This window comes from Urtica dioica, chromosome 10, assembly GCF_054948205.1.
Source record: "Urtica dioica subsp. dioica isolate 48M chromosome 10, U.dioica_male_clone48M_v1_H2, whole genome shotgun sequence".
In the NCBI taxonomy this organism is placed as follows: domain Eukaryota; kingdom Viridiplantae; phylum Streptophyta; class Magnoliopsida; order Rosales; family Urticaceae; genus Urtica; species Urtica dioica.
Genome location: NC_142765.1, coordinates 7,495,208 through 7,565,490, shown reverse-complemented (window position 1 = coordinate 7,565,490; position 70,283 = coordinate 7,495,208). Strand labels below are relative to the sequence as shown.

At 36.3% G+C, this 70,283-nt stretch overlaps 6 protein-coding genes and 1 long non-coding RNA gene across 11 annotated transcripts; 2 read left to right on the top strand and 5 right to left on the bottom strand.

Annotated features, from left to right (window-relative positions):
- Positions 1-6,131: 6,131 nt before the first annotated feature.
- On the bottom strand, positions 6,132-9,667 carry LOC149383357 (uncharacterized). Of its 3 annotated transcripts, XR_016301921.1 has the most exons (5): positions 9,218-9,652; positions 8,899-9,028; positions 8,199-8,332; positions 7,445-7,534; positions 6,132-6,471 (listed from the first exon to the last, which is right to left on the bottom strand). It is a non-coding gene; the product is annotated as an uncharacterized LOC149383357 (long non-coding RNA). The 3 variants fall into 3 exon arrangements; XR_016301920.1 differs by lacking the exon at positions 6,132-6,471 and having other exon boundaries at positions 7,296-7,534; positions 9,218-9,650; XR_016301919.1 differs by lacking the exons at positions 6,132-6,471; positions 7,445-7,534; positions 8,199-8,332 and having other exon boundaries at positions 8,480-9,028; positions 9,218-9,667.
- An 11,342-nt stretch (positions 9,668-21,009) lies between these two features.
- On the top strand, positions 21,010-26,466 carry LOC149383356 (Galactose oxidase/kelch repeat superfamily protein). Its single transcript, XM_089628947.1, has 21 exons — positions 21,010-21,254; positions 21,338-21,656; positions 21,955-22,041; positions 22,119-22,187; positions 22,292-22,424; positions 22,508-22,554; positions 22,676-22,762; positions 22,880-22,941; positions 23,196-23,238; positions 23,339-23,419; positions 23,505-23,621; positions 23,748-23,853; positions 24,039-24,099; positions 24,323-24,365; positions 24,489-24,740; positions 24,827-24,988; positions 25,118-25,246; positions 25,629-25,775; positions 25,873-25,959; positions 26,060-26,128; positions 26,206-26,466. The coding sequence occupies exons 2-21, from the start codon at positions 21,525-21,527 to the stop codon at positions 26,299-26,301; spliced, it is 2,010 nt and encodes a 669-aa protein (XP_089485073.1). The 5' UTR covers positions 21,010-21,254; positions 21,338-21,524; the 3' UTR covers positions 26,302-26,466.
- An 11,549-nt stretch (positions 26,467-38,015) lies between these two features.
- On the bottom strand, positions 38,016-39,037 carry LOC149383355 (uncharacterized). Its single transcript, XM_089629446.1, has 2 exons — positions 38,743-39,037; positions 38,016-38,673 (listed from the first exon to the last, which is right to left on the bottom strand). The coding sequence occupies exons 1-2, from the start codon at positions 39,025-39,027 to the stop codon at positions 38,110-38,112; spliced, it is 849 nt and encodes a 282-aa protein (XP_089485572.1). The 5' UTR covers positions 39,028-39,037; the 3' UTR covers positions 38,016-38,109.
- Positions 39,038-40,042: 1,005 nt separating this feature from the next.
- LOC149383354 (C2H2-like zinc finger protein) lies at positions 40,043-42,693 on the top strand. 2 transcript variants are annotated; one of them, XM_089629204.1, is made up of 10 exons: positions 40,043-40,189; positions 40,500-40,525; positions 40,673-40,757; positions 40,875-41,084; positions 41,234-41,356; positions 41,454-41,511; positions 41,620-41,693; positions 41,834-41,922; positions 42,023-42,095; positions 42,397-42,693. In XM_089629204.1, the coding sequence occupies exons 1-9, from the start codon at positions 40,121-40,123 to the stop codon at positions 42,090-42,092; spliced, it is 804 nt and encodes a 267-aa protein (XP_089485330.1). In that variant the 5' UTR covers positions 40,043-40,120; the 3' UTR covers positions 42,093-42,095; positions 42,397-42,693. The 2 variants fall into 2 exon arrangements, with proteins under 2 accessions (XP_089485330.1, XP_089485329.1); XM_089629203.1 differs by having other exon boundaries at positions 42,390-42,693.
- A 101-nt stretch (positions 42,694-42,794) lies between these two features.
- LOC149383353 (Radical SAM superfamily protein) lies at positions 42,795-45,490 on the bottom strand. Of its 2 annotated transcripts, none has more exons than XM_089629201.1 (3): positions 44,907-45,490; positions 44,116-44,456; positions 42,795-43,699 (listed from the first exon to the last, which is right to left on the bottom strand). In XM_089629201.1, the coding sequence occupies exons 1-3, from the start codon at positions 45,402-45,404 to the stop codon at positions 43,066-43,068; spliced, it is 1,473 nt and encodes a 490-aa protein (XP_089485327.1). In that variant the 5' UTR covers positions 45,405-45,490; the 3' UTR covers positions 42,795-43,065. The 2 variants fall into 2 exon arrangements, with proteins under 2 accessions (XP_089485327.1, XP_089485328.1); XM_089629202.1 differs by having other exon boundaries at positions 44,116-44,450.
- Positions 45,491-47,146: 1,656 nt separating this feature from the next.
- On the bottom strand, positions 47,147-59,821 carry LOC149383352 (uncharacterized). Its single transcript, XM_089627756.1, has 5 exons — positions 59,500-59,821; positions 59,289-59,386; positions 59,122-59,247; positions 47,393-47,683; positions 47,147-47,320 (listed from the first exon to the last, which is right to left on the bottom strand). The coding sequence occupies exons 1-5, from the start codon at positions 59,819-59,821 to the stop codon at positions 47,147-47,149; spliced, it is 1,011 nt and encodes a 336-aa protein (XP_089483882.1).
- Positions 59,822-60,831: 1,010 nt separating this feature from the next.
- On the bottom strand, positions 60,832-64,720 carry ELO3 (radical SAM domain-containing protein / GCN5-related N-acetyltransferase (GNAT) family protein). Its single transcript, XM_089629387.1, has 9 exons — positions 64,203-64,720; positions 63,572-63,641; positions 63,302-63,474; positions 63,037-63,211; positions 62,740-62,906; positions 61,996-62,215; positions 61,778-61,882; positions 61,313-61,465; positions 60,832-61,222 (listed from the first exon to the last, which is right to left on the bottom strand). Exons 1-9 carry the CDS (start codon positions 64,679-64,681, stop codon positions 61,064-61,066), a joined length of 1,701 nt encoding a protein of 566 aa, XP_089485513.1. The 5' UTR covers positions 64,682-64,720; the 3' UTR covers positions 60,832-61,063.
- Between the last annotated feature and the right edge of the window lie 5,563 nt (positions 64,721-70,283).

Sequence of the window (70,283 nt, the reverse complement as noted above, 5' to 3'; positions counted from 1 at the left end):
AGGTGGCTAGAATTGGTTAAGGACTACAACTGTGGTATCCATTACCACCCCGGAAAGGCAAACGTGGTAGCAGATGCCTTAAGTAGGAAGGGTGAGGCTAGTCTATCGATGATGCAAACTTTATCTCCTCAACTCACTAATGAAATCAACAATTTGGGATTTGAAGTTGTCACACAAGGATTAGCCAATATGACCTTACAATCAGATCTTTTTAAGAGGATCAAGGAAGCGCAAATGCGTGATCGGGAGATGTCAAAGTTGAAAGACGATGCGTTGGAAAGCCAAGAGTCAAAACTTTCCATTTCGGAGAATGATGTACTATTTTTTGATGGAAGGATTTGTGTACCCAACGAAGATGAGTTACGAAGGCAAATTCTTACCGAAGCACATGAGACACCGTATTCATTCCACCCAGGTTCCACGAAGATGTATCAAGACATCCGAGAACACTTTTGGTGGAACAGAATGAAGGGTGACGTTGCAAAGTTTGTCAGTAAATGTCTTACCTGCCAGAAAGTGAAAGCTGAACATCAACGACCAGCTACAGAATTACAGCCAATCGAAGTCTTTGAATGGAAGTGGGAACAAATCACAATGGATTTTGTGGTTGGATTACCTAAGACGGTTGAGGGTTATGATGCTATCTGGGTAGTGGTGGACCGTTTGACCAAGTCTGCTAGATTCATCCCGATGAAGGTCACGTACTCTGTGGAGAAGTTGGCTGATTTATACGTGAATAACATGGTGAGACTGCATGGCGTTCCTCTATCCATCATCTCAGATCACGATGGTCGTTTCACTTCTAACTTCTGGAGGTGCGTGCAAAAGTCGCTGGGATCGCAACTGAAGTTTAGCACCGCTTTTCACCCCCAAACGGATGGCCAGTCTGAGAGGACTATTCAAACCCTAGAGGATATGCTAAGGGCAAGTGTCATGGATTTTGGTGGGAGTTGGAATAAGAGGCTGCTACTTATTGAATTCTCATACAACAACAGCTACCAAGCCTCAATCGGCGTTGCACCATATGAAGCTCTCTATGGGAAAAAGTGCCGATCTCCAATTCACTGGTTTGAAGATGGAGAAAATAATCTCGAGAAAACAGATTTTATCCCAGACACAACTGAGGCTATCAAAAAAATTCGTGATCGAATGGGAACTGCCCAAAGTCGATAGAAAAGCTACGCCAATAAGAGAAGGTGGCCACTGGAATTTCAAGTCAGAGATTTTGTGTTCTTGAAGGTAACACCACTCAAGGGTGTGACGAGGTTCGGCAAGAAGGGAAAATTGAGCCCGATGTACATTGGTCCTTTCGAGATCATAGAAAAAATTCGAAAACGTAGCCTACCTTCTAGCCCTGAATCCCGAGTTAGCATTGAATAAGTTGACTTCCGAAAAACCGGAGAATAATAAATTAAATTCTCGAATTCTGAACCGACTCGAATCTAATCCCGACAACAAACCTTATATTTTCAAATAGTTTCGAATCCAATAACTAACGAAGTTTCAACTTCGTTCTCTCCACGCTTCAGGACGTGCTAAAGGTCTCGGAAAGCGTGTAAAGCAAAGAGACTCTGAAATTCATCGAGTTCTCTGAGAACTATTCCGGGTAAGTGGGATGTAGGTTTGAGGCGCCAAAAGGGGAATGGTCCCTAGTAGAATAATTGTTTATGTTTACTCGTTTAATCCTAAAGCCAAGAGGAACCCTCAGTTAGACAAGACGACCGAATAAGGCTTCAGCTACTAACTAATAAGATAATAAAATGATAGGGTTAAACGATTAGCGGGTTAATATCCTTGAAGCCTTTAAAACTATGTTAAGCTTCTATAATAGGTTTTACTCCTTTGTCCCGATGAAGAAGACAACAGGAAGAGGAAAGACGCTGTCCTTCGGATTCAATCCCGAGAGGAACTGTTCTAGGAAGAGGTCCCAGCTTCACAGCTGTTGACAATTCCTTCAAAATACTTAAAGAGCCATACATTTAAATTAATAATGTTAATGACGGGTTTTATCTCGATAAGATCTCCTCCTGTAATAAGATAGCAGGTAAGCTATAGACGGCCCCTGTAAAACTTAATGAACCCTTGTCAGCAATGTAGCGGGTGGCATCCTCAGAGACCCTTTAATGGGAAGTCAATGGGTGGCTTCAGGTAAGTCGATGGGTGGCTTACCTATCCTGAGGGAAATATGAACCCTGGAGCAACCAGGGATTGTTGAGGGTTTGCTCCCCTCTACCAAGCGTGCATTAAGGCCCTCCTACATGTGTTAGTGGATCCAAGATGTTAGAACTTCGGCCTTCCAAGGACTAGGCTCGAGTTCTCGGAATGGTTTACTCATCTCTTATGAACGGTTGCGGACTAAAGTGTTGATTGGCCAGTCCACTGATGTAAGGCGCCGGGATGAGTGAGATGGATGAGTTCCTAGGAAATCGGTTGTTAGTCGGATTCCTATATGATTGTGTGATTGATCGTTCTAGAACTGAGTTCTAAAACTATATATGCTTCTATTATTGAATAATTTTTCGTTATGCTACTTGAATGATTGAATTTTTTTTATTCTTCTGAAACTGTCATTTGCGTTCATCATCTGCATCTATGCATCTCATGAGTAGTAGGTTACATATCCTACTTACTGAGTCGGTGTGACTCACCCCATAAATCCCTCTTCTCGTAGATAAAGGAAAAGCTCGGGCGAAGTATGAGTGCTAGTCAAGGTAGATCTCATGACGACCTGTGGCATAGGAAGTGTCTTTTTGGGAAATGGGTATCAGGTTTTTGAAAACCGAGCTTGTATGCTCGTGAAAATGTTATATGGATTTTGAAAGAACTTTTATTATATAATAACGTTTAGATGATCGGCCCGAAACTCTTTTTACGTTTTGAAACTCAGTTAGCACGATTATGGGCCAGTGCTTATGAATAGCAAGCTAGGGTAGTCCGCATCTTTGTAACTCTTTTAGAAGAGAAAAATTTTACCGGTTTTAGCGGACTAGCTCTAGGAACCCTTGCTATTACTTATATTCAAATTAATTTTATTTCCGCTGTTTGTTTGATAAAACGTGTATGTAAAGTATGTCTGAAATGTTTTCTTTCTTGGAAATATAATGGATTATTAAAAAGGTCGCGATCCGAGGGCGACGGGTGTCATGCGGGTCGTGACAACTAGACTTAGAGCCAAAGAGCTAATACAAAACGTTAGGTCTAATGAGGACCTAGCTAGGTTCCAAAACAAAAGACCAAGAAGAAGATAGAGAGGGAGAAGGGGCGGCCAAGTTCTAGAGAGAGAAGCTCTCAATCTCAAAAACTTGTTTCAACATTGTAAATGAGGTGTGTTATTCATAGGAGAAGTGATTGCATTGAAGAGGTAGTTTCCTCTTTTCTATTGAATATCACATATTCATGAGCACAATCTTTATTTCCCATTCCTATCATAATAATACCAAGGGTTAGAAATTTGTTTCCCTTTTTCCTCTAGTTGGCCGTCCATCATCATAGCACATGTGCTATAAATTTGTTTCTTCTTTTCCTTTTGGCAAGTATCTTCATACATCAATGCACAAAATAATTTTTCTTTCTTGTATTGATGGCCACGGTTTTGACATCTAGAACAAGCTTCTAGATGTTTCTTTATTTGTTCATGACAATACAAGATGTAGAATTTTCACATAAATTGAAATTCAATCATCAAAGCACAAATGTCCAATATTGTCTGTGTGGATCAATTACATTGTCATCATATGACAATGTCCAAAATCTTATTTTGACATTTATACCATCTTATGTCCTTATGGACAAAATTACCCTTCATATAATTTTCGTAAAATTTGAATAGTTCAACATTTGAACTTGTTTGGACTTAGCTACTAGTTTAACAAATCCTACTCTAATAACTTGTGGTACCTCATGGATCCAAATGAACAAAGCTTGAGCTACCATACTTGGACACAAAAGTTCACAAACCTTTTCCAAGTTCTAGCTTAATGTCAACTGGCTCCACTAAAGAGTTGACACTGAAAATCTCTCGGTTCAAATGAATATATTTTCTACTCAAAATTCTACTTAATTGTGATGAGTGGATCCATTGAATATTATCTATGTTTACCCTTCACAAATATCATCAACTAGATGGGATTTATAAAATTACCATTTTACCATTCTAGTTGTTATTTCCTCAACTCCTTTGTCACTTGTGAATAAGTTAGAAACAATGTATTGACGAGGAGCTAACAAGTCACATTGATTCATCGAAAAGAGTTATTACTCATTTTGGGCACTGGCCAGTTCATTTATTCACATTCCAAGAAAAAAAGCATGAGGTGATATACATTGCATTTTAGCAATCTTGTACATGAATTCCATATCTATGAGATCTTCACGAAGTTGTTCATGACATCTTCATAACTTAGTACTTCATAAATAGGTCTTGTCTATATCACATAGTGAATCTAGAACTCTGACTTTCTCAAATGAGAGTACGTAAGCTATGAAATGACATGTCTCATTTCAGCATTGAGGTAAGCATGATGCAATTCATACATAGTGAATTTGAGACAGAAGAGGTTAAATAATTTGTTCTTATACTGTCTATAGAAGTGCACTGGTCAATTAGTATCTTCAGAAGATATCTGGGAAGAACTATATAGTCTCCAACTCTCTATGTCTCATAACTAGACATCATAGGTTCTCCTAACAGTCATACTGAGATCAATAGCCATTTGACACTTAGATTGTGAATATGCTTAAGAAAACCATGAAGAGTTTGTTCATGCAAATCTATATTTGACTCTTCATTTGTTGTTAGGTTTGTTTAAGGACTAAAGACTAAGGTTTATCATAAAGCTTCAAACAAACAAGGAAGAATAAATGAAAATTTCAACTCTTTATTAATTATTCAGCAGATACAAGCAAGAGTCTTCGTGGGAGTTTATTACATCAAATGTATATAAGTTATAACTACTACTCTTCTTGTGGGGGCCAAAGGCAACAGACGGAAAATGAGTCATTTCCGAAGTGCAACATATGTGGAAGGATGCACCCAAGAGAATGTAAGATGGGCAGTATATTGTGTTACAAGTGCGGTCAGCCAGGACACTTCCTTAAAGATTATCCGAAGCAAATCTTTGAGCAGAGCAATAAGAATGGGCGACTCAACTTCATTCAAGTTGTAATTGAAGGGCCACACTTTTTCCAGGGCCGACTAGAAGCACCACCAGCAACTCAGACACCACAACCTCCTCAAGGTCACATCTACGCCTACACCAATGTCGATGCCCTAGTCAGCACCTCGGATGTAGTAGCAGGTCTGTTATGACGCCTTTGTATTGTTTGACTCTGGTGCTACTCACTCCTTTTTTTGTTGGAGTTGGAAAAAAAAATTAGGCTATAGTCTAGAGAAAACTATAAAAGTTTTATGCACGACCTTACCGTCCGGTAATGCTTTATTATTATCATAGTACTACTTAAAAAATTATCGATAATAATTAGTGGTTAGAGCTGAGTATCGATTTCACCATTTTGGAGATTAAAGATTTCGATGATTTTTTTAAAGATTATTATTATTTCCAAGTAGAGTTTTTACGTTTCTTCTTGACTTTCTAGTTAATTTTCGGGACGAAAATTCTAATAAGTATGAGAGATTGTGAAACCCCGAAATTTAACATTGTAGAGAACGTTATGAATTTTATAGATTAATATTTAACTCTCTTTTTTTTATTGATGTGTTTATTTTACATATGTCATATATATAATCAAAGAGGAGTATATATATAAATTATATATGATAAACGTAGAATTATATTCCGCTTCCATGAATATACATATATATATAATGAGATATATTAAGTATTTTTCATATATTTTTGTAAATGAAGATATAAAAGATATATATATATATATATATGAGTTTGTTTGTTTTTACGTAATAAAATATTATATATACATATCTATATATAACTTTTTATGTATATATATATGTGAGAATATATATACATACATATATATATATATATATATATATATATATGTTATATAGGTATATAGTCACACGGTTAATAAGGTTTTGGTTTTAGACAACCTTTAGTTAATTTTCCGTAAATAGCTACACCCATCAATTAACAAGAAGTTAAAAGACCAAACAGACCTAAAACATATCCCGCCCATTTTGAAGTAGAATAATTAAAAAATTAATACATAAATTCGGTCATAATAATTGTTCGCGCTATTCGAGGAAGGAAATTAAACGTCATTAATTAATTACCATAAATTTCAAACTATATAGTCTTCCTAGGAGCAATCAGAACCAGAACTATGAACGGCATCGATATCACCACGTTCGCGATCCTCTCCGCCGCGTTTTCGTCTCTCCCGCACCCACCGCACTCTTCCCTGCTCCACTGCGGCGCTGTCTGGAGCTTGAACGACGACGAGGAGGTGTACGGAGCGGCACGGACTTCGCGAAGCCTTTCCTCCAAGACCCTGTTGCGCATCATTGCCATCGACGGTGATCGATGGACACGAACGTCAACAACACACTTTTGCTGTCTCTCTGTGCGTATGCATATTATTATAGCGAAGCAATGCAAAGAGATGCGAATCGCGCACATACCTACTTTCCTCAGCATCATCACATGATTCTCTCCCCAATATTCTATTATTCATTTCCCACTTCAAAAAAAAAAGACGTGGATCGAAGACAACCAGTCATATTTTCCTTCCGATTTCCAATCTTATCCGCAACTTCGTTGGTATGTTGGGATTATTGGGCTCACATGCTGATCGATCAATCGATCGATCCACACCTTTTTTTTTCCTTTTAAGGACGGTAGATTTTTTTTTACCGTGTTTATTGTAAATGAGTATCAATGTACAACGAAGAAATTTACAATACATAAATATGTTAATATGTTAATGAGTCATGTAAATGTATGTTTAATTTACAGATTTATTCAATAAATAAAAAATATATTTACAGATTTTATCCATAATTAATTGTCACGAAAATAGAAACTAATTAACCAAAGTCAACGCTGAAAATTTCCAAATACACGTTAACAATCTTTCCAAATCGGTTAGATTCAAAATTTAAAAAAAACTGTCTAATTCAATTAGCGGGCGTAATAAATAAGGGCAAATATGTAAAACTAATTCAATTAATAAGAAGCCACGTGAGCAAGATGACTATTTACGAGAAATTAACGAAAGGTTGGTTAAAACCAAATCGCTAGTGTTTAAGATGGCTGCGTAGCCAATTATATAACTATAAAGGTTATTAACCTGTACGTAATGCTATATATAGGATATATATTGTCACGCCCCGGGAAAAGATGAGGCGTGATTAAAGAATATAATTAAGCAGTAATAAACTTTACAAAACTAACCCACGGTGCATACTCAGTTATTTACTTTACAAGTCCAAAGATAAAAGAAAGAAAACGAAAATAAAACCAACCTTTGATACTTGATAATCTATCCAGCGAAAACCTTCAAACTCTCGACCACACTTAATCCCGAAGTCGTCCTAACATTTCTTTTCACTTTCCTGGTTATACAGATAATTTAAGAAAAACAAAGAAACGTAGGGTGAGCTTGAGGCACAGTAGGTGTTATAATATTTGGCTCGATTTTTTAAAAAATATATTTTCAAGAATAATAATTCTCATATATCATTTTCGAAAAACAATAATACTTTCATATAATAGTACTATCCTTGTCCCGTGTAGATCTCCATACACGTACAAGTATAACCCCCGTCACGTGTTGATCTCCAACCACGTACGAGTCTAGCTTGCAAAAAAAGTAAACGTGCATTGAATGATGAAATATGCAAATGCAAAATGCGATTTTTATGCTGGTGGCCTGCCACCGCTTGCTCACATAACACGTGGCATTCCTCTGATCAGAATGGTGCACTCTCCACACCCTTTTATATATACGCATGCTTTCTCCGCTTCGTATATATAAGGATCCGGCTATCCCAGGCCAATAAAGAAAAATATTATATTTATATTTTTCAAATAAGGGATATAAGTATAATATCGAAAATATTCTCAACTTCATGATCAGATATCCTGAGATGAAGTTCCGCCACATTTTCTAAGAACAGTTTAGGTTTCGTGGCACGTTCACAACCATTTTCATTTCGAAAATAATATATACTTGAGGCCAAACCATATAATCAGGAGAGAAGAGTTATAATAACCTACCTCGAGATTAAGCGTCTACGTCGCTTGTCCACGAGACGTTCGCTCGCTCCGTGAATCCAAACGTTCACTAATACCGAGAATCCGGACGTTCACTTACACCGTGAACCCTCTAAACGACTTTCAGTCTCGATATCCTATTCCGATAAATAATCATATTAGATTCTCAATGGAATCAACAAACTCGTGTTAACTAAAGACAAAACACACAAGCAACAATCCGGTGGAAATTTCCAATTTCCCAAACACTAAGCTCATGTCAAAACCCGGAGTCAAATATCAAATCCATTCAAGCTTATTTCAATAATTAATTCAAACACGAGTCTCAAATTCACATTCCCATTTACACTTGTGAAATCCTCAGAGACTCGCTCAAATTTTAACATAATTAAAGCCAAGTTTTGAAACTATAACATACCCCGAACAAAACATGAAGAACCCAAACCCGTGACAAATCAATGGAAAAATCCAAATCATTACAACATTACAATATTCACTCTTTTTTTTCCATTGACTTGGATCAAATCAAACGAGCACAATCAACTTTTCAAGAAAGTCACAATCCAAGAAATAACTGGATCCAACGAGATTCCCGTTAAGTCATCATCCAATTAAGCTCAAGCTCATAACTAAAATCAAAATCCCAGTTATCTAATTCTGAATTTCGAGCAAAGAAAATAAAATGGAATCGATGATTCCTTGCCTTGATGTAAAATTCGGCGAGCTTCTTTTTAATCTTCGGCCGACCTTTCTTCTTCTTCGTCGTTGTCGTATCACGCTGAAGAAACCCAGAGCAAATACCCTAATACGCACAATCATCCAACCATCACCATCTGAGGTATAAAATCAATTCAGCAAGAAAAGCAACATCATCAACCTCAGCCACGACAATCAACAATAAAACCAACCCGAATCCATGAAAATCATCACAGCTCGAAAGCCCCAAATTCAAGATTCAAATCCCTAATATTTTTTTTTTTCTAAAATTCAAAGAGAGGAATTAGGTTCAAGGATTTCTTTACCTTGAACGATGTCCATCGACCTTGAATTATTTCCGGCAGAACCGGCTCCTAACCCGGCGGCGACAAACTGCGGTCCTCGTCGGCCACTCTGTCGCTCTCTCTTATTCCCGGTCGCGCGGCCCACTCTCTTGATTTCCTTCTCGTCGTGCTTTAATCCCACACTCTCGCTCACTCTCACTCTCGCTATCTCTCTCTCGTTCGCTCTCTATTTTTCTTTCCCGATTTTCCTCTTGTTCTTCCTCACGTGATACAGTTTTTTTTTTCCCCGTGTGTTCTGTGGTCTTGGTCGAATGGGTTTTGCTGTGGATATTTAATTGAATGAAGATACATTAAGAGGAAGGGATAAGTATGACCAAAATAAAGAGATAGCCACTACAAATACGTGTCACATGTATCATATGTGATAATCTGCCATTTTGGAACTTGGCTTATACACTCACACATGTCCATTTATAGATGATCAGCACTTTTATTATTCTCATCCTTACCACTTGAAGAAGAAAGTGGCCGAGACTTAACCAAGAAGGAATAAGAAAGTTCTCAGGATTTGCTCTTTAAACCTTCAACATTAAAACCTAGTATTTCAACCCGAACTAATGGAAATAAACTTTAGAAAATTAATTACATAATTTTCTATCCATAAACTTTTAACGAGATTTTATTTCCATTAATCACATTCGCGTCCACTCAAAATTCTAACTTGTAACAATTTTTTTTTCTTTAAATTTTGAGACGTTACATATATATATATATATATATATATATATATATATATATATATATATATATTGTGACGACCCGACTTTTCAAACCATCTTACTTATCTTACTTTTTAAACTTAGATGAATTTTTTTTTAAACACATCGAATAAAGGCGAACCAAAATTTTAAAGATCTTAAAAAGAAACAAAAGAATTTAAGAAAAATATGAAGATTGCATATCAAACATTTCATGAGAAGTACTTAACCAAAATTGAAAATACAAATTTGAAACAAAACATAACAGCAAGCATACTAAAACATAATCCATAATCTAAATCTCAACCAAAATATAAAACTCTTTGAAATTTCGAAGTAAATGAAAATAAAAACCCTTAAAAATTATTTCTTAACAACTCGTAGCGGAAGACTTATTTTTTAATAACGAAAACAAAACTTTAAACTTTATTTCTTAATAACTCGTAGCGGAAGACTTAATTCGTGAATGGAAACCATGACCCAACCATCTCGCTATCGACGTCGCTAGTCCGCCCTGCTCAGTTCTTTGCAAGTTGTTTACCTACAACACAGACGCATATTTTTCGAAGAGATGAGCTTACGCTCAGCGAGAATAATATAAAGCTCAAAAAAATTCGAGTAATGCAATGCATGAACCGGTTATTAGTATTTTAAAACTAATTGGTGTCATGATCTTTTTTTTTCTTGATTTTATCAACTTTTAGTTCGGGGTGCCACTAGGGTAGTCATACCAATTTCAGTGTACACTTTAGATACGAAGAGATGGGGGTTATAAAGTCCCACACTTCGCTCTATCTTTTAAACTTATTAGGGCCTCGGCCCGAGAAATTTCCCTATTTGAGCATCGGCCTGGGAAACTTTTCCTTAATACCTCTCGAGACGATACGACTCCCTTGCTTATCTTTACCTTTCACTTTTAAAATTACGTTACATACTGATATGACATGTACATAAAAACTTTCAAACATATGCTCATACAATACATGACAAAAAAAATATAAAACATGTACATTCTCAAATCTACATTTACTTAACAGTGCATAGTTGACCAAACATAAATCCAACTACTACAATCAATCACACAATCAAATAAAGAAAAACCTACTCAAACATATAAAGCTTTAAGCAAACTATAACATGAATTACAAAATATCATATTTAATTTTGAACTAATCTGTGTTGTAGTGAGATTATTCTCACCTGGATATTAGATGTAACGATAGTAGATCATCGAAGGAATTGGATGCTCAAAACGACTCGCAACCTAAATGGGATAAAATGCTACCAGAGATCAGCTAAGGAAAGGATTCAAGACATTCTTTAGGTTCTGGAAATTTTTCGAACGAGATTCGACGTGAAATTACGAAAATACCTTTGGCTATTAGGGTTTCGGGGAAAAACTAAAACTCTGGTAAAACTTTTGTAAAAATTCCAATAACTATAAAACATGATTTTGAGGACTTTTTTGTGAAGGCACCATGGCCAAAAGAAAATCGGAACTATTTATTAATAATAAAACAAGTATAACATCTTACTTTAAAAACTTGTGAAAAACTGGTCTGCAGACCGATCGTAAAATAATCAGAAAATATTATGTATAGAATGAAAATATTTTTTTATTGCTTTTTTAAGAAGAAGACATGTAAAACTAGGATTTCCAAAAAGAATCAACGCAAATTAATATTTTTTTTAATCCATAGTAAACGTTTTAAAGTCTGAAAATTAGAAATAGGTCAGACCAGCGAATCAGGTATGCGCACTGATTTGAAAATAATTGGAAAAGATTCTGTATTTCATAAAAATATTATTCAATTTAAGATTTAAACAGAAAACCTCTAAATCTAACTTTTCCAAAATGAATCGACGAAAAAGAATTATTTTTGATGCCACGGTAAGCATATTAAAATTAGGGTTTTATTAAATCCGAACCAAAAACCTTCTTTTGATCTATAAACTCTTTTAAAATAACATCACAAAAAAAGTAGAACTAATTTGAGAATTACCACGAATTACATACCTGATTTCTCAGATGGTTGTAAAAGAATTAGTCTTTAACAATCATTGAACTAAAAAACAAAGAGAGAAGGATCTATTTATTTGGTGGCTAAGATTTAGGAAGAGATGAAGTGAGGGATAGAGATAGAGATATAGAGATCGGTAGTGAGCAGAAGAGAGAGACTGATGGTGCACTTAGAAAAAAAAAATCAACACTACGCAAAACCCTAATGAGCTTTATATATGATTTTTTTTTTCAAAATCTAACCTTCTTTTAATTAGGCCGATATATGAAAACTCTAAAAGACATTAACAGACTAACACAACTGTGATATTTTTTTCTTTATGCGCATAATATATTTATATATATACCTATTTAAACGCATATACCCACTTACATAATTAACACGTTATATAAGCTAAAATAGAAAATATTATATTAGATTACAAAAATATCACATATATTACTTCCTGGTGAAGGAAAGTAACCAAATCTAATAAATTTATAACTATCTGTTGAGCGATTAACTAAAAATCTTTATATACATTATACATAAATAACATATATCATATATATATATATATATATATATATATATATATTCTCAATATACCAACTTTTCACTAAAAAAATATATTCATATGTAGCTATGTAACAATTATATATACATAAAAATAAATATGTATAAACTCCAAGGTATGTTTCTTTGGATTTAACTTTCAAGAGAGAAAAAAGAAATTAGATAGTAAAAAAAATCTCTATAACCATATTTCACACATAACGCTAATTTAGAAATTAAATATGTTATATTTAGGGATTTATATATATATATATATAAGTATCAAGGTTATTAACCTGTACGTAATTCTATATATAGGATATATATATATATATATATATATATATATAATAAAAATAGTAATTAATATATTAATAGTATGAGTAGAATTAGGTTTGAGCTATTAGGGTTTGGGTTTATAGGGTTTAATCAAGCTCTCTATAAAACATTCAATCCTTTTTTTTAACACTTTCTCTCAGTCCTCTCTCTTTCGTTTCTCTTTTTCTTTGAAAATTCGTAGCCCTAGATAGACAACTCAATCATTGAAAAAAAATGTATGTATTTCTTCTATCTGGTTCGGATTCAATAAAAAATTGTTTCTTAAAACGCTTACCGTGTTTTCAAAAATCATTATTTTGCATCGATTCTTTTTGGAAAAGTTAGGTTTAAATGTCTTCTATCTAAATCCTTAACTGAAAAATATTTTTATGACATACAAAATACTTTCCGATTATTTTCAAATCAGTGCGCAGACTTGATTCGCTGGTCTGGCCTGTTTCCGATTTTCAGACTTTAAAATATTTACTGTGGATTCAAAAATTATTATTTTGCATTGATTATAGTTTAAAACGCTAGTTTTATATGTCTTCTTTTTTAAACAAGTAATCAAAAAATATTTTCATGCTATTCATAATATTTTATTATTATTTTACAATCGGTCCGCAGACCATTTTTCACAAGTATTTAAAGTAAAATGTTATACTTGTTTTATTTTTAAGAAATAGTTCAAGGATGTTTTTGGCCGTGATGACTTTACAAAAAGTGGTCAAATTTATGTTTTATAGTTACCCTTTTTTATATAAGTTTTTACAGTGTTTTATTTTTCCCCCGGAACCCTAGTAGCCAAGAGTATTTTAGTAATTTCACGTTGAAGGTCGGTTTTGAAAAGTTCCAGAATCTAAAGTATGTCTTGAAATCCGTTTCTAAGCTGATCCCCGGAAATCTTTTCCATCAATTACGTTCCGAGCTGCTTAGCTTTCGCGAGTCGTCTAGTTTTCCCGAGCCGTCCACGACCAACGGTCGTACTTTCCGAAACAAAGGTGAGAGTAATCTCATTGCAACACGGATTCATTCGAAAATAAATAATTTGACTATCTGATCTGAATTAGATAGAGTGTGTGTTTTATTTGTTTGATTTGTTTGAATATGTTTGTTTAGATATGTCTGTTTGTTTGGACATGTCTGTTAGTCATGTTATGTGAAATGTTATGATATGATACGATATGAGAGTTTAATATGTGAAATGTTATAATATGATACGATATGAGAGCTTAGTATGTGAAATTTTATGATATGTCAAGTTGATGATATGTTATATTGTGTTATGTGATGATACGATATTTATATTGTGTCATTCATGTATGTAACAAAAATAATCAAGTGAAAAGATAAGTAAGAGAGTCGTACCGCATCGAGCTATTGAGGTCTTACAGAGAATTTTTTAGCCGACTTACGGGTCCAAATGGGAAAATTTCTCATATGTTATAAGTTTATATGATGGAGCGAAGTATGAGACCTTGCAACCCCATGTCTTCGTATCCAAAGTGCGCACTGAAAATTGGTACGACTACTCTAGGGGACCCCCGAATTAAAATATGATAGACTTATAATAGGGTATCTTATGTCACGGTTTAGCTTAAAACACTAAAAATCGGTTCAGGTGAGTTGTAGTTATGCTCGTTGAAGTTAGCTCATTATATATATATATATATATATATATATATATATATATATGTTTATGTTTTGTGAGTTATAATTATTCTCGCTGAGCGTTAGCTCATTCTATGTATATACGCCCATTGTAGGTAGACAATATTTGAACAAATGAGAAGGCTGGACCAGCAGCGACGATAGTGAGAGAGTTGGATTATGGTTGCCATTCACGAAAATAAAAGACTTTCGCTTAGCTTTCAGTTTTAAATAATCAAACCCAAGGTTTTATTTATATCGTTTTAAGTTACGTATTTTAAGATCCTTTCAATTTCGAAAAAGGTTACGATTTTATTTATGGGGTCAACTACAATCGTATTTTGAGCTTAAATTCTTGTTTATGCAATTGATACATTTGAGTTATTTATTTTATCGAGTTATGAATTAAGTGTTTTATTTATTTAAGTTGTGAGTTTTCAAATTTGCATCTCAAGTTATGTTTTAAAAACAATTATCTCAATTTTTCTAAAGAAAGTTTAAAAGTAAGATAAGTAAGACGGTCCAGAAAGCCGAGTCGTCTCAATATTTCTGAAAACTGAGGGAAGAAATCTCGCATTTTAATTAAACACAAGGGATACCATTGATATTTTCCCTATTAAATAAGCAAAGCACGGTACTAAAAAATCCTTTGCATATACGAAAAAAAAAGATATTTGCTTATATCGTAGATCCACATTATTTTTCATTTCTATAATGTTCAAATATTTAAATACATAATATTTTTTATCTGATAATTAAACATTAATATCTTTATATTGTTAATGCATGTTGCACCTAAAAATTAGATGCGAGTTGTTGCATTTAAAATAATAGATGCGGAGTATTATGTGCAACAACTATCGAATTTAATGTTACATTTAAACGATATTTAGATGTGAAATTTTTGCATTTAAAAGCGGTTTAGATGTGATATTTAAAGTTATCGTAAAAATAAAGAGCTTAATTGTTTTTATATAAAAATATAACTCAAATATCTAGGAATATGTCAATTTTACCCTAATTTAATTGTTGTATAGTCTATCATTATAATAAGTTTGATTTTTGTCTCTCATAACATTATATAATATTATTATCGTTCAACAAATATATAATAATATTTTATAGATGTATATTGATTATTTAATTGTATACTAATTACATATATATTTAAGTTGTATAGTATATATTAAAAATTTTATAATGTGTGTTAATTTTTTTTACTGAATAATATTATATTTTTGATATGCTTTGGATGTCTCAATTATTTTGAAAATAAAGAAAGTATTATGATATGTTTGTAACTCTCTCTCTCTCTCTCTCTCTCTCTCTCTCTCTCTCTCTCTCTTTGTATTTTTATGTCGAACGTATTTCAATTGAAATTTGTCAACATGATAAGATATGTTATCTAAAACGACAAAATTATTAACAAACACAATGTTACAATTTGTTAAACGACAGTATTAGTAGTTTGAGAGAGACATAAGAAAATAAACGACACCGTTGGTTAATACAAACGAAAACACTCTTTTTTCTTTCCAAAAGTTCTTTGATATGCGCTTTCATGGTATCTCTGAACTCTGAATTCTGAACATTGAACCAAAAAAAGCTTCAAGCTCCAAGCTCATTGACGTTGCTCGAGAATGGGAAAGAAGACGAAGAAGCCAGGGAAAGGCAAAGAGAAAACCAAGAGAAAAACCGCCAAAGCTGAGGAAAAGAAAGCTCACAGAGACTCCAAGAAGCGCTTACCGAGGACGACAATGATGCTATACTCGTAATTACAATATCTTCTTAGAACCGATTGCCACGTATACTTTCAGTCGTTGGATAGTATGCTTGTCTGTACTATATCCTTTTTATGGCAAACAAGACAAGATATTGTCTAACACATTCATGGGCAGATTCTTGAGCAGGTCATGCTGCACCATCGTTTCGCTACTCGAGTTGACTGAAAATTATACCTCCATCATTGAATCATATTGAATAAGCAAAATACGGTACTAAAAAAAGCCCTTGCATAAAAAACAAAAAAAAATAATATTTGCGTACATCGTACATACACATTATTTTTCATTTCTATAATGTTCAAATATTAAATACATAATATTTTAACTGATAATTAAACATTAATATCTTTATATTGTTAATGCATGTTGCACCTAAAAATTAGATGCGAGATGTTGCATTTAAAATAATAGATGCGAAGTATTATATGCAACAACTATCGAATTTAATGTTACATTTAAACGATATTTAGATGTGAAATTTTTTTCATTTAAAAACGGTTTAGATGTAATATTTAAAGTTATCGTAAAAATAAAGAGCTTCATTGTTTTTATACAAAAAATATAACTCAAATATCTAGGAATATGTCAATTTTATCCTAATTTAATTGTTGTATAGTCTATCATTATAATAAGTTTGATTTTTGTCTCTCATAAAAGTGTATAATATAATTATCGTTCAACAAAGATATAATGATATTTTATAGATGTATATTGATTATTTAATTGTATACTAATTACATATATATTTAAATTGTATAGTATATATTAAAAATTTGTATAATGTGTGTTAATTTTTTTACTGAATAATATTACATTTTTTATATGCTTTGGAAGTCTCAATTATTTTGAAAATAAGATGACATGTTTGTAACTCTCTCTCTCTCTCTCTCTTTTGTATTTTTCTGTCGAACGTATTTCAATTGAAATTTGTCAAAATGATAAGATATGTTATCTAAAATGAAAAAATTATTAACAAACACAATGGTACAATTTGTTAAACGACAATAATGGTAGTTCGAGAGAGACACAAGAAAATAGTTAGTTTACACAATTTTTCATAAAACGACACTGTTGATTAATAGAAACGAAAACATTCTTTTTTTTTTCTTTCAAAAGTCCTTTGGTAGCCGCTTTCATGGTGTCTCTGAACTCTGAATTCTGAACAGTGAACCAAAAAAAGCTTCAAGCTCCAAGCTCATTGACGTTGCTCAAGAATGGGAAAGAAGACGAAATCCATGGAAAGGCAAAGAGAAAACCAAGAGAAAAACCGCCAGAGCTGAGGAAAAGAAAGCTCGCAGAGACTCCAAGAAGCGCTTACCGAGGACGAAAATGATGCTATACTCGTAATTACAGTATCTTCTTAGAACCGAGTGCCACGTAAACTTTCAGTCATTGGACAGTATGCTTTTCTGTACTATATCCTTTTTTGGCAAATGAGACAAGATATTATCTAACACATTCTCATGCATATTCTTGAGCATGTTATGCTGCACCATCGTTTCGCAACTCGAGTTGACTGAAAATTATACCTCCATCATTAAATCATATTGAATAAGCAAAATACGTTACTAAAAAAAGCCATTGCACAAAAAACAAAACCAAAAAGAATATTTGCGTACATCTTTCATACACATTATTTTTCATTACTATAATGTTCAAATATTAAATACATAATATTTTAACTGATAATTAAACATTACTATCTTTATATTATTAATGCAAGTTGCACCTAAAAATTAGATGTGAGATGTTGCATCTAAAAAAATAGAGACGAAGTATTATATGCAACAACTATCGAATTTAATGTTACATTTAAACGATATTTAAATGTAAAAATATTCCGGGAGAAAAAGGGTAACCCGTACCGAAGGGTAAACCGATCATGCATGAGTAAACCGTAAAATACCGTATTTATCAAAGAGTTTTCAATGAAAAACAAATACATAAAAAACTTGTTTTTATACATTATAAATATATTTATATATATAACCTAGGGGTTTGATCTATAGAGGCAAAATCACTGTTCAATGATCAGTGAATTTTTTTATTAGAGAAAAAAAAATTGGATCCCAGACACAAGTACTACTCATTCGTACTTTTTTTAAAAAAAATGGTACAAAATAGCCATTTGAAACTAATTGATTAACAAAATAGCCAAAATTTCAAATTTTCAGCCAAGTAACCAAAGTTACGTTGTCAAATATTTTTTGACACAAAGATTAACTTTTTTTTTACAATTATTAGAGAAATTTTTTGTCACTAACCCATTTTACACTTCTTATTAGGGGAATAACTCAACTTTCATTTAATTAAGGAAATAGCCCATTTTTTTTATTAGCAGACAATTATACCCTTCGTGAATTAGTTAATTAATTAACAGACTTAATTGAGTTACGTTAATTAATTAATTGAATGTTTAGATTTGAAATTCACAAAAAATTTACAAAAATCAGAACTTAAGTAAATTCCTATTCAAAACATTCAATTAATTAACCTAATTCCTGATTCAATCAGTTAGTAAATTAACTTTACTCACAAAAAATAAGAACCTAAGCTAATTCTTAATTCAACCAATTAGTTAATTAATTAACCTAACTCAATTTAGTCAGTTAATTAATTAACTGATTCGTGAATTAGCATTGAATCAACTAAATAGCTCAACAATTTGAGACCAAACCAAGTTCTATATCACTTCAATTCAGACATCAAGCATAGAATTTGTAAATCCCCAATTATTCTCAATCTGAAACCCTAATTCCCAAATCTCTTAGCTTGACCGAGATGTATCTTCACTTCGTCCTCGTTGTTCTTCTTCCTCGGTCGAAGCTTGGTGAAGGAGGGAGCTCGGAATCGCCGGCGTCGGAGGCCGGTCAGGTCAGAGGAGCTCGCCGGAACTCACGCTGGGCTTGCGTCGGAGGCGCGCGTCGGGTGAGCGCCGGAGCTGAGCGAACAAACGAGAGAGAGAGAGAGAGATGACCCTCGTCCATCACCGTATATTGCTCGGCACCGCTGCCAAAGGACGACGAAGTCCCGGCGGAGATCGAGGAATGCGACGCCGCGGAAATGACGATCGTCGGAGCAGCGCCGACGATTGTGGCCGAAGAGAACTCGATGTTGTTGAAATCCTGAAAATTGAGGTTCAATCCCAGGGCTTGGTGAGTTTAGGTTAGGCGTGAATATAAGGGTAATTTAGGTAGTTTAGGTAAGTTGTGCTATTCCCTTAATTTAGAAGAACTTGGGCTATTATCTTAATATTAGTGAGCTGATTGGGCTAGTATACAAAAAAGCCCCAATTATTATAAGCAATTTATCAGTTTCAGAAATATTAATCCTAAGATTAATTTTGTTTTTGAAATCTGATTACTGTACATTTTGGCTATTCTTTTAATCTTAGGGAAATCTTGGCTATTTTGCAAATCTTTAACTTTAAACAGCTATTTACCAAAATCACCATTTTTTAATAAACAGATAAAAATGTCTCCAAAAAGCTTTAAATTCATTTTTTTCAAACCTAAATATTTTTGGACATGTCTTCGTATTTTTCTTCCTCGATACTAAAATATATTAATTATTTCGTTGCAAACGCGTGGAGCATATTGTTTATATACACATAATAAAAAAAAACATAACATAATATAAACTAAAATCTTAAAATAATATATTTTTACAAAATTATATATACATAATATTCTCTATTTAGTTATATTATTTCAAGTATAAAAAGGATGAAAGAGTTACATAATATAGTAATTAGCAATTAATTATGGGAAATATTACAGAATTGGACAGATAAAATAAAGTGAAATTTGTTGTAACTAGCCAAGTTTGTCATTTTTATTGGGGGAATAGCTCAAGTTTCATTTATTAAGCAAATAGCTCATATTTTCGGCTCAGACCATAACACCCTTGATAAATTCGCGAATAGGTTAATTTAATTAACTTACTGGAGTAAGTTAGGTTAATTGATTAACTTATTGGTTGAATATTAGTTTAGGTTTTGATTTTTTTGTGAGTAAAATTAATTTACTAAATGATTGAATTCGGAATTAGGTTAATTAATTGAATGTTTTGAATATTAATTGACTTAAGTTATGAATTTTGTAAATTTTTTGTGAATTTCAAATCATTCACGAATCAGTTAATTAATTAAGCTAACTCACTCCAGTAGGTTAATTAAATTAACCGATTCGCGAATTTACAAAGTGTCTCTCCTCAATCCCCTCCATCGCCGCCGATTTCCTCTCCGCCGCCGATTCCTCTCCCCCCACCGATTTTCGAGTCAATCTGAGCTGTCGATTCTCCGAGCATCGCCGCCGCCGGAGCTCGACGGAATCGACACCGTCTATGGCAGATCTTGACGGCGTCTATGGCGGATCTCGCCGGCAACGTTAGGGATCAGCAACGAGGATGGACGACGATTGGCGACGACGAGGCGGCGTGAAATGGATCGACGGTGATCGGCGGCGTGAAGTGGATCGGTGGCGTGAAATGGACGAAGATGAAAACGAGTTTAGGTTTAGGTTTTGAGAAAATTGAGTTTTGCTCTTATATATGAGGGTAATTTAGGTAGTGAAATATTAATTGGGCTATTCAATTAATTTATTCAAACTTGTGTTATTCTCCTAATATTGATGGATTGATTGGGCTAGTATGTTCACTCCCATTTTAGCCTCATTATATAGAAAAGAAAAAAAGAAGAATAATGAATTAAGAAAAAAAACGTTAAGGTTATACTTATTAGTGTTAAGTGTAACTCTTATTTTGGCCCATTCTCCCTCTCTCCACTTCGTCTTCTTCTTCTTCTTCCAAACTGATTAAAACCTCTTTGACGTTACTTTAAACAACCATTGAAGGTCTGGAAGTTTTGAAACTTATTTGCAATCCGCGGGAATCGCCGGCGTTTATGACATTTCAACGCTCCGACGACGGAAAGCTGTAGCCGGATCTCGGCGGTATTCAGTGAGATTTGCACTGTTTCACTTCGGGATTTTAGGTCTGTGTTTTCGAACTCTTTTGATTTTTTTTTTTTGAAAAATTAGGCCGAGATTAAATATCCCGGTTTTGGGTGCGTCTCAGACTGTTTTGCTCCGGATTTTGGTTCACGGGAACCGAACCACTTCTCGAACCGATAACCCCGTTTTTCACGGAACCGGGTTCGCGACTTCCCGCGCGGGAACCGACTGGTAACCCGGTAACTCAAACCTTCGCTCTGGACTCTGAACAGTGAACCAAAAAGCTTCAAGCTCCGAGCTCACGCTCAAGAATGGGAAAAAAGACGAAGAAGCCAGGGAAAGGTAAAGAGAAAACCGAGAGAAAAACCGCCAAAGCTGAGGAAAAGAAAGCTCGCAGAGACTCCAAGAAGCTCTCTCCTGAGGACGACATTGATGCTATACTCGTAATTTCAATATCTTCTTAGTATATACACACATTCTCGTGATCGATTTGCTTTCAACTAAATGACTAATGCTACCCTAAATCAACTCTCGGTTGCTTCAATTATATTCCTGTTCTGGCCTTCGTTAACGAAGAGTGTAGTTTACTAATGATGAACAGTAAAATTACGTTCCTTTGGCATAATCTTCTTATGTTTATGAATTGGTTGTTTGTGTTGTTAATTGGTTAGAAAGAGAACACATATATATTTCTGTTATGACTGAATTTCGCTAATTATATGTTTTTGTGTATATCAATAGTTAAGTATACAAAAGGAAGAGGCTAAGAAGAAGGAAGTCCATATAGAGGAAAACGTTCCAGCCCCGTCTCCCCGGTCGAACTGCACGGTAATAATGCGCTTTCTCTAAACCTAAAATTTTCCTTAGGGTTTGAGAAATTAATTGGTATTCGCATCAATCTGTAGTTGAGCATTAATCCGCTGAAAGAGACCGAGTTGATTCTATACGGAGGTGAATTTTACAACGGTAACAAGGTTTGTCATTTTTTTCCCCTACTATTTGTAGATTGATTGATCCAATATTAGTGAATTGGGTTTCTAATTCGTAATTGCCTTATATTTTTCTCTTATGAGCGCAGACTTTTGTGTACGGTGACCTTTATCGGTACGACATTGAAAAGCAGGAATGGAAGCTGATTTCTAGCCCTAATAGTCCGCCTCCACGGAGTGCCCACCAAGCTATTGCATGGAAGAATTTCCTTTATGTCTTTGGTAGACTCAAAACTCTTTGGAAGACAAGTAATGTATTTGCGAACTGTATTCTAACAAGATTGATTGCTTTTGGTTGCTTATAGGCGGTGAGTTCACATCTCCAAACCAGGAGAGGTTTCATCACTACAAGGTGAGTCATGTTGTACTTCACTCTGATTACTTTAGATTATTGGAAATGGGAATCACCAAGGTTTTAAGGTTGTGAGTTGTTGTTTTTTTTAATATTATGTTATTTATTTATGATTCTTCAGGATTTTTGGGTGTTGGACCTGAAGACGAATCAGTGGGAACAACTCAATCTTAAAGGGTGTCCGAGTCCAAGGTCTGGGCATCGGATGGTAAATACTCGTTCTTTCTATAGGTGTTCAAGATTTATTTTGGTTTGACATGTGTAATATTTTTCTATCTTTTTTCTCTTAGAATTTTGTGTCTTTTTTGTTTTGTTTCTGTTATAGGTGCTATACAAGCACAAGCTTATAGTTTTTGGCGGCTTTTATGACACTCTTCGAGAAGTGAGGTTGGTTATCAATTTTGACTTACGTTTGTTAACGTTATAGTGGAGTGATGATTCAATGTTTCTGACAGATATTATCTAAAACACTTAATAATCTCATGCAAAACTTGGGATTTAATTTTATTTATTTTTAATAAACTCGACAGCATTTTATGAATGTGCTTATATTGTAGCAAATAATGTAATTTTGTTTTAGTCATGGCAGTAAAATATGCTCTGTTATTTGAGCTGATCAGCATTTTTCTCTCTTTTTATAGGTACTTCAATGATATGTATGTTTTTGACCTGGATCAATACAAGGTAATGTATTAACACCGTTACTTTGTGATTATTGTATTTTCGGTCTACAGGCATGTTATTCTAAGTTCTAACATAGAATTTCGCTTTGTTGAAATTTTAGTGGCAAGAAATAAAGCCCGGGCCTGGAGCTATGTGGCCAAGTGGCCGAAGTGGCTTTCAGTTTTTCGTCAACCAGGATGAGGTTGAGCTCGTGATAAAGTTACTGGTTTTGCTGCTAAATCTTTTTTCGTTCACTGCATTGAATTTGCCTCTTTCGAGCATTGCAGACTTTTCTATATGGTGGATATTCCAAAGAAATTTCTTCAGATAAGAGTGGTTCTGAGAAAGGAAATGTTCACTCAGACTTGTGGTCCCTGGATCCTCGAACTTGGGAATGGAACAAGGTTCTCACCTTTTATAATTGCCTTTGAATCATGATTGTCAGATTGGTTATTGCTTGTTTGGTTTATACTATATCGAAGTGATCGAACTCGAATATATAGTCACAACTGTAAACTCTTTTGGAACAGGTAAAGAAAAGTGGAATGCCTCCTGGGCCTCGTGCTGGGTTCGCCATGTGTGTACACAAGAGGCGTGCTTTGCTATTTGGAGGGGTTGTGGATATGGAAGTTGACGGTCAGCTTTTAGTTTTTTATTTTTTATTTATTTTATTTTATTTTTATTTTAAATTAATATTTTTTTTTGGGTAAGCTTTGTTTCTGTTGACTTGCTAATGCCATCCGAGAATTATGTTATATCTTCTCACACGCTTCAAATATCACCCGTCGATCATTTACGGTTTATTTTGTTTCATTTTACAGGTGATTTAATGAGTTTGTTCTTGAATGAATTATACGGCTTCCAATTTGATACACGTCGCTGGTAATGTCCAAATTGGTTTATCTTGTCTTCTCTGCCCTTGATATTGATATATAGCTATTATTGCTAGTTGTTCTTCTGAGAGTATATAAAGTGTACTCTTTAGCAGTTTTTTTTAGCAAATCATGTTTTCATGAAAAAGGGAAAGAAGTTAGCCTAGCAGTTATTAATATCTAATTGATTCAGCTTGTAGTTAATGTTTATGATCTTACTTTTTTTGGTTCAGGTACCCATTAGAGCTACGGAAAGAGAAGTCGATAGCAAAGAAGGTTTAAACATAAGTCAACAAACTATTTGCATTTTTTGAATAGCTATCATGAAATTCGCTTGCCCTAAATTTCTTATTTTGATTTTTTTTTTTTTTTGCGTTACTATTTTTTACGTCTGCCCAGATGAAAAAGACCTCTGAACAAAAAGGTAACGGTTATAACAAAACAAGTTCTATCGAAACGGAAGAGCTTCCAACAAATGGCAGAGACGAGAAATCCGGGTACGACGAAGAAGCGGAAGAAATGGAAATCGATGACAATGTCGATCAAATGTCACAGCATTTGGAAACAACGATGACCGTGGGCGAGGACAAATTACCTACCAAGTCCAATGGAAAGAGTCACGAATCCAGCGCTCAGTTAGATCTACCCGAGGTTTGTTCCATCGGACGAGAATTTAATTTCCCTATTTGCTTAGCTTTATCCTCAAAACTGATTTTGTTGAGATCTTGAATCTCTAGACTCCGAAGCCCTGTGGACGAATCAACGCCTGCACGGTTGTTGGGCGAGATACCCTGTATGTATACGGAGGCATGATGGAGAATAAAGACAGAGAAATCACACTCGATGATTTGTATTGTCTAAATCTCAGCAAACTCGATGAATGGAAGTGCATTATACCGGTTTGTCACTCGCTCGCTCCGTACATAAAAAAACATTCATTCCGAATAGTCTGTCATGGTTATTGCAACACTAACGATGCTGTGTTTTTTTTTTCTCGAACTTGGCACCTATGTCGTTTCTCTATGCAGCCATCAAAATCTGAATGGGTCGAGCCCTCTGACGACGAAGATGAGGACGGAGATGAAGAAGACAGCGATGATGAGTCTGATAGCGGTGGTAGCAACAGCGAAGAGAGCAATGAAGACGACGAACCTGAGGTGCCAAAATGAACTTACATTTTTTTTGTTTCTAAATCACTTTTTAATTCTTTTTTTTTTCTTCTTCTCATTTTACATCAAAACAAAAAAATCGCACTAGCTCCCCCAACAAAAAACCCTAAATCCATCCCTGCTTGTTTAGGCTTTTTTTTTTTTTTTTTTTTTTTGTCTTACTAATGTGAGATGTTTATAATACCACCTCAAGATGGTGGGTCTTTGGGCTCACTCATCTCAAAACGATTGGTCATGAGAGGGGTTATATCCCATAACTTTCCAAGCCTTTTGAGTCTAATGAGAGAGATTCATGGACAACAGAATCATAAAACTAGTCCTTAAAATCTTTTTTTTTTCCATTCTCTCTTTCTATATGTGTTTTTTACAGAGTAGCAAAGATGGTTCGGTTCAAATGGGCGACGCAGTTGCTTTGATAAAGGGTCACGGGAAAAGTCTTCGAAGGAAGGAGAAAAGGGCGAGGATAGAACAGATCAGAGCAAGTCTCGGTCTTTCAGATGCTCAGAGAACCCCGACAGTACTTCTCTAATGATATACTCTCTTATTTTTATTTCGTATTGTATAAAAAGTTATAATCTATGAACTCATTTTCTTTTTTCGCATTTATGTGAAAGCCCGGAGAGACGTTGAGGGATTTCTACAAACGTACGAATATGTACTGGCAAATGGCAGCGCATGAACATACTCAACACACCGGAAAAGTAAGCTTTTTTATTTTTTTTTTCTTTTCCAAGTTTTTTTTTCTTGGGAATAACAATATTTTAATGTCTTCATAATATATGCCTTTGGAATAATTCGCAGGAGCTCAGAAAAGATGGTTTTGATCTCGCCGATGCCCGATACAGAGAGCTTAAACCCATTCTGGATGAGGTACAAAAAGTTTGTGAAAACAAAGATATAATTTTTTTTTTTTTAAATAATGTAAATTTTGATATGTGTTTTTTTAGCTTGCGATATTGGAAGCCGAGCAGAAGGCTGAAGAAGCAGAAGCACCCGAGAGTAGTAGCTCGAGAACTCGGGGCAAAAAGAAAAACAAGCATTAATTGCTCTTAGTAAGTTTTGTTTTTTTCGGGGTATTATTTAATCAAAGAGTGTAAAAATAATTATTTTTTTTATTATGTTCCATAATTATAAGTTAATGTTATACCAAACGCAGAGTTTTTTTTTTCCGGTTGTTTGTGATGTGCCAATCTGCTACCGTTCTTCTCTGCGTATTTGCGTTATTGTTAGGGAAATGGCCGGATCTACTACTCAATTCAATGATTTGGACCAAAATATAGAGTTTCTTGTTTTGGACACTTTTAGTAGTTGCTTAAGTGAGCAAGTACATATTTACCCTTCTTCTTCATTCTTCACGTTATCTTCTTCTTCTTCTCTCCTCACCCGCGCGACATTGGAGAGCAAGGAAAAAAAATTCCATACCACATCATCCATGCTCTCTTCCCGGCCAGCCACCCAAAATCATCACTGCCACCTTTCCTCGCCTTCCTTCTTCCTTTCCTATTCCCGCGCGCCACCACCGAGTCTCCTCCATCGCGCGACTCACAGCCACCGATCTTCCACTGCACGCGCACCGGCCGAGAGAAGGGAGAATGCCGCTGCCGCCGAGGCCCAGCTTGGACGCGCACCTCGACCACTCCGATCATCTTCTCCTTGCTTAGCTCTCTCGCGTGGATCGCTGCCAAGGAAGCGCGACCACCGAGTCTCCTCGAGCGCTCGACCGCTGTGAAGTGTGTGCCGCCGCGAGCTAGGAGAAACGCCGGGAGGGAGAGAGAGCTTGTCGAGGAGGCCGGATTTCAGGAACATAGAGAGGTGATGAGATTTCTTCAGATTGGAATCCATGTTGATTAGGGTTAGGTTTTGATTTGGGGGTTTTGGTTGTGAACGTGTTTTGATGATTTTAGTTGAAGATTTGAATTGTTTTCGGTGATGATTCTTCTGGTTATGGGTTTGTTCTTGGTTTTGGACGAGTGTTGTTTTGAATTGGGTCTTGGCTGTGAGCTTGGTTTGCTTGTGTGTTTTTGGCCGTGAGCTTGGTTTGCTTGTTTTTGGCCGTGTTTTACGTTTTGGCCGTGTGGTTCTTTTGGCTGGGAATTCTGAAATGTGTTGTTGTTGTTGTTGTTGTTGTTGTTGTTGTTGTTTAGTGTCTTGTGATAGAAAATCGAGCCTCGGGAGTTCTTTGTGTTTTAGTTGATGAATCGCTCACTTTGATTTGGTGATTGATTTGGAAAATGGATTTGGGAGTTGAGATTTTAATCGAGATTTGATTTGAGATTTGTTATTTCGTTCGGGCTCGGGTTTCTGTTAGTTAATTCTGAGATTGAAATGTGGTTTTATGACGAGTTAAGTAATTTAGAAATTGACTCGATGTTCATTTCTGAATTTCACAGCTCAGTCGCAGATCAAGTCAAAGCGAGCGAAAATCGGCGGAAACTGAGCGCGTCGAAGCCGAAGAGTAGTGAATTCAGAAAAAGATTTTAAAGCTCGATCTCACTCGTGAGTCGTTTATCGCTTCATAGCGTTAGACTCGAGTTTTAATTTTTGGATTTGAGATTGTATTCAGGGATTATTAATTATTTATTTAAGAATGTTCGAGAATTTAAATTCTGGTTAATTAATTCAGAATTCTCGGTTTGTATGATTTTTCGGATTATTCATTTAATTTATTTAAGACTCGTTAAACTCTCGAACCCATGAACCGACACGCAGTGAATCCCGATAACGAACCTTAAGCTCGTCAGCTTCTCCCGAATCATTGACTAATGAGATTTCAACTTCAGGTTTTAGTTTCTCGACGCTTCAGGACGTGTAGAGTCTCGGGAAGTGTTAACGCTTTAGGACGTGTTAACGAACCTAAAACTGCTATATATTTTGGTTTATATTTTTGTATGGTTTTGTTTTGATATGGCTGTGTCTATAGTTGTGGACCGATTGTAAACAGTAGATATCTACAATCACCACAATTGTAGTCATCAATATCTACAATCACTAAAATTGTAGACATCAATGTCTACAATTTGAACAACTATTGTCATTTATGTTTAGGAATTAAAGACTTAAAAAAGACATAAAGTACTGAAATTGTAACATATAATTAGTCATTCATCCATTACTGAAATACACTCCAAGTTCCAAAAAGACATATAATTAGTCATTAAACTATAATAATTGAAATTAGTTCCAAAAACACATACAACTATAATAATTCATCCATTCCTCTCGGACAAAGGAACTGGACTGTTGCATGTAGTCCGGTTGTGACCAACTTCTCCACATCGCGAACACTTCCTAAGAATAGGCTCTTCCCCTTGAGAAGGTATCCGTCTCTTCTTCGGTCTACCGGCGGCACGTGATCTGTGTGTCTGAGGCTTGTCTCTCGTTTATACGACAAATATGTTCACTTTCAAACCTGAATAAGAAAATTCAAAAATCAGAATAACTTTAGATTGATATGTATAATTGTAATAAAAACTGTCATAAACTGTAGACTTATAAGTCTACAGTTAACAACAATTGTAGATATCGACGTCTACAGTTGTAGTAACTGTAGACTTATAATATCTACAATTGTAATAACTGACATTCCTGCATAGTAAAAACGCATATCTGATTGTTATTATCGTGTATGAAAAAAAATTAAATGTCTACAATGAGACTATTTGTATATATGTATATCTACAATTACACCAATTGTAGATATACATGTCTACAATTCTTGTAATTGTAGACATATAGGTCTACACCTTCAGTTGTAGTAGACGTAGCTGAAGTTGTAGACCTATATGTCTACAATTACAAGAATTGTAGACATGTATATCTACAATTACAATAACGACGTATAACAGGGACAGTCTACAACTTCAGAGACTATAGAGATGTATGTCTACAATTCAAGAACGCGAAAAAAACTCAAACGTCCAAAAACACGAAGAACAACACACAAACAAACCCAGAAACAAACAACACAGAGACGGAGGGTAATGGCACAAACAAACCCAAAACGACACAGACCTAAAACTCAAACAACAAGTGCACGAAAACAAAGAGTGAACGACGAAAAAGAAGCTTTCTTTTAAGATGCATGATGATGACGTTGAACAAACATGCTCTCCGAAACCCAGAAACTCAGAAACCCGACGAGGATGAACGATAACCCAGAAACAAAAAGAGAGGAGAGAAGACGACGACGACGATGAAGGAAAGAAGCTTATTTTTAGACGACGACGAGGTGGCCGAGAGCTGAGCTTCACTTCAGAGACACACGCAGCTCATAGAGGAAGTTCAAACGTCTTTCACACGCAGAGAAAAAAGAGATGAGAGAGAGAGTTGTGAATGACATAATAAACAAGACGTACTAGAATTCTTATTGAGCAAGTTTTGGTTTAGGGCTTGAATGAACAAAATTAAATTTTAAAGGGCAAACCGGGTATCAAAATTTTATCTATCCTCAAAACACTACTAAAAGTGTCCAAAATTAGGCTACTATATATTTTGGTCCAAACTACTGAAATGAGTAGTAGAATCGGCCATTTCCCTTATTGTTAGAGCCAAGTTGTTTTTTGTTTTTGGGGCCCAATTCTACATGTATTATTATTTATTCGATGCCTTGATGGGTTGGATTTTTTTGGGCTATTTTGAAGAATAGTCGAATTGGCTCAACAATATTAAGGAACTAGCTCATGTTTCATTTTATTAAGTAATTAGTCTAACTTTAATAGATTACTTAAATTACCCATATCATCCACTACCTCTCTTAACCCTAATTCATTCCCTCTCACCATTGCCCCAAACCTCTCCAACGACGATTCCTCCACCACATCTGTCGCCGCCACACCATCTTGCTCCGGCGAGTCCAAAGATTGGATTTCTCGCATAACCGTTTCACCGGTGAGATTCCTGTGACCGAGTTCGTTCGTCTCCCGAGACTGTTGAATCTTCGCCTCGAGTCGAACCGGTTAGACGGAGGTCTCGACGAATCCTCGCCGCAGAAAAAGAAAGAAAAAAAATCCTCTGATTTTGTTGATTCACTATAAATTCGCGAATAGGTTAATTTAATTAACGTACTGGAATGAGTTAGGTTAATTAATTAACTTATTCGTGAATGATTTGAAATTCACAAAAAATTTACAAAAATAAGAACTTGAGTCAATTGATATTCAAAGCATTCAATTAATTAACCTAATTCCTAATTCAATCATTTAGTAAATTAACTTTACTCACAAAAAAAATCAGAACCTAAGCTAATATTCAACCAATAAGTTAATTAATTAACCTAACTCACTGCAGTATGTTAATTAAATTAACCTATTCGCGAAGGAAGTGAGGGCATTATGGTCTGAGCCGAACATATGGGCTATTTGTTTAATAAAATGAAACTTGAGCTATTCCCTCAATATAAACGGAGTTTTCCAAAACTAGGAGTAAAAAAAAATACAAATGACTTTTTTGGATTTTTTTTAAAAGGTCACAAATAGGACATCTGACACTTTTTTCATTTATGTAATTACCATTATATCTTTATTTATTTACTTTTTGTAAATGTCAATGTCTCATGGACCCCACTCTCACCTACCCCTCTCTCTCTCTCTCTCTATTCTTTGTCCTTATATGTTATAATAAAGTACACATAAATAATTAATAAAATAGACACATTTTTTTTTATGAAATTAGTTTGATTTAACTTCCATGAAAATAATAAAGTACACACATAAATAAATTAGACACATTTTTTATTTTTATGAAATTAGTTTGATTTAATTCCATGAAAATATTGAAGTACACACATAAATAATTAATAAATTAGACACATTTTTTTATTTTTATGAAATTAGTTTGATTTTACTTCCATGAAAATAACAATGTACACACATAAATAATTAATAAATTAGAGACATTTTTATTTTTATGAAATTAGTTTGATTTAATTCCATGAAAATAATAAAGTACACACATAAATATAATGTGAAAAATAAAAATATAAAAATATAAAGTGTAAATAATGTGTCTTGTATTGTGAAGTGTTGTTGACACACGTTAATTTTTACAATTTTATCATTTCAAATGGGAAAAGAATGTTAATAGTCTAAACATATGAACATAGGTGAATGAGGTTTACTTACCTAGAAGATTATGAGGAAATAATGTGTCCTGTATTGTGAAGTGTTGTTGACACACATTAATTTGTACAATTTCATCATTTCAAATGGAAAAATAATGTCAAGTAGTCTAAACTTATGAGGACCAAACGAGATCAAATGAACGAAAGAGAGCATGTTTCATGTAATTGACATGTATATCTGAGAATTCGTGATGCATGTCACGAAAAATAGGAATTTGTGACTTTTCTGTCACGAAAAATTGGGATTTCGTGACTTTCTTGTCACGAAAAATGGGGATTTCGTGACTATCCTATCACAAAAAATTGGGATTTCGTGACGTATCTATCACGAAACAAACTCTTCAAGTCACGAAACAGTACGTTTTCATGACATTTCAGTCACGAAATTGGATACTTTGATGAAATTTAATGAGAAATCTCTTATTTATTTCATTAAATACGTCTTAAGGGACCAATGGTTGTTATAAATATAAAAATAAAAAAAATTGAAAAAAGTACATGGTAAGTCAAACTCTACTTACTTAGAAGATCACGATGAAAGAATGTGTCATGTATTGTGAAGTGTTGTTGACATACATTAATTTGTACCATTTCATCATTTCAAATGGGAAAAGAATGTTAATAGTCTAAACATATGAACATAGGTGATGATGTTTAACGTCATGTTGTCCATTATGTCGATTTCTCGTCTAACTTCTCTTTAATGTGTGGATTTTATTGATAACGCATGTATTAGGATTGTTAGTCCTCCCAAATCCACTCATTTAACAGTTTAGAAGCAAGTTTATGAGGACCAAACGAGATCAAAGGATCGAAAGAGAGCATGAAAAATGGGACTTCGTGACTTCTATGTCACGAAAAATGAGGATTTCATGACTTCTATATCACGAGAATTTGGAATTTTGTGACGTATGTGTCACGAAACAAACTCTTCAAGTTACGAAACAGTACGTTTTTGTGACATTTCAGTCACGAAATTGAATACTTTGATGAAATTTAATGAGAAATCTCTCTTTTATTTCATTAAGTACATCTTAAGGGACCAATAGTTGTTATAAATATAAAAATAAAAAATTGAAAAAATACACGGTAAGACAAGCTCTAGTTACCTAGAAGATCTTGAGGAAAGAATGTGTCTTGTATTATAAAGTGTTGTTAACATACATTAATTTGTACCATTTCATCATTTCAAATGGGAAAATAATGTCAAGTAGTATAAACATATGAACATATGTGAATGAGGTTTAACGTCATTTCGTTTGGAATGTCATTTTCCCGTATAACTTCTCCTTAATGTGGAAATTTATTGATAAAGCATGTATTAGGATTGTTAGTCCCTCCAAATACACTCATTTAACAGTTTAGAAGTAAGTTTATGAGGCATATTTCACGTAGTTGGTTCGGATTTTGTGACTTCTCTGTCACGAAATTCATAGATTTCGTGACGTCTTTGTCAAGAAAAAATAGGATTTTGTTACTTTTATGTCACAAAACATTGGAATTTCGTGATTTTCCTGTCACGAAAAATGGGGATTTCGTGACTTTTCTGTCACGAAAAATGGGGATAATGTGACTTATCTGTCACGAAACAAAACTCTTCAAGTCATAAAACTCTTCAAGACATATCTAATTATGTAAATTTTAAAATGATAACATTAGACGAATAAATGTTTGAACAAAACTTTGTAAGACATAACATCATGATCTTCTATGTAGAGGCTGACTTACAATGTTTTTGTTTTTGTTTTAGTTTTTTTTTATAACAACCACTGGTCTCCTATAAAGTACTTAACGAATAAACAAGTGATTTTTTTTTTCCTAAATTCCTTAAAAGAGTCCCATTTCGTGACTCCGAAGTCACGAAACAATTCTATTTCGTGATTGTAATAGACTTTTTCGTGACAGAGTTCTCGCGTTTCGTGACCAAAGTTGTCACGAAAGTCTCAAATTTCGTGACACAGAGGTCACGAAAGTCCCAAATTTCGTGACATAGAGGTCACAAATGTCTAGAATTTCGTGACACAACAGTCACGAAAGTCCGAAATTTCGTGACACATAAGTCACAAAAACGATCCCAATTTTGAGAAACAAGCTTACTTTCGCTGCTTTTATTTCATTTGTGACGCAAATACATGTGTTTAGAATATATGATATTCTTTAAATTTTAAAATGAAAACATTATCTCATTATCCATGTGTATTCATGGATTATTAGTTCTTAAGTTTCTTTGTTATTTTATTATTTTAATTCCCAACGCCACTCTTCTACCACTTTGAAAACAACTATTTTCGGGTAAATTTGTACTTAAACACATTTGACAAAAAGGTCACGAAATACATTTGTTTCGTGAGAAACAAGTCATAAAAATTTGACAAAAAGGTCACGAAATACATTTGTTTCGTGAGAAACAGGTCACAAAAATTGGACTTCGGTGACTTTTTGGTCACCACTTGATCACGAAAATAATGTATTTCGTGACCACTTGGTCACAAATATAATGGATTTCATGATCGTTTTGTCACGAAATTGGAAGATTTAGTGACAACATGGTCACGAAATAGGGTCCTTCTTATATACTTTCGTTTGAAATAATTTGTTCCTTTAACATATATTTGCTTACGGACTAGTAGTCCACTGAAGGTTGGATTAACTTTCAATAGAATAATACATCAAAGTATCCATTAGTTTTGGATGAATTTAAAAAAAAAATCAAAATTTAGTGACAATTTTGTCACGAACGTGCTAAATTTCGTGAGTATATAGTCACGAAAGTGCTTACTTTAGTGACTATATTGTCACGAAGCTGAAAATTTCATAAAAAAAACTTTGTCACCAAATGGTAGTAGTTTATGATCCTCTAATCTACACAATTAAGAGTTAAAATTCCAAGGCTTTAATCAATGTCCATATGCCATCACATAACATCACTTTATTATTTTATTTGCACGCAAATAATTTAAAACAGAAAGGGGTCAGAATCAAATACAATACATCTAACATTATATTTGTTAGAATGCTATAATATTTTTAATGAAACAGCGACGGGGAACACCCGATGAACTCTGACACAACCATCATGCTCTTCTTCGCACAATTCAGCTCGGAACCGGTGTCCGAGTCGGAGATCCCTTGCCTGCACACGATGTACTCGTACGGCGTGAGGTTCATCCTGTCCATCACCGTAGTCACGAAAACGCACGTGGCGATCGCGTAATACGCGGCTCTCTCTCGCCCAGAGACACACTCTGTCGATGAAGACGACGGGTTCGTAACCGGGCCGACCGAACTCATCGTTGATCCTTTTGTAGCTGGTCTGTATTTCATCTTGTATTTCCTCGAGGTCTTTGCCTCTTTCCCGAGCCGGGGTTCGCTATGAAAATGGTGTGACAGCTATATTTTGCCAGGCCAAATCTCCACAATAGGATTGTCAACTTAATGTTTGAGTTATGAAGGAACAAAAATAAAATACTCCAAACATTGACTGGTATTTCTCACATCGATCAAGTCTCGTTCATCTTCTTAGCTCCTAAAACACACATTTCAAGGATACTAATATTAATCATCAAGGATAACAATACCAACAACTTTTTTATTTGATAAGAGGGCGTATTTAACCTCCAAAGTAGTTTTCGTTGCATTCATGGTACGGATTTCCAGCTCTGTGGCAGACTCCATTACTCCCTTTCTTTTCTTCGGACCTTTTGTTTGGCACAACACCGTTAACTATAACAACACACAAACAAAAAACAATAAAATAAAATAAAATAATTATACTATTATCAATGAAAGTTCTGTGTTCATATTCTTCATGAACAAATTTTGATCACGGCCAATCGAACCAACACACAAATTTTAAAGTGTTTCATTATTGTTCAAGTTAGAAAATGACCTGGCTTCTTCTTGTCCTTGTGTCCTTTTCCTTCGGCGTTCCTTTTCAAGCAAGGCTCGGTGCATTCATGGTAAGGATTGGAAGCGTAATTGCAATATGGGTTTACTTTTCCATTCAGATCCATCTTATCTCTGTTTCTTCAACTCGCCCATGCTACATTTTCAACCAATATACAAACCTGCAAAATTTCAATCCAGAAGCTCATTGAGATTGTACTAAACACAGGGAATTAAAAAAAAATGTAGCGGGGGAGAGGGAAAAACCTGTTGAGGTTATAAGGCAAAGAGTAGAACTCGTCGCTCCTCGAATCGGAGCTGAAGTGCCGAAACTTTCCTCGAATCGGAGCTGATACTCGAGACCCAACATCCGACTGGATATCTCAATTTTTTTTAACGGTGAAGAAGAGGGGAAAAATGGTGGAGAGAGAGAGGAAGTGAGATAGTCAGATAGAAAAATTAAGATAAATAAAAGAAAGAAAAATAAATATATTAAATGAAATATAGGGAATTGTAATTAAAAAGTAAAAGTAAGGGTAAAATTGTAATTACATAATTCATTTTAAATTCATAAGTCCTATGACATTTTAAAAAAAAAGTCCAAAAAAGTCAAAACACTTTTTTTTACTCCTATTTCGATCAATTTCCCTAAAAATGATAAACTTGGTTAATTACAACAAATTACATGATTTTTTTTTTATTTTATTATTATTATTATTTTTATTTTTTTTGCAATTATACACTATATTGGTTCATATATTAGACCAACTTAATTTTGTGTATAAAGAAACAGAATTCGATAATTAGAGAATCTAGGCTACTGACAACCAAAAATATATATTTAGAATTATAATCCCATTGCAATTGATTAGGATTACAATAATTAGTAAGGATATATTTGGAGTCACATTATGTGTCTATGTTCTTATTGATCTTTCTTGTTTTAATACTTGACTGAGTACAATACATACACTATTCAGTAATACTGATAGTCAATTAACGAGGGCTCCATGATATATTTAGAGTCACATTTATGTGTCGTTTATGTTCTTATTGATCTTTCTTGTTTTAATACTTGACTGAGTACAATACAAACACTATTCAGTTATACTGATAGTCAATTAACGAGTGCTCCACTATTGACTTAGGTGTGCCTCGGCCAATATGATCAATTTTAGTAAATTCATAGTGTGTGTGGCTATTTATACAGAAAAACAATTGTGCACCCAGACTACAAAAACACATCGTGCAAAGACAATGTTGTGTTACTCTAGTACAAAATAACTTGGGAAATGGTCTCAACTAGCAATTTTGATATTTTGACTAAAATAAGTCAAACTATATTTTTGGACACCTTTATTAATAACTGTGGTTCACCGGAATTAGTGGTGGTTCGTCGGAAGTCTCCGAAAAATCTGAAAAAAAATTATATAACATAGATTGTCGCAATACAAACAATTTTAATCAACGAGATTATACTAAAAAAAATTGAATTACGGACCAAAATGAGGAAAAACAAAAACTGGTTTTCAAAACACAAAACTCGGCCCAAAAGTTGCCAAGCGCCGCCGAAAAAATGTGGACTTTCACCTTTGCGCGTCCGAATGTCGCCGATTAAGACCGAAAGTAGCCTAAAGTCGCCGGGTAGCTTGTGTCCGAGAATCGCCAACAACTCCTTGTTTCGCCTAAAAATTTTCAAATGTTGACGAATGGTTATGGATTTTACTATTTATTATGCTCGAAAACGACCGGTCACATTTTGTGGAAACGACATGTCGTTTTTTACGATTTTCCAGCGACATGAAAAAGAGAAACGACAACTAAACTGTCGCCGGCTGTTTTTTGACCGGCACCGGTATCGCTGCCGAAAGTTGGCGAAAGTCGCCGGCATTTAAAACATTGGTGAATATTGAATACATTCACCTAAACCAATTTGTAAAAAAAAAAAAAAAAATGCTCACTAGGAATAAGATGCCTTTCCTCAACTAGTAAAAGGTTGCCTAAAAACAGGCGGATTTATGCTCTATTAGGATACATTGAACCCATTTTAACGATGGAAAATAAAAATTTGAAGAAAATCAAAATTGCTTATGGTTAGAAGTGAATGTTATTTATTTTTTTTTTAGAGAAATAAAATGGAAAGAAAGCCACACGTGTGACACATGACAAAACCAAATTTCTAACGTGTGTGATTTTATTGGATTTTCATTTTCCAGCACATTTTTTTTCCAAATAAAATGAAATGCATAATCAGGTTAACTAAAAAGTTTATATGTCGTTTTAAGTTGCATCATCGGATCGTCGTTTATGATATTCAGAAACAGATCAATACGATTCTCTATCCGGAATAGGACCAGAGCTATCTAGGCTCCCAAACACAGTCTTAGAGCGTCTCCAGTGGAGCGCAATAACCTCCCTGTTATTGCGCTAGTGCCCCCACTGGAGCGCAATAAGCCACGCTATATTAGCGTGGGAAGTTATTTCCCCACAGTGCAGCGCTATTTGTAGCGTTGCACTGTTTACGCGTTAAAATTTTTTTTTTTTTTTTTTTTTTTCTCTTTTAGGTTTTAAAATTTACCCAAATGCCCAAATTGTATATAATTACTTAATATTTACCCCTAAAATTATTTAATTTATATAAAATTTATTATTGTGCATAATTTAAAAGACAACAATATTTTAAAATACAACAATGATATTTGCACATTGCAAGAAAATTATAATATTAAAACGGTCATAATCAACTAATACCAAACACAATTACATTAGCAATTTAGAAGAAAGTCAACAAAAAAACTCAAAAGACATTAAAAACACAATGCAACAAAATAAAATAACAATAGATAAACTAATATTCTGGAAGATTGGTGCCGGATCCCCCGAGACCGGTAAAATATTGAGAATATGAATCAGAAGTCGGAGGTGGTGCATGGGATTGTTGTTGTTCAAGCCTCTTTTGCATAATTTTCGCTTGTTCGGCTTGAACATATGCCCGAACCTGTGGATCTGGTATTGAACTTAAATCCCGGAACAATATTTTATTTTCTTCCTTGATTTCTTTCAATTCCAAGTGGCGTTGCCTGATAACACTTGTCTTCTTCAATTGCTCAAGAAGTTCTTTATTTCCTTCCTCAATACCACTAATTCTAGACATTATTCCATCATCCACTTTTTTTTTTAATTTGGCTTTCTTCACCCCAATCGGCCGCTCAGGAGGAGATGGATGTCTAGCAGATTCAGGAGTTGGATTTTCTGACTCTTGTGGGCAAGATGAACCTCGAGATGTTTGTCTTGCACTTGAGGCTCCATCTTGGAATTTTTCAAAATTCTTAATAATGTTCCACACATGATCAAACTTCCAACCTTTCTTGAATTTTTCATCTTGTGAAAGCAATACTTTAGCTTGATCCATCTAAAAGTTGATAAAACAATGGTTAAGTAAAAATCTAATCGTGAGAAAATAATAAACTATATTACTCACAATATCTTCAGTTGAAGCACCGCTTGGGTGTCTATTCTCAATTTGTCGAATGCATGCATGCATCTTCCTTGTAGCTTTCTCAATCACTTGAATACGGCACTGGATTGATCGCGTCGAACGCATCTCTGAATCCGGACTTTTGCCGTTGTTGTAAGCTTCCGCAACACGAGTCCAAAACTGATCGGATGATTGGTATATACCGATGATTGGGTCTTGCGAAATCTCCATGTAAACCCTACAAAGGAGTTTGTCTTCATCTCGAGAGTAATTAGAAGCTCTAGACATTTTTTTTAGTAAGGTGAGTGATGTGGTGAAATTACAACTTATGAAGACAATATTTATAGCAAGATTCTCACGTTTCTCAACTCATTCTGACGCGATTTGACTACTCACTTACAAGATTCTCACGTTTCTCAACTCATTCTGACGCGATTTGACTACTCACTTACAAGATTCTCACGTTTCTCAACTCATTCTGACGCGATTTGACTACTCACTTACAAGATTCTCACGTTTCTCAACTCATTCTGACGCGATTTGACTACTCACTTACAAGATTCTCACGTTTCTCAACTCATTCTGACGCGATTTGACTACTCACTTACAAGATTCTCACGTTTCTCAACTCATTCTGACGCGATTTGACTACTCACTTACAAGATTCTCACGTTTCTCAACTCGTTTCTCAGCTTTATCATTAACTTTTTTCTCTATAAAATACCAATTCTATCATGAGTTTTAATACACACACTCATTCTATTCTGAATATAATACACATTCTCTCATTTTATCTCCCAAAATGAATACTAATTGGTCCTCGTCGTCTTCAAGCTCGGATGACGATTTCATTACTAGTTTGGATGAAGAGGAGGAGGCCATAACTCGTTGTGTTGTATCCCAAAGTTACTTTTATTTGTTGTGTTGTAGTTTGTTTTACTTTATTTTAATTGAGTTGTGTTGTAATTTTTTTATTTTAATTGTATTGTGTTGTATTTTATTTTTTGTGTTGTGATTTTTATTAAATAATTTTTTTTTTTATTTAATGTGTATTTATATTTATAATTTTAATTAATTTATAGACTAATATTTTACTCATTATCATAATTCTTCTAAGTTATCTAATTAGTAATAATAATAAAAAATATAGGGGTATAAGTATAAATAGGAAATAAAGGGGGAAAAAATAGAGTGAAAAATAGAGTGGAAAATAGAGTTCGGTTGGAGAGAAATCACTGTTTACAGAAAAATAGAGTGAGAAATAGAGTGAGAAATAGAGTGATCGGTTGGAGATGGCCTTATGAGTTAATTCGTCAGTGCTGTTCTCTTCCCTCTCCTTGACTCGAAGAAACTCGCTCGAAATTTTTTTTTTCTTCAGAAAATGACGATGAAAAACAAAATCATATCGATTTTGCTCCTTATTCTAACAGTGTTCTCTTCTTCTCTTCAGGTACGACTTCGATTTGTTTCGGATGTGAATAATTCAGTTTGTATGCCTTCACTTTTGTAGAATCGTTACAGTAATTCGGACAAAAGATTGCTTGCCTGTGCGCAATTTAATGAAATTTTCGCGCTTGATTTATTTTATTGAGCTGTTTTGTGGTTGCTTTATATTTGCGTTTTTGGTTGATCAATAATAGTAAATGAGTGAACTGTTTTGAGCATTTTTGGCTGTTCTCTGTGCACTTTCTTTACATATACTCGTTCATTATTTTGCTTGTATTGTGGAATTCTGTTGATTTTTCTTATTCGTGTTCCAGGTTGATGAAGAATTTTCGAGTCCAAGGTGCTTTTTTATTTTTACTTTATTTTTGTATTCTTCTTCTTTTCAGTCTAGCAAAAGCTTTTGGCGGATTTTTGGTTTTGTTTTCCAATTCAGACAATTGATGATTCCTTAACTCGGAAACAATGTTTTCGATATATTTAATGACAGAACAATAAAGAAAGATGAGGAACGGGCCACTGAAGTGCACTGCTCGAGAGAAAGAAGCCGAGTAGCTTGGAATATTATCGAAAAGGTAGTAAGAAAGAAAGAAAGAACCAGACTCCGTGAGTCGTATTTGTAAATTAATGCATGTCGTTTCTGTAATTTGTGATGGGATTTTTTTTGTTTATTGTTTCTTTTTTCCGTGTAGTACTTGATGCCGTTTGTGGAGCAAGAACGCTACGAGATTCCGAGAAAGTGTCGGCTTCGTCCCGAGAACGACATATTTAGGGATCAAGAGCAGCACAAGGTTAACGTGGACATGACCGAATGGCAGTGCGGATATTGTAAGAAAAGCTTCCGTGCCGAAAAGTTTCTTGATCAGCATTTTGACACCAGACACTACGATGTTCTTAATGTTGTATGTGCGCTTATGTTTTCATGTCTTGTATCGTAGGAATGTTTGGATATGTGAATTTATCTGCAAGAACCGTGAGGGCTAAATTTTACTGTATAATAAGGGTTACAAGTTTTCTCCATGGATAAATTTAGATATTTTGATACCTGCAGAGCGGAAGTAAGTGCTTAGCCGATCTGTGTGGAGCGTTGCATTGCGACTACGTGATGAATACAAAGTCGCCCAAAACCAAATGCAATCCGGCGGCTGTTGCTAGGAATCGCCAATTATGTGAGGTTGCTTTTGAGTTCTTTTCTTGCGATTTGTCATTTTAATCCTGAGGGATTTATTTATTTAATTTTTTTGTTGCTAAATCTGGCAATTTCCATGCAGGGTCTTGCTGATGCCTGTTTTCCTATTCAGAGAGGACCATCTTCGAGTCGCCTTCACGGTATTTATCTGTCGGTTCATAGATCTCCCAATGTCTTTTGTTTCCATTAAAGAGTGAAATCTTTTGTTTTAGCTATGTTGACATGTTAGCCTTCTTATTGACATGTAGAGCTATTTCTGCATCAATTTTGTGATGCTCAAACTTGCTCTGGGAAACCAAAGCCTTTCTCTAGAGGAGGCAGGGTAAGCAACAAGAAGTTAAATGCTTTTTGTTTTTTCAACTCTTCAAGTCAAGTTGTTGGTCACGAAAAACTATGATTCAAATTTTTTCCCTGTTTTGAATGTGTACATTTTAGTGTGTTTATTCTTTTCTGTCGTTGCAGAAACAAACGAGTGTATTGTACTTGGCTTCCTCTATACTGACTCTGATGCTGCTTCCAATTTTTTATGTCATTGTATATTTGCATCAAAGGTGATTGTAAACTCCTCAGTGTTTTTTTTTCTTCTTATTTTTCTTAAACTTGTGTTGGCAAGTCCTTTAAATGACTTCGTAAACACGTTGTCTCTGTCAGGGAAATGAGAATGAGAAGCCAAGGGTTCAAGCGAATCACACCGATTGGCAAGAAATCAAAGCCCTCTTAAATGGTAATCCAAATCTCTCTATTTGCTCCGAGTCTTTGAAACTATCTATACATTGCTGATGGCATTCATAATGGTTTTAATCGATAGACTGCGTTATGAATGAAACCGACAACATTTGGTTTGAAAATAGAAGAAATAATATGGTAGTTTCTCAGATATTTAGATTTGGTTCGAAGAGCTGCTAGCTAATTCTATGTTAATATTCCTCTTTGACGATAAGATTTTTTTGTGAACAGTTTAGCTTATTTACAAAACTAGGACACTTATGAACCTGTGCCTTGATATCCTCTTTTGAAGCTTTTAGGGATTGGATGGACACGAATTGCAAGCTTATAGGGAAAAGACACACTTACACAGAGTATCAAGGCGTAGAACGAGCACATGAATGCCCGTAAATAGCCAACAACACTACACTCAAGAAGCTAAGAGAAAGAGAGAGCATACTTTTCTGGTGAAAAAAAAAGCTCAGGTTGATGAATGATGATATACACTGGAATACAGTCTGTATGAAATAAGAAAAGAAAAATATTATTCGTTTCTGGTGTTAATTTTTTTTAACTTATGTACGTTAGAAACATCAATCAGTTTTGGAAATTTTTTTTTTTCTATCTCTTCCTTGGCACATTTTTATTCTTCCTTGCTCAGAGAAAATTTTGCATACTGAAAATATTCCTTATAATTTATACAATCGTTGAAATTTTGGTTGTGATTCACAAGTGTATATCTGAAATCTAGTGTGAATCAAAATCACTTTCTGGAACTTGGAGAGTAATTCAAAAACCCCTCAAAATTGTCAACACATTTGTATTTAACTTTCTTGCAATGCAAGCTTCCTCTTAGCCTTTGGCTTTCGTCAATTAAAATCAATTAAAATCACGGTCATCAATGCAGAATCTTCTCCTAAACGTATTTTCAGCTCAATCATTTCATGACCTTTTTCATTTCTCCTAAAAAAAAATGGATGATCGTAAGATTATGGAGATATAACCCGAAAAGCATGTGATATGATCTCATTCGACAAAAGAAAACCATCCGGATCACTAAGCCGAAGATAAGCGATCTTATTCTTAATCTCGTCCTCGTCCTCTGAACCCAAAACACTTTTGAATTCATCCACAGAGAGAGCCTTCCTTCTCTCATCCAACGAAACCACGTGGCCGCTCTCAACATAATCCCTAAAGGCATAGCATAGAGAACGAACCAGAGAGCTGCCAAACTCTTTGCCGAAATCCCTCAAATCGATCCCTCTCGAAGTCCTCAGAGAGAGCATGATCACGTCCGATGCGATATCCTTCGAGTCGACGTGCTCATTCTTGTCCCAGTCCACTGTTCCTTTCTCGAGATTTTCCACGAAATCGGCGTAACCTTTCATCGATTTGGGCCTAGAGAATCTCAGCCCACCGATGAAACTGGCGGACCCGAGCCCGAAAGCGTAGAAAGGCACGTTCTTCCAATATACTTGATTGTGCTTGCACTCAAACCCGGTCTTGCAGTAACTGCTGATCTCGTAATGCTCGTAACCCGCTTCGCCAAGCATCCTTGAGGCCGTTTTGTAGAAATCGGCCGATTGGGAATCGGACGGTAATGGAAACTCCCCCGGGGTATACCTAAAACACAAGAAAAATATTAGTCAAACCAAATGCTTCACAAATGTTCTGAGCTTTTTCTCATTTTTGTTTTTAGTGCTAATCCCTGAACTTTTACGCGAGTAGCAATCTGGTCAATAAATTAAATTTAAAGTGAAAATTGTCATCAAAATATTGATTTCGAAGAACTTTAGTATTTTTCATACTTTTATCTATGAAATTCTACAAATAAACAACTTCAATAATATTTCTAAATATTCTTAACTAGTTAATTTTATAAAATTACTAATTTAGTTATATTCTAATCTAACTCTAAAATACTAAGTTATTAATTTTAGAAAAAAAGAACAAAGCTATTTTGCTCCAAAATTAGTTTATGGACTAAAAAATCACTCGCATTCGAGACTAATTTACGCTATTTTTGTTAGTTCACTCACAATGAACCGAATTTTGTCCCTTGCTCGATCTGCAAATCGTAAACCGAGACATGGGTCGGTCCCGCCTCCACAGCTAGCCTTAAACTCTCTTCCCACATCTCGGGAGTCTGCCTTGGAAGAGAAGATATCAAGTCAACGCTCCAATTCCCGACCCCGCATGACCGTACGATCTCGACCGCTTCGCGTACCTCGTCGATCCCATGAGATCTCCCACAGCTTTTCAACAGCTCATCCTGAAAAGCTTGGATCCCGAGAGACACTCTGTTCACTCCCAAGTCCATGAATCGCTTCACTCTCTCGGCGTCGAAAGTCCCCGGATCCATCTCCATTGAAACCTCTGGCTAAAGATGCAACAACGGTTAAAGTGTTCAATTTTTTATTATTATTATTTGTTTTTTTTTACCGAATTCGAATAATTTCAACAAAGATTTTAGCTTTAATTTAACTAATATATATAATTCTACAATTATATTAGCAAAGTTTAATTTATATCAAATTAGAGAGTATTTATCAAACTAGTTTAAATTTGATTAAATTTAAAACTAAGTTTATAGAAGTAAATTTTATAATTTTTAAACTAAATTTACTCAAATTAATCCTATGTATTGACATTATAAGTTAAAACTAATTAGTTCATTAATTTATTTTTTAACATTAAAAAGTTATTTACTTGTTATTTTTTCAAAGTTATTAGATTATTAAAATTAAGCTACATAATTTTAAAAAAAATAGATAAATTAATACTCGATTTTCGGTGAGTTTCAGATAGTCTAACCGAATTTTTGTTTTACCTCCGGAGAAGAACTCAGACTGAACTTGGAGCTCAGAGCCTCCATAACCGACTCCACGAGCCTCGGCGGGACCAGTGAAGGAGTTCCTCCGCCGAAGAACACCGTCTCCAGAGGCGCCGTATCGGCGCAAGAGTTTCTCGTCTTGGCGGTTGCGGCGATCTCTCGGCAGAGGAGATTGATGTAGTTCACCATTCTGGGATCTTCGAAATCCTCGTGGTTTGTTTGGTTCGATGACGAGGAAGAAGAGCCGAGAGCGACGATCGGGAAATCGCAGTAGTGGCATCGCTTGCGGCAGAATGGGAGGTGGACGTAGGCTGAGTTGGGTGGTGGGACTTTGAGATGATAAGCGTCGCTGTTCGTTGAGGCGTTTCGTCGAACAGTTGGTGGGTGGGTTTGAGGTGAAGTGGTTTGTATCCGTTTTGATGGTGGGCTTGTTACGGTTCTCTTTAGTTTGGCGGGAAGAGATGAGAACATTGGAGTGAACGCTGACTTTAACATTGTTGAAAATTGATCGTCGGAAAAAATTAAGTGTTTTACTTTGTCGCTCTGTATTTATTTTGGTGTTTCGTTTATGAAATGAATATAAAACCTTTGGAAGCAACGGATAGTTTTGTAGTGAAAAAAAAACCGACAGGTAGAGAAAGGATTGGAAACGGAAATGACAGTAAAACGACATGATAACAAGTATGGTAACAACACGAAATTTCAATCTATTTCTATTGTAATTTTTTTCATCTTAACTATTTTTTTTTTCCGACTATTAAAAGGAATAAAAACTAGAGATATGTAACGCGACATACATTTATTAACTGCTTTGTATATACATATGTGGTACATTTTTCCCAAATAAAAAAAGAGTTAATAGCGGTAAAAATCCTTAAAGTTTTTTCAAAATGATACTTATATACCTATTTTTTTTTCTGCGGCAAAAATACTTGATGTTATGATTTCATAGCGCCATTAGTACTTTGGACGTTAAGTTAAACATAATTACATGTGTAGGGACCTGATTTTTTTGAATTAATGTTACACGGGTTTTTAAATTCAATAAAAGATACAAATAAATTGTTTTGATCGAAAATACTCGAAATAAATAAAATAAAACCGAATTTCAACACTGAATCCCTAAACTCGTTGAAATCCCTAAACTCGTATTTGGGGGTTAGGTTCGATTTCTCTATGGCATCAAAAAATTCGTGTTCATTGTACTAGAGTCAAGATCGATGGCGAGGCTCGTCTTCAGCAACACCAGTGGACAGGAACTCGGGTTCGATGGCGACACAACAAGGAAGATGCTTTTGTGGCGTGCCTTGGGTTGAGAGGACGTCGTGGACGGATTTGAATCCCGAGAGGAGGTTCTTAAGCTGCTATAAGATAAAGGTAAGGTCAAGATCTTCTGTTTTTTTCTTCTGTATTGTAGGGTTTAGTTTATTATTGAAATCGGTTTTTTTTCCTTCAGAAAAATGGGGGGTTGCGATTTCTTTGTGTGGATTGACCCAGAGATGTGCGAAAGAGCTAAGCAAGTGATTCCAGGTCTGCTTAGACTAATTAATCAACTATGAGTAGAGATTGGGGAAGTCAGAAAAATTGAAGAATTGAGTGCAAACAATGAAGACTTGAGACGAAGTAGCACAAAATTCGGAAGTTGTAAACTATTTGTATTTATGCTGTGCTTTGTTTGTTGGTATTTTGTTTAGGTTTGTTATGTATGTAGAAGTAAGATAATGTACTTTGTGTTTTACTGATTCTAGGACTGTATGGTAATGCTTTTCAGATTATGTAATTTACTCTTTTTTGAATGAAATGGAAGTGTATACTTCAGGATTTATTACTGGTAGATCTTTGTGCTCTCAATTCCTGTAATTGCTTTGCTTAACTGACTGTGAATTTTGCAGGATTTTTTTGCTTAATTTATGTAATTGCTTTTGTAATGTGAGAGTGACATAAAATTGGTTGTCAAGTCTGACCACATATTTCAGGTCCAAAATAGCCAAACTTAATTACATATTTTCAGGTCCAAAAAAGACTAACTTCATTAATTTTTTCAGGTCCAAAATATACTAACCTGATTACATTTTTTCAGGTCCAAAAAAGACTAACTTGATTACATTTTTTTCAGGTCCAAAAAAGACTAACTTGATTACATTTTTTTAGGTCCAAAATATACTAACTTGATTACATATTTTCAGGTCCAAAAAAGACTAACTTGATTACATTTTTTTGGTTAAGCACAATTATATTCATATCGAAGGATTAAACACAGTTAAACTTGGTTGAGATGCTCCTGACGCAGATGTACTTGGCTGAGATGAACTTTGCTTCATTTGTTGTCTCTTCCTTCTTTCGGCTCTCTTGATTATCTCTGGATTAGGGTTAGCCTTGACTGGTCGGCCTCTCTTCTTTACTATTCTTGTCTGCAATGTTTAAATACAATTAGTAACAACTACTTTAATAGAACCAACACTTAAAAATATAACAATACATACATGTTCTGCAGCTGTATTAGGACATGCTAGCCTTGAATGTCCTGTTTGCACACACTTGCTGCAGCGATTCACTTGGCCTTTTCTTGAAAGTTTTGTTGCTCTTTCGGGGAACGGGAACCCGGGAGGTGGCTCGTCATTGGACTTGTTTCTCTTCTTCTTTGGCCTTCCAGGGAGTGACTGATCAGGTGGTGGCAGGATAGGGTTTAGGCCAACCTCTGGCCATTTATCAAGACTGGTCATAGGCTCAATAATACCACTGTAAGCTGCAGTGTATGCTTCTTTTTTGTACCACTCATCAATGAAGTCGAAGACATCAAGATTTGATGACCATATTGTCGTCAGTGGTGCCCACAAGAAGAGTAGTAGTATCTATTTATGTACATTTGATGTAATATAGTCTCACGAAGACTCTTGCTTGAATTGCTTATTTATTAATAAAATTTGAAACATTCATTCATTGTTCCTTGTCTGTTAGAAGCTTTATGATAAAACCTTAGTCTTTAGTCCATAAACAAACTTAGCAGCTTACGAAGAGACAAATGTAGATTTGCATGAACAAACTCTTCGTAGTTTGCTTAAAACGATATATTCGTAATCTAAGGATCAAAGGACTATTGACCTCAGTAAGATTGTTAGGAGAATCTATGATGCCTGGTTATGGGGCATTGAGAGTTGGAGACTCTATAGTTCTTCTACGTATCTTCCGAAGGTACTGAATTGACCAGTGCACTTCTAGAGACAAGATAAGAACAAAACATTTAACCTCTTATATCTCGAAGTCACTACGTATGAATTGCATCATGCTTACCTTAATCCTGAAATGAGACATGTCATTTCACAGCTTACGTATTCTCATTTGAGAAAGTCAGAGTTCGGACTCACTATGTGATTCTGAACAGGACCTATTGGTGAAGTACTAAGTTGTGAAGATATCATGAGTAACTTTGTGAAGTTCTCATGGATATAAAATTCATGTACAAGATTGCTGAAATGCAATGTACATCACCTCATGCTTTGTTCCTTGGAATGTGAATAAATGAACTGGTCAGTGTCCAAATTGAGTCTTGACACTTTTGGACGAAACAATGTGACTTATTAGCTCCTCGTCAATACATTGTTTCTAACTTATTCACAAGCGACAAAGGAGTTGAGGAAATAACAGCTAGAAGGGTAAAAAGGTAATTTTGTAAATCCCGACTAGCTGATGATATTCATGAAGGGTAAACATAGATAATATTCAGTGGATCCACTCATTTACAATTAGGTTGAATCCTTGAGTAGAAAATAAATTCATTTGAACCGAGAGATTTTCAATGTCAAGTCTTTAGTGGAGTCAGTTGACATTAAGCTAAACTTGGAAAAGGTTTGTGAACTTTTGAGTCCAAGTATTTAGCTGAAGCTTTGTTCATTTGGATCCAAGAGGTCACTGTCACAAATCATATCGAGTAGGAATAGTTAAACTAGAAGCTAAGTCAAAACAAGAACGAGACAAGTTTTACGAAAATTGTCAAAAGGGTATTTTTGTCCTTTTGGACATAGGATGAAATGGATGTCAATAAATTTTTTGACATGGTCATATGATGAGTTAAATTACTCGGCCATGATGAGTTCATTGGGCCTTGTGGATTAATTTCATTTCATAGAATTTTACTTGAAAATTCTTAATGGGCTTTTCTTATGTTGTCATGAACAAGTGAAGAAAAATCTAGAAGGCCCTTCTAGAAGTTCTTGGCCGCCCAACCCTAGTGTGAAAGAGAGATTATTTTGTGCATTAATGTATGAAGATACTTGCCAAAAGAAAAAGAGGAAACAAATTTCCTATACAAGGAAAAGGGGATTTCGGCCAACATGAGTCAAGGGAGAAGCAAAACAAAAGAGGAAACAAATCCAAGGCTTCTAGAAGCCTAGTTGGCCGTGTGACTCAAGAAGGAAATAAGGCAAATTTTGCTCATGAATATGTGATATTCTATAGAAGAGAAAACTACCTTATTGAAGGTAATCTCTCACCTATAAATAGAGGCCTTATTCTTCTCATTTCATACATCCCACATAAGTTAGAGATTGAGAGACTCTCTCTCTAGACCTTGTGGCCGCCCTGTTGGAATTGATCTAGGGTTTAAGAAAAAGTTTAATGCTTCGGTAAGCGGCGGAATTTTAAAAATTTTCTTTTGACAAGTAAAACGATTTTACTAACCTAGACAAACAGCAAACACATGTAAATAAAAACTATTATGAGCATAAATAATTTACTAACCTTTTTAGAAGCTTGAACGTTGATGAGCCTTCGGAAGGTTGAAACGTTCGTCTCCCTCGCAGCACGTCTCTCTTCTTTCCTCGTCAACTCGAGCAACCACAAGAGTTTCTATCACTATAATCACTCGAGAAAATTAGGAATTAGTGTGTCGGCACTTTTAAACACTACGACTCAAGAACAAGTCTCAAAGTCGAAGAGCTAAACTCGCTAGGTCAAATGAGGACCTAGGTGCCAAAACAAAAACGAAAAGAACTTAGAGAGAGAAGGAGAAAGGGGCGGCCAAGCTAGAGAGAGAAGCTCTCGAATCTCTAAAACTTGGGATGAATGAAATGAGAAGAATAAGGCTCCTATTTATAGGAGAGGCTTTACCTTCAATAAGGTAGTTTCCTCTTCTATAGAATATCACATATTCATGAGCAATATTGCCTTATTTTCTCTTTCATTTGGGTGGCCAAGAGGTTCCATGCATAGCCTTGGATTTGTTTCCTCTTTTATTTGCTTCTCCCTTGACCCACTTGGCCGAATTTCCCTTTTCCTCTTTGAGGAAATTTGTTTCCTCTTTTTCTTTTGGCAAGTATCTTCACACATTTATGCACAAAATATTCTCTCTTTTCTTTTGGGTAGTGGGCGCCCAATACCTTCTAGAAAGGACTTCTAGAAGCTTTTCCATTTGTTCATGACAACATGAAAAAGACCCATTAAGAATTTTCAATAAAATTCTTATGAAATGAAATTATTCCACAAGGCCCAATAATCATGTCATGGCTGATTGTTATTGAGTCATCAAATGAGGTTGTCAAAAAAATTTATTGACATTCATTTCATCCTATGTCCAAAAAGACAAAAATACCCTTTTGACAATTTTCGTAAAACTTGTCTCGTTCTTGTTTTGACTTAGCTTCTAGTTTAACTATTCCAACTCGATGTGTCTTGTGACAGTGACCTCATGGATCCAAATGAACAAAGCTTGAGCTAAACACTTGGACTCAAAAGTTCACAAACCTTTTCCAAGTTTAGTTTAATGTCAACTGACTCCACTAAAGAGTTGACACTGAAAATCTCTCGGTTCAAATGAATTTATTTTCTACTCAAGAATTCAACCAAATTATGATGAGCGGATCCACTGAATATTATCTATGTTTACCCTTCATGAATAGCATCAGCTAGTCGGGATTTACAAAATTACCATTTTACCCTTCTAGCTGTTATTTCCTCAACTCCTTTGTCGCTTGTGAATAAGTTAGAAACAATGTATTGACGAGGAGCTTACAAGTCACATTGTTTCATCCAAAAGAGTCATGACTCAATTTGGACACTGGCCAGTTCATTTATTCACATTCCAAGGAACAAAGCATGAGGTGATATACATTGCATTTCAGCAATCTTGTACATGAATTCCATATCTATGAGAACTTCACAAAGTTACTCATGACATTCTCACAACTTAGTACTTCACCAATAGGCCCTGTTCAGAATCACATAGTGAGTCCGAACTCTGACTTTCTGATGAGGACATGCCCCAAAAGGAGCCGCAAGCAAAATACCAAGTGCCGGAAGGACCCGTTACGAGAGCTCGAGCGAGGAGATTCAAGGAGGAGCTTAACAATCTGATCATCAAGCTCCAAGATGAAGAAGGGGACAAGCTCGCAAAGGAGAGGATTCAAGGAAGCCAAGAAACAACAATGAAGAACGTTATTTGGGCTGAATTGAATTAGTCAGACTATTCCTATTTTTCTATTTTCAGTTTATGTTATTTGGGCAAAGACATGTTATTTAAAATGCCCATAATGGTTTGTATTGGGCTGGTCCTTTGTTTTATGCTTATTAGTACTTAAATAAGGCTAAATGGGCTTATTAGGTTATGGGGCCCATGGAGCTGCGAATTTGACCTTTGTAAACTCTATAAATTAAGCCTTTAGGCTGAATGGAAGTCACACAATTCTGATTTCGAGTTAAACACTATTCTGTGAGGATTTTCATTCTCTCTTTGGTTCGTTTAGAACTATTCGAGTCTCTTACAAAGCGGTGCGTGTAGGAGTTCGAGCCCGACTCATCAGACGGCCATTCGCATCCGTCCGTGGCGTCATTCGATCCACCTTCGTTCCTAAAATGTAGACGATCCGTCGCTGTGCTATTGGGGTATCGGGTCTCGGAGCTTAGTCGGCCGAGGTTTGTATCAAGTGGTATCAGAGCTAGTCTCTACTTTTAGGTCTGCTTATCCTTTGTTTCGTTTTCTTTGTTTTCGTCTCTTCGTTTGTGTTGTGTTCATTCCGTACGTACGTATTTGTTGTGTTGAGTCTGTGTTTGTTATCTTCGTATTAGGTCTGTGTTCTTTTCGTGCTAGGTCTGTGTTCTTGAGCATCAAAAAAAAAAAAAAAAAAAAAGATCCGAAAAAAAAAGAAAAAAAAGAAAAGGAATCCGTGGAGATCATATATTTCTTGTTAATTACCGGGGTCTGTTTTAGGAAGTCAATTTTATTCAGTTTCCCGATTTTTGGCACCTAATTTCGGAAGTATCTTTATATCTTAGTTTCCCTGATTTGCTTTTATCCCTTTTATTTCCATAATCAATTTCCACTTAATTACCCTTTCATTCGTTTCCTGATTTCGTGTGATCACAATCAATTTCAGCGTTTCACATTAATTCTGAATTAGCATTTATCTCCCGGATATCAAAAAAAAAAAAAAAAAAAAGAAAGAGGATCCGGAAAAAAAAAAAAAAAAAAGAGTATTTTTTAGCTCAAGAAATTTTATTTTCCTGATAGATTCCTTGTATGTTTTGGAGCGTTTTCAGGTACCCTACATCCTATCGATATTTTTTTGTGTCGCCATTTGTCAATTGTGGGCTGATTGTCGCACCTTAGGAGAATTGTTTTTGGGGCTTATTTAAGATCCTGATCATAACTTTCCGTGGTGTTATCTTTCTTGTTTGTGTCATTTGGGGTGTCGTTTTTATTGTTCGTGTCGTTTGGGTGTCGTTTGTGTCGTTTTGGTGTATCGTTTTCGAATTCCTTTCATCACCTTCCTGGTCTCTGAGTAGTTCGGTACGAGCCTATAGAGAGTTTGAGTGAGTGGTAAAAGGCAGAGAGAGTATAACTATCGCCATTATCAAACACGAGCGCTGAGTGATATTATTTGAGTGTAAACACGTGAGGGAGAGTTTGGTGAGGTTTTCTTTTGTTACTAACAATTTCTTGCAGCAACCATGTCTAACAACGGCGACGCAGATGAGGGAATTCCAGACCGGAGGCTGATGATGCAAGCCATGATAGGAGAAATGTGGAGGATGATGAGGGAAAAGTTGGAGCCGCTACGAGAACGTGTTGAGAGAGTGGAGGAAGGCCAACAAGCTCCCAACAGAGGAAGACGAAGACAACCTAGGGAGGAGACAGAAGATGAGATGGAGAATGATTTTGAAGAGGAGGATTATAGGAGAGGAGGACGAAACGAGAGAATGTTCGAAAGAAGACATGGAGGAAGGGACAGAGAAGACGGAGGAATTGGTGGCATCAAGCAGAAGATTCCAACATTCCAAGGGAAAAATGACCCGGACGCCTACTTTGAATGGGAGACCAAAGCCCAGTTTGTGTTCAATTGCTACAACTACACCGAACGCAAGAAGGTAATACTTGCTGCCGCTGAATTCACTGATTATGCTATTGTTTGGTGGGATCAGCTGGTGACGAGTAGGCAACGGGATGGAGAGGAGCCCATAGAGACTTGGGATGAGATGAAGGCCATCATGAGGAAGAGATTCGTGCCTCGCCACTATTACCGAGAGCTCTAACAGAAGCTTCAGCGCCTACGGCAAGGCACTCGCAGTGTTGAGGAGTACTACCGGGAAATGGAGGTTGCCATGATCCGAGCAAACATCGAGGAAGATCGCGAGTCTACCATGGCCAGATTTATCAACGGGCTGAACCCTGACATAGCGGACAAGGTGGAGTTGCAGCATTATGTCGAGATGGAGGATTTGGTTCACTTGGCCGTCAAGATTGAGAAGCAGCTCAAGACGAGGGGTAGCATGCGGGGAAACCGATTCTCAGAACAACCTGCATGAAAGAAGACCTTCAACCGAGACGAGAAGAGCAGTTTCAAACCACGAGGGGACGTAGCCAAGCCAAGCACTTCCACGGCCCCAACCACATCTAATCCTGGTCCCAGTGCTCAAAAGAAACCGGAGACGTCATTTCAGCGAAATCGTGATATCAAGTGCTTCAAGTGCCAGGGAGTAGGTCACTTCGCGAATCAATGCCCGAATAAGAGGAGCATGACAATTCTTCCGACCGGAGAGATGATTACCGACGATGAAGAGGAAGACCAAGAGTGTACCGGAGAAGAGTCAGACGAGGAAATTGAGGCACCAGCAGAGCTCGTGTTGGTCTCTCGACGAACTATGAACGCGCAGGTTGTACGAGATGATGAAGAGCAGCGTGAAAACATCTTTCACACCAGGTGCCATATTGGTGAGAAGGTGTTCAGTGTTATCGTCGATGGAGGAAGTTGTACGAACATAGCCAGCGTTGCTGTAGTGAAGAAGCTTGGACTTCCCACGACAAACCACCCTCGTCCTTACAAGCTTCAGTGGTTTAATGATGGTGAAGAGGTACGTGTCTACAAACAAGTCCTTATCAGTTTCCGGATTGGCAGCTATGAGGACTCGGTGCTCTGTGACGTAGCACCAATGGACGCGGGACATATACTTTTGGGGCGGCCGTGGCAATTCGACCGGAGGGTGACTCATGACGGCTACACCAACAAGTACTCCCTCAGGCACAAGAATCGTACCATCACCCTCGCACCCCTTACTCCAAAGCAAGTTCATGAAGATCAACTGAGGATGCAACAAGAGAGGGAAAGGTTTAGGACCCTAGAGAAGGGAAAAGGACCAAGGGATGAGGTAAAAACAGAGAGAAAAAAAGAGAGAGTCCCAGAGAGAAAACCCGAGAGGGAAGTGGGGAGTGAAAAAAAAGATGGGGTCATGAAAAACAAAATCGGTGAGAGAAAACAAAACAACTTCTTTGCGGGAAAGAGTGATGTGAGGAAAGCCTTCTTTGCCAAACAGCCGATGATTTTACTTGTGTACAAGGAGGCTGCCTTATTCACTAACCAACATGGCGAGGTTCTACCTACTGCCATTGTTTCTCTTTTGCAGGAGTTCAAGGACGTTGTTGTTCGAGATATGCCAACAGGACTACCACCGATTCGGGGGATTGAGCACCAGATTGACCTTGTACCCGGAGCCTCGCTTCCAAACAGACCGGCCTACCGAACCAACCCTGAGGAAACGAAGGAGTTGCAACGGCAAGTCGATGAACTTTTGTCAAAGGGGTACATTAGAGAGAGCATGAGCCCTTGCGCCGTACCAGTTCTATTGGTTCCAAAGAAGGATGGGTCCCAGAGGATGTGCGTGGATTGCCGAGCCATCAACACCATCACGGTCAGGTATCGATTTCCCATTCCTAGATTGGATGATATGCTAGACGAATTACATGGTTCGTGTGTTTTCTCTAAAATTGATTTAAAGAGTGGGTACCACCAAATTAGAATGAAAGAGGGGGATGAATGGAAAACCGCTTTTAAAACTAAACTTGGGTTGTATGAATGGTTAGTGATGCCTTTTGGTTTGACTAATGCACCTAGCACATTTATGCGACTTATGAATCATGTTTTGTGTTCGTTCATTGGTAAATTTGTGGTGGTATACTTTGATGATATTTTGATTTATAGCAAGACCCTGGATGATCATGTCTTACACTTGCGTGAGGTTTTTATTGTACTCAAACGTGAACAGTTATTTGCTAACCTTGACAAGTGCACCTTTTGCACCGATCACGTTTTTTTCTTGGGTTTTGTTGTAAGTTCAAAAGGAGTGCAGGTAGATGAGGAAAAGGTGAAAGCTATTCAGGAGTGGCCGACGCCGACAAATGCAGCACAAGTACGAAGTTTTCATGGCTTAGCGAGCTTTTATAGGCGCTTTGTCAGAGATTTTAGCACGATCGCTGCCCCGCTCACGGAGGTGATGAAGAAAAATGTGGCGTTCGCATGGGGACAAGCACAAGAGGAGACATTCACCGAAATCAAAGGAAAATTAGTCAACCCTCCTTCTCTCGCATTACCTAACTTCGATAAACCATTCGAGGTTGAGTGTGATGCGTCCGGCGTGGGAATCAGAGCAGTTCTCATGCAAGATCGATGGCCGATTGCGTATTTTAGCGAAAAATTGAGTGGGGCCACCCTTAATTACCCCACTTACGACAAGGAGATGTACGCATTGATTCGAGCTTTAGAGACTTGGCAGCACTACCTTTTGCCAAGAGAGTTCGTGGTCCACACCGACCATGAGTCACTGAAGTACTTGAAGGGACAACAAAAGCTCAACAAACGGCATGCGCAATGGATGGAGTTCATCGAGCCGTTTCCATATGTCATCAAGTACAAACAAGGTAAGGAGAATGTGCTAGCTGATGCCCTTTCTCGAAGGTATGTTTTACTTTCCACTTTAGATGCTAAACTGCTTGGTTTTGAACATATCAAAGAGTTGTATCCAGAAGACCGAGAGTTTAGTGAGATATTTACGAAGTGTGAGAAGATGGCGTCGGGAGATTACTTTAGGCATGATGGATTTTTGTTCAGGCTTGGTAGACTTTGTGTGCCTAGTTGTTCTCTTCGGGAGCTGTTAGTCAGGGAAGCTCATGGTGGGGGCCTTATGGGACATTTTGGAATAGCAAAAACTCTAGGAGTGATCCACGAGCACTTTTATTGGCCTCGCATGAAGCGTGATGTTGAGAGGATCTGTGGTAATTGTATCACATGTAGGAAAGCTAAGTCGAAAGTTCAATCACACGGTATGTATACACCTTTGCCTATTCCTAGCTCACCTTGGGTAGATATATCTATGGATTTTGTGTTAGGCTTGCCTAGGACTAAGCGAGGTCGTGATTCTGTTTTTGTAGTGGTTGATAGGTTTTCAAAGATGGCACATTTTATCCCATGTCACAAAACCGATGATGCTTCTAATGTTGCTGATCTGTTCTTTCGAGAGATTGTTAGGTTGCATGGCATGCCTAGGACGATTGTCTCGGATAGGGATACCAAGTTCTTAAGTTACTTTTGGAAGACCTTATGGGCTAAGTTGGGTACTAGGTTGTTGTTTTCGACTACTTGTCACCCCCAAACTGATGGTCAGACCGAAGTAGTTAATAGGACCTTGTCGACTTTGTTGAGGGCAATAATTAAGAAGAATATCAAAACTTGGGAAGATTGTTTACCACATGTAGAGTTTGCTTATAACTACGCTATTCATTCATCTACTAAGTTCTCACCCTTTGAGATTGTCTATGGTTTTAACCCACTAACGTCGTTGGATTTATCTCATATTCCTATGTCTGAGCATGTGAATTTAGATGGTGAACAGAAAGCAAAGCTTGTTAAGCAGCTTCACGAGAGGGCACGACTCAACATTGAGCGAAGAACAGAGCAGTATGCGCAGCAAGCCAACAAGGGCCGCAAGAGAGTGATTTTCGAACCTGGTGATTGGGTCTGGTTACATCTACGCAAGGAGCGTTTTTCGGAGCAACGCAAGTCCAAACTACAGCCGCGTGGCGATGGACCATTCCAAGTTATTCGCAGGATCAACGATAATGCTTACAAATTGGATCTTCCAGGTGAGTATAATGTTAGTGCTACATTCAATGTGACTGACTTATCTCCTTTTGATGCAGATCATGATTTGAGGGCAAATCCTTTTCAAGACGAGGGGAATGATGAGGACATGCCCCAAAAGGAGCCGCAAGCAAAATACCAAGTGCCGGAAGGACCCGTGACGAGAGCTCGAGCGAGGAGATTCAAGGAAGAGCTTAACAATCTGATCATCAAGCTCCAAGATGAAGAAGGGGACAAGCTCGCAAAGGAGAGGATTCAAGGAAGCCAAGAAACAACAATGAAGAACGTTATTTGGGCTGAATTGAATTAGTCAGACTATTCCTATTTTTCTATTTTCAGTTTATGTTATTTGGGCCAAGACATGTTATTTAAAACGCCCATAATGGTTTGTATTTGGCTGGTCCTTTGTTTTATGCTTATTAGTACTTAAATAAGGCTAAATGGGCTTATTAGGTTATGGGGCCCATGGAGCTGCGAATTTGACCTTTGTAAACTCTATAAATTAAGCCTTTAGGTTGAATGGAAGTCACACAATTCTGATTTCGAGTTAAACACTATTCTGTGAGGATTTTCATTCTCTCTTTGGTTCGTTTAGAACTATTCGAGTCTCTTACAAAGCGGTGCGTGTAGGAGTTCGAGCCCGACTCATCAGACGGCCATTCGTATCCGTCCGTGGCGTCATTCGATCCACCTTCGTTCCTAAAACGTAGACGATCCGTCGCTGTGCTATTGGGGTATCGGGTCTCGGAGCTTAGTCAGCCGAGGTTCGTATCACTTTCTCAAATGAGAATACGTAAGCTGTGAAATGGCATGTCTCATTTCAAGATTAAGGTAAGCACGATGCAATTCATACGTAGTGACTTCGAGACATAAGAGCTTAAATGGTTTTTTTTTTATTTTGTCTCTAGAAGTGCACTGGTCAATTCAGTACCTTCGGAAGATACCTAGAAGAACTATAGAGTCTCCAACTCTCAATGCCCCATAACCAGACATCATAGATTCTCCTAACAATCGTACTGAGGTCAATAGTCCTTTGACCCTTAGATTGCGAATATATCGTTTTAAGCAAACTACGAAGAGTTTGTTCATGCAAATCTACATTTGTCTCTTCGTAAGTTGTTAAGTTTGTTTATGGACTAAAGACTAGTGTTTTATCATAAAGCTTCAAACAGACAAGGAAGAATGAATGAACGTTTCAACTTTTTATTAATGAATAAGCAATTGCAAGCAAGAGTCTTCGTGAGACTTTATTACATCAAATGTACAAAATAACGACTACAACTCTTCTTGTGGGCACCATTGACAACACGCCCCTCTCCTCTTCTCTCTCTAAGTTCTTTTCGTTTTTGTTTTGGCACCTAGGTCCACATTTGACCTAGTGTTTTTGGCTCTTCGATTTTAAGACTTGTTCTTGAGTCATCGTGTTTAAAAGTGCCCACACACTAATTCCTTTCTTTCTCGAGTGATTCTTGTGATAGAAACTTTCGTGGTAGCTCGAGTTCCCGAGGAAAGAAGAGAGACGTGCTGCGAGGGGAGACGAACGTTTCAACCTTCCTAAGGCTTCTCAACGTTCAAGCTTCTAAAAAGGTTAGTAAATTTATAATGCTCATTTATAGTTTTTATTTACATGTACTTGCTCTTTGTCTAGGTTAGTAAAATCGGTTTACTTGTTTTAAAGAAAATTTTTAAATTTCGACACTTGCTCGAAGCGTTAAACGTTTTCTTAACCCTAGATCAATTCCAACACATAAACACGACATTGCATGTGGACACGGTATGCCACTTAATTGAAATGCCCTGCAAATGCATACCTTGGCTCTTAAGTCAACCACAAACGTCTCCCTTCCGATAAATGCCACTTGGAACTTGTCATTTCCAGCAAAGCTTGCTTGACGGTACCTGTAATCACATACAAACCCATATGTGAGAACAATTATCTAACAATCAAATCTAATATTATAGCAATTATCTCACATACCTTAAGGCCATTATTCTTAAGCTTCTTAAGCTTTTTAGGATAAACATCAAACAATGCCTTCTCCAACCCTTTTTGTCTGTCGCTTATCATCGTGGATTCTGAACATCTAAATCCTCACTCAAAAGCTACAAAAACCAAGTCCAACTAGAGGTGTTTTCTTTCTCCACCACAGCAAAAGCCATATGATATTGTGAGTTATCAGGATCTATACCTATAGCGGCATGCAACATTCCCTTGCAATACCCTTTTAGAAAACAACCATTGAACCCTAACAAAGGCCTACAACCCTTGTTGAACCCATATTTACAAGCTTTTAAGCAAATGTAAATCCTTTGAAACACTCTATTTCCATTCACCAGAGTAGTTTTAAGGAGGGCTCCTGTACCTGGGTTTGTAGATGTGAGTTGTTTACAATAGTCATCAAGAATTGCATATTGGTCCTTCATCGAGCCTTCTAACACCTCTCTAGCTTTTTTCTTGGCATTATAGAATCTCGTCTTTGACACATTGCTGAATTTGGAACTAGCAGCCATCTCTTTGAACTACTTATAATCCATGTTAGGATTAAGCCTAAAATGCTCTAGAAAATGCATCGCTAACCAGGGGCTTCTGACAAGCTTGTTGTCAAATACTATGCCACACTCATGCTTGTCGACCAACGTATTCACTCTAACTGTCTTGTTGTCCTGAACCTTCGCATAAAGAATCCAATTGCAACCCTTTGCTTTACATTTAGCCCTTAATCTAGTTGTGTCATTAACCACGAAATTCCCTATCAGCCTTAATGAATACCTCTCTCAATACATGTCTCAAATCACCAATAGTAGGGAACTCCATACCTAATTTGAACTTGAAATCATCCAAACTTGAACGCGGGTTGAACTATTTCCTGCTCTTCGTGATCGTCTGTTCCTCGTCGTCACTATGCAGGCTGTCGAGGTCGCTGTCTGATCTCACCCCATCAAGATCACCATCACCAACGTCTCCATTATTGCAGACGTCATTCACGATTGAGCGCCAATCGCGTGTCTGGGTGTTTTGAACATCATCATCTTCGTTCGATTCTTCCTCAGCATACTCTTCTTCTTGCAGACGAAACTGTTCGTCATCGTCGTCACCGTCGTCCCATTGTTGTTGTTCTGACATCTTCTTCTTCAATCGAGTCCGGTTTCTGATTCTTGGTTTTAGGAAATTAGAGTTCCGACTGATTTTTTGAATTTGAGAATTGTCGATGTTCTCTTTAAGTTTGGGAAACTAATTATAATTTATCAGTATATTTAATAATTTCAAAAACTATTAAATATTAATAAACAATAACAAAAATAATTAAAACCAACATATTAGAAGTTTTACATCCTGACCGTTCAATTTAATCTTAACGCCCAAAGTACTAATGGCACTACGAAATCATAACATCAAGTACTTTTGCCGCAGAAAAAAAAAAGTTTAGGTATATAAGTATCGTTTTGAAAAAACTTTAAAGATTTTTACCGCTATTAACTCATAAAAAAAAATGTGGCCGGGTAGCTTTTTCTAATAATAATAATGTAAAAATTCTGTGTATACCTGAATGATATAAAAACCGTACATTTCGTTTCCATTGCCGAATTTGTAATTGTATATCTAAGACTCATTCCAACAACAACAAACCTCTCGAACTTCCAAATTAGAGCTAAATATGTATTAATGTATACACTCAGCATTATCTTTAAAGAGAAAAAAAAAAGGGTTATATCCAAAACATGATACAAAATTGAGTTGATGTACATCTAGTGTCACGCAAGATGTTTAACCATGTAAGGGCCTTCAAGCTCATACCCTAACTTCCTATAGTAATGACGTGTCCCAACTCCGGAAATAACGGCTATCTTTGTCGATCTGTGTTCCATCCCTGCAATTCTCTCCGCCTCTTCCATCAGAAGAGTTCCGTAGCCCTGACAAAACCACACCGTTTGTTGTCTTCTAATGTTAACTCGTTTATAAACATTTCTGAGCGTCTATAAACACAAGTATATTATATGAACCTGGTGTTGCAGCTTGTCAGAGTCTCTTCCGTGAACGGGGACGGCGGTTCCGTAAACGTGAAGTTCGCGGACGATGGAGCATTTTCCGACAAGCTCGGGACATGTCGTGTTCTTCCCACATTTCCGCAACCGAAGCAGACCCACCAGAATGTCCTGTTTCGATATAACATACAGGGGTGTCGAATGCCGAAAATAAATTTAAGAGGGGACCGAATGTAAACATTTGAAGTAAAATTTCAGAACTACTTTTTTTTGTTTGTTTGTACAATTCATACCAATAAATGAATCAAGGAGGGGTCACTTTCTGATTTTATCATATAAAAATTAAGGGCTATTGATATAAAAGTAAAAGTAATAATGAAGAGTAGCCAAATACACAATACATATGCAACCAAAAAAAAAAAAATAAGAGCAACAGAAGGCATCGTTTTTTTGCATATGTGGGATGGGTTTTGATTCAAATACCTGACGGACATCTTCATAAGAGAGGAATGTTTCCCAGCCCTCGTTAGCAGCGTAATCGCGGCGAACTAGTTCAACTTCCTCAGGCCTGATTTTGTGGTGAATATCCTAAAAATTTAGATTAATCAGAAAAAAAATGTCCATCAGTACAAAGAAACGTGTCACAACACCGCAATAAATTTGGGACAAAAGTTCAGATTTGTGTTTGTTAATGTAATTACTTGGATACCGGCTTCTCGGGTTCGAACATCGCGGCACTTCAAGCCCAAGTCGTCCATCCGAGCTAGGGCTAGCTCGCGGAGATTTCCTTTCTCGACGCCCGAAGTGACAAGAGGCATGGGAATATCACGTTGCACCCTGTACACCCGGGTCCAAGGGGGTACCATCGCTAGGATCCTTGCTATGATGTCCACTAGTTGCTCCGGTGGATAGTTTCTATACCTGGAAATACAAAAAACACAAAATTGAAAGCCCGTTAGCCAGTACCGGCTTCCTAATAAATGATACAATCTTACTTGCCTCGTTTTCATAAGCATTTACACCTAAACCGGTCCCAAAACAGGACCAGACTGTTTTAAATGCATAGAAAAATTGAGACCAGACCAAACCGTTTTAGACCGGCCCGGTCCGGTTCGGTCTGGCTTTAGAGTGTATTTTACAAATTAAGCTAAAAAATTAGCTCAAAGAATTAGATTATTTCAAGTATTAACATAAACACTTTATCAATTAACATGTTCAACTCAAATATTATACTTAAATGCCTAAGATTTAAAAAAAATATATATATACATAAAATTTGGAAGCGATATGATCTGGTATAAACCACGGTTTCGATGTATGGAACTGGATATGACCGTTTCAGACCGGTTTGTATATCCGGACCAGATCAGGGAAAAACTCTTTAGACCCGACCGCCAGTTACAGTTTTTCAATTTTTATGCACACCCCTGGTTAATAGTTCATACCTGCCGGTTTTCCAAAGCTCGTAAAGCCCAGTCCCACGAATCACAAGCGTTGGGTAGATTTTAAGCCCGTCAGCTCTGAACGAGGGGCTCTCGAAAAACTCCTTGAAACTTTCCATGTCCCTCTCCACGCCGACATTTGGGAGATCGGGCATCATGTGCGCAACCACCTTTTAAAAAAAATAAATAAATAAATAAACCAATAAATATCCTTATTGGGGCAGTACTTGACAGATAACAAGAGCTCAATATATTTCACAAGTATTACAGAAACAGTTATTTCATATAACATAATCGCACCTTAAAACCGGCATCCTTTGCTAAGCAGAAACAATCAGCCACCGCGGCGACAGTGTGGCCTCTATTAGTGTCCCAAGCCACGTCCTCATACGTACTTTGGACTCCGATCTCCAATCTCGTGCAACCGTAAGTAAGCATTTGCCTCAGGTGCGGTCCAAGGCAATAATCCGGCCTCCTGAATAAGAAAAGAAAAAAAAAATTAAGAAGCAGCAACAATATCGGACCAAGTTTCAGCAACAAACTCTTACTATGATAGAAAGCTCACGTTTCGATGGTCATTCCAATGCATTTAGTGGAGCCATGCTCGGAATACGCAACGGCCTCTTCGACATTGGCTGAGGTGTGTCCCGACAAGGCATCGTGAAGATTCCTGATGAAGTAGTCACGGTAATCTGCCGGGAGCGACATAAACGTACCGCCCATTAAGATAAACTCAACCTGAAATCATATATATATATACACCAGCGAATGAGACAATTTATAGTTTGAAAATGAATCGAGAACAAAAAAGTCGTATATATGTATACATACATACCTTATCGACACTGTGACCCAATCGCTTCAACTGGTCAATCCTGCCTCGGGCTTGAACATATGGGTTGTATCTAGAATAAAAGTAATGTTAGTTAAGCTTTCGAAATGGTTACTTGACTGCCAAGCAAGGTGTTTCCTATCGGGTACACCAGCATTTAAAAGGGAAATGAAACTCATATGAACTCAGAAGTATTATCACATGCTGGTTATACATTCCTACAGATTCAACTTCTTCTTTCCCGTTCCGAAATTCAAATACAGTTCGAATTGAAAAGAAATAAAAAAGAAAAGAATAAATCAAGAGGCGATTCAATGATCTTATTGTCCACTCGCTCTTACACCTACCTAGAAAAAGAAAACAAAAGCAAATTTATTTCACTCAATCAAGCTCGACAGAGTTCAACGCTTCCTAAATTACATAGATAAATAAATATAAATACAACATAAAAAGAAAATAAAAATGAACCACATCAAATTTAAAAAGAAAACCTAATTCGACTCTTCCCATAACAAAGCTCAATAGAGACCCGAACCTCACACAGACTGGACAACAATTTCACAAGAAATTTCACATTGAATAACGGAATTTTAATAATTGATGCCTGATTTAAAAATATAAAAAAAAACCCTACCTGGCTCGAATTGCTCTCATACTTGTGGGTTCGTAGCCAGTGTAGGACTGAGTACTGTACTCGAAGTCCGAATCAGGTCCTCCGGGACAATACACGCATATATTCCCGGTGGTCGCAATATGCGGACACCGATGCGGCTTCGACATCACGGCCACGACGGCGATTCCCGAGGCCGTACGGACCGGCTTCGCTCGGAGCTTGGGGAGGAGCGCGTCGCGCTCGGAGTCCGGCAGCGCGGCGATCATCTCGACGAGCTTGGGCGCTCGGGAGAGGCCGTACTTCCGGCAAGCGGCGGATTTGAGGCCGTTGAGGTCGACGGTCTCGCCGCGGCGCGAGAGGTCGACCATGGACGCGACGATCTCGGCGATGGCTCGGACGCGTGCTTCTTCTTCGGAGAGGCCGTGGGGCTCGAAGCCGCCGCGGCCTGGGCGTGGCTGCTGCTTCTTGTTGCTCGGCTCGGCTACCATCGCCGCCGCCATGGGAGAGAGGGAAGAAATAGAGGTTATTTTAAGTTCTACTTCTCAATTTGTTTTATGATTTATTAGTGTTTGTTCAACGCTTTAAGACAAAAAAAAACGACAGTCAATAATATTGTCGTTTTCATTTGTTCCTCGTAAAGTTATAATTATGCTAATACCACAACAAACAATGAAGAATAAATAACATTAATTAATTGCTCCTACTATTTTTTGAAGATAGTAGGCTTCTATACCCAAATATTACAAGCTCAACGACGACGACACATGACTCGGAACGATGACGAGCAACGTCCCACAATGTTCTTTTCATAACTCCACCAAGTACATTGCTTAATCGTTAAAAAATATATTTGATCGTTAAAACTGTTACTCATAGAATTCGCCGAGATCAAACGATCTAGTCGGCATTCCGAGAATGGAGATATCTAGCAATAGAGTTCGTACCCAAAGGTCCGAGAACTCATGAAAGTTAAGGAGCGAGCGTTCATACTAACAAAGAACGGACCCTATTACTCAGAACTTCGAAGACAAGAGAAGACAATAGGTTTAAAAATACTAGTCGGACAATAAAACACGTGTAATAAATAATCAAAACGCTCACCTCAACGGTTAAAACCGAGGATAGCGCAAATAACCACCTACTCTTCATAAATAAAGTGGGGATCAAATAACTGCCAGAGGGCGTGAGGCTGATCACCCCACGATTCTTAGCACTCTCCCACGACACCCACTAACAAATGTAAAAGCCCTCGTACTTCTATAAATAGGGACTTCGACAAGACCAAGAAGGAGGTTCAAGTTTCTGGAAAGAGGAAGAACTGTTGTCAATGGTGCCCACAAGAAGAGTTGTAGTATTTACTACTGTACATTTGATGTAATAAAATCTCACGAAGACTCTTGCTTGTAATTGCTTATTCATTTAATAAAAAGTTGAAACGTTCATTCATTCATCCCTGTCTGTTTGAAGCTTTATGATAAAATATTAGTCTTTATTCCATAAACAAACTTAACAACTTACAAAGAGACAAATGTAGATTTGCATGAACAAACTCTTCGTAGTTTGCTTAAAATGATATATTCGCAATCTAAAGGTCAAAGGACTATTGACATCAGTACGATTGTTAGGAGAATCTATGATGTTTGGTTATGGGGCATTGAGAGTTTGAGACTCTATAGTTCTTCTAGGTATCTTCCGAAGGTACTGAATTGACCAGTGCACTTCTAGAGACAAGATAAGAACAAACCATTTAACCACTTATGTCCCGAAGTCACTACGTATGAATTGCATCGTACTTACCTTAATCTTGAAATGAGACATGCCATTTCACAGCTTACGTATTCTCATTTGAGAAAGTCAGAGTTCGGACTCACTATGTGATTCTTAACAGGACCTATTGGTGAAGTACTAAGTTATGAAGATGGCATGAGTAACTTCGTGAATATCTCATAGATATGGAATTCATGTACAAGATTGCTGAAATGCAATGTATAGCACATCATGCTTTGATCCTTGGAATGTGAATAAATGAACTGGCCAGTGTCCATAATGAGTCATGACTCTTTTGGATGAATCAATGTGACTTGTTAGCTCCTCGTAAATACATTGTTTCTAACTTATTCACAAGCGACAAATGAGTTGAGGAAATAACAGCTAGAAGGGTAAAATGGTAATTTTGTAAATCCCGACTAGCTGATGATATTCATGAAGGGTAAACATAGATAATATTCAGTGGATACACTCATCATAATTTAGTTGAATTCTTGAGTAGAAAATAAATTCATTTGAACCGAGAGATTTTCAGTGTCAACTCTTTAGTGGAGTCAGTTGACATTAAGCTAAACTTGGAAAAGGTTTGTGAACTTTTGAGTCCAAGTATTTAGCTCAAGCTTTGTTCATTTGGATCCATGAGGTCACTGTCACAAATCATATCGAGTAGGAATAGTTAAACTAGAAGCTAAGTCAAAACAAGAACGAGACAAGTTTTACGAAAATTGTCAAAATGGTATTTTTGTCTTTTTGGACATATGACGAAATGAATGTCAATAATTTTTTTTTGACATTGTCATATGATAACAAATGAAATAAATTTTACTTGGCCATATTAGTGTAATTGGGCCTTGAGGATTAGTTTCATTTCATAGAATTTTACTTGAAAATTTTTAATGGGCTTTTCTTATATTGTCATGAACAAATAAAGAAACATTTAGAAGCATGTTCTAGAAGGCCAAATATCGTGCATACCATAGAGAGAAAGAGGAATTTATTTTGTGCATTGATGTATGAAGATACTTGCCAAAAGAAAAAGAGGAAACAAATTTCCCATACAAGGAAGAGGGAATTCGGCCATCAATAGGCAAGGGAAAAGCAAAACAAAAGAGGAAACAAATCCAAGGCTTCTAGAAGGCTATGTTGGACGTGTGAATTAAGGGAATAAGGGCAATATTTGCTCATAAATATGTGATATTCTATAGAAGAGGAAACTATCTTATTGAAGGTAATCCTTCCCCTATAAATAGAGGCATCATTCTCATTGTTTTCTCATTCCACATAAGTTAGAGATTGAGAGCTTCTCTCTCTAGACATTGTGGTGGCCGAACTCCTCTCTCTCTCTCTCTCTCTCTCTCTCTCTCTCTAGTTTTCTTTCGTTTTTGTTTTGGCACTTAGGTCCACATTTGACCTAGTATTTAGCGTTTTGACTCCAAGACTTGTTCTTGAGTCGTCGTGTTTAAAAGTGCCCACACACTAATTCTTTTTCTCTCGAGTGATTTTAGTGATAGAAACTTTCATGGTTGCTCGAGTTGCCCAGGAAAGAAGAGAGACGTGCTACGAGGAGAGACGAACGTTGCAACCTTCCAAAGGCTTCTCAACGTTCAAGCTTCTAAAAAGGTTAGTAAATTTTTAATGCTCATAATAGTTTTTATTTACACGTACTTGCTCTTTGTCTAGGTTAGTAAAAACGTTTTACTAGTTTTAAAGAAAATCTTTAATTTCCGCCGCTTGCTCGAAGCGTCAAAGATATGCATGTACATGTAATTAAAATTATGAGCTTGAAAATCGTTTTCGAAAGTTTACTAATTTTGTGACAAGTTAGAATTGTTTTCTTAGATTTTTTATTAATTTATTGCTCATGCCTTTAAATTAAAAATCATATTGATTTTCTATGAGTTTGAGATGTTATTAAAACACATTAGAATCAGTTCTAAAAGTTTTTAATTTTTTATATTAAAAAACGTGTTTTTAAGTTTGAGAAAATTTCGAGTAAATTTTGTGACTAGTTTTCTTGTCTTACTTGTTTCTTTTATTTGCTTGAATCGTTTTATATACCATGTTATTACCATATTAAGAAAACACAAATAAAAGCCTTAACAACTCCCTAAAACGTTCCGTTACACTCGATTCTTTTTACGCACTCAAAGACCGAACTTTAATTATTTATGTTTTCTTTGAGCTGGAGTAAAACCCGCAGTAAAAGTGGCATAACTCTCTGCTCAAAATTCTAAATTTAATGATTCTTAAATCAAATTAAAAGTCTGTCTGTCCTCTTTCCAATGCCATTGGTTTTAGGTCAAAAAGACATCGGAGCCACCAGTTATGGTGATTTTACTCCGAGGTGCGCGGCTGTTCTGAAAGTCCAGTTTTTTTTATAAATCCGGATTTTCAGCCCCACTACCATGAGTTATAGAACTCTAATGAGAAAATTTTCTTGAGAAAAAATGTTTTTTTATAAGATTATAAACATGATGTGAAAGATTAAAATGTTTTGATTTTTGATAGTTTAAAATGAAATTGAATTTTTACAAAACTAGTTTGAATTTTGAAAAACCGTTTTCACTTTCAAACTTGAAAATATTTTGTCATCCAAATCAAATAAGTTTTCAAAACTATATCTATATCACTTATGTTCAAAATCTATTTGCTCTTGAAAATTTAAGTGGGAGATCTTCTCATAGACTAGTCGGAAAATGCAAGAAGATGTGTAATCTCAAACTTTCAAGTGTTCGAGTGAGTTGAAGTTCACACTTCCCTCATGCACTTTCCCGAATAGAAAATAGGAAAAAGATCCGAGTATGTACCTTGTGCCTTTATGCACTAACACTGCTCTGAACATGAAGATCTAGGATTATTTTCTAGTTGTCCACTCTATCGCTCTATAACAAGGAAATTTGTTTCCGAACTTATAAGAGACGATGTGCCTTTTCTAAAAACTAAGTGGGAGGGTTATATTTGTTGTTTACAACCCACGATCCCCAACACTAATGAAAAGAGTAATTGTCGCCAGACTAAGAGTCACCCTCGTGGCCCTCTCTTAAATGAGAGTACTCAACGGCGCTTTGCTCTGATCATTGCTCAATGAGCTAAGTCTGAGAGTGAGACAATGAGACAAGACCTCCCCTCGGTGGATTGTTTTTCAAAGTCGATCTTTTGGAATAAGTGGTTGGTTACACACTTAAACTCGATCCCTAGTAATCCTTCCTCGAGGCCCTGCGAAAGGATGTGAGTGATCAAACTTTTTTTTATAAGGTGGCTAGTCAAATTTGATGTATTGACATCTTGGCTATGCATTAATGATGAGTCATTTACTTATGAAAGGAGACTCGTTGCGACCTTCCCTCGAAGGAGTAAAGTGTTATTTCGTTCATAACACCTTTGGATTTTTCATGTCTTGTTCATCCTAAAAACTTAAACAAACTCAAATCCTAAACCGAAAGACTAATCATAAACGTGTTTCAACTTTACAGCATAATGTCTCCTAACTCTCTCTCTTTCATCCTTTCCTCGAACAAACTCGAAAACGAAAACTATGTATATTTAAAACGTAACCTCGACATCGTCCTTACCAACACAAGCACAAATGGGTACTCACTATTGGTGTATCGAGCTCGCATCGGACACGAACGATCGCTCCGATGCGACTCGTTTGAGATTATTCCACCATATAACCATATTAATGCGGAAAAATAATTAATTACGCTGATCATAAGCTAATTAAATTATGGTTATAATTAACAAGATCTAGTTATGTTTAATTAATTTAATTCACGAGAGCATATAAGTCAAACAACCGATATAAGAGTAAACGAGTACTTACATTGATTTTCGGTTCAGCTACAGAACGCTCCAATCCAATCGCGTACTCCTTGCGTCGTCTTGATGAAGGACTCGAGGATGACACCTTAGTCTTCCGAAACGTAATCTCCGAGACGAATAAGAAAGATGAGTGGGCACAGTCTTTATCTTACTAGATCACGAAACTAGGTGTTTCGAGATCTCTCTCTTATTTTACTAAGAATGGAAACGAATTTTCGAGGGGAGGGAGAGGCAGATGCACGGCCAAGGGAGGCTAGTGATGCACGAAATTTCTCTCAAAAAATTCCTTAAAATAATTGCTTATTTTTGCCTTTTCATGAACCCCTATTTATAGTAGTAAAAGGATATATTCATGGAATCTTCCAGAATATTTTATTTCATTTTATTGTGTTCACACTAGAGGATTTAATCTAGGCCCTTGGATCTCAACAAGTGAATCCTACTTTTTCTCTCATCCATCAGATCAATATCTATGATCAGATATTATTCTTTTATTTAAATAGAGAATATATT

Bases quoted from the DNA above. Each gene is read 5' to 3' on its own strand.
- LOC149383356 (XM_089628947.1), top strand. From the start codon at position 21,525: ATGGGAAAAAAGACGAAGAAGCCAGGGAAAGGTAAAGAGAAAACCGAG. The intron at 22,763-22,879 runs GTAAATACTCGT...TTTCTGTTATAG, and splicing joins CAAGGTCTGGGCATCGGATG to GTGCTATACAAGCACAAGCT. The intron at 25,247-25,628 runs GTGCCAAAATGA...TGTTTTTTACAG, and splicing joins ATGAAGACGACGAACCTGAG to AGTAGCAAAGATGGTTCGGT.
- LOC149383355 (XM_089629446.1), bottom strand. From the start codon at position 39,027: ATGTCTAGAGCTTCTAATTACTCTCGAGATGAAGACAAACTCCTTTGT. The intron at 38,674-38,742 runs GTGAGTAATATA...ATCAACTTTTAG, and splicing joins GTGCTTCAACTGAAGATATT to ATGGATCAAGCTAAAGTATT.
- LOC149383354 (XM_089629204.1), top strand. From the start codon at position 40,121: ATGACGATGAAAAACAAAATCATATCGATTTTGCTCCTTATTCTAACA. The intron at 40,526-40,672 runs GTGCTTTTTTAT...ATTTAATGACAG, and splicing joins GAAGAATTTTCGAGTCCAAG to AACAATAAAGAAAGATGAGG. The intron at 41,923-42,022 runs GTGATTGTAAAC...TGTCTCTGTCAG, and splicing joins ATTGTATATTTGCATCAAAG to GGAAATGAGAATGAGAAGCC.
- LOC149383353 (XM_089629201.1), bottom strand. From the start codon at position 45,404: ATGTTAAAGTCAGCGTTCACTCCAATGTTCTCATCTCTTCCCGCCAAA. The intron at 44,457-44,906 runs GTAAAACAAAAA...TTGCATCTTTAG, and splicing joins GTCTGAGTTCTTCTCCGGAG to CCAGAGGTTTCAATGGAGAT. The intron at 43,700-44,115 runs GTGAGTGAACTA...CTTGTGTTTTAG, and splicing joins GGGACAAAATTCGGTTCATT to GTATACCCCGGGGGAGTTTC.
- LOC149383352 (XM_089627756.1), bottom strand. From the start codon at position 59,821: ATGGCTGCTAGTTCCAAATTCAGCAATGTGTCAAAGACGAGATTCTAT. The intron at 59,248-59,288 runs GTATGTGAGATA...TTTGATTGTTAG, and splicing joins TTAAGAATAATGGCCTTAAG to ATAATTGTTCTCACATATGG. The intron at 47,684-59,121 runs GTATGCATTTGC...TTCATTGATGAG, and splicing joins TGGTTGACTTAAGAGCCAAG to TGGTACAAAAAAGAAGCATA.
- ELO3 (XM_089629387.1), bottom strand. From the start codon at position 64,681: ATGGCGGCGGCGATGGTAGCCGAGCCGAGCAACAAGAAGCAGCAGCCA. The intron at 61,883-61,995 runs GTAATTACATTA...CTAAATTTTTAG, and splicing joins CCCGAGAAGCCGGTATCCAA to GATATTCACCACAAAATCAG. The intron at 61,466-61,777 runs GTATTTGAATCA...ATATCGAAACAG, and splicing joins CTTATGAAGATGTCCGTCAG to GACATTCTGGTGGGTCTGCT.